The 64,993-nt window shown below is 47.8% G+C and overlaps 4 protein-coding genes and 1 pseudogene across 5 annotated transcripts; 3 read left to right on the top strand and 2 right to left on the bottom strand.

The window, feature by feature from the left end:
• Positions 1–4,695: 4,695 nt before the first annotated feature.
• LOC119250592 (gamma-aminobutyric acid receptor-associated protein-like) lies at positions 4,696–8,623 on the top strand (annotated as a pseudogene).
• Positions 8,624–15,137: 6,514 nt separating this feature from the next.
• On the top strand, positions 15,138–19,208 carry PAX4 (paired box 4). Its single transcript, XM_054691920.1, has 10 exons — positions 15,138–15,150; positions 15,507–15,637; positions 15,871–16,086; positions 16,402–16,477; positions 17,046–17,171; positions 17,374–17,456; positions 17,758–17,827; positions 18,266–18,321; positions 18,591–18,733; positions 19,031–19,208. Exons 1-10 carry the CDS (start codon positions 15,138–15,140, stop codon positions 19,206–19,208), a joined length of 1,092 nt encoding a protein of 363 aa, XP_054547895.1.
• Positions 19,209–22,755: 3,547 nt separating this feature from the next.
• On the bottom strand, positions 22,756–30,834 carry FSCN3 (fascin actin-bundling protein 3). 2 transcript variants are annotated; one of them, XM_037512741.2, is made up of 7 exons: positions 30,520–30,834; positions 29,000–29,696; positions 28,545–28,663; positions 26,460–26,619; positions 25,565–25,735; positions 25,005–25,205; positions 22,756–23,280 (listed from the first exon to the last, which is right to left on the bottom strand). In XM_037512741.2, the coding sequence occupies exons 1-7, from the start codon at positions 30,661–30,663 to the stop codon at positions 23,057–23,059; spliced, it is 1,716 nt and encodes a 571-aa protein (XP_037368638.1). In that variant the 5' UTR covers positions 30,664–30,834; the 3' UTR covers positions 22,756–23,056. The 2 variants fall into 2 exon arrangements, with proteins under 2 accessions (XP_037368638.1, XP_037368646.1); XM_037512749.2 differs by having other exon boundaries at positions 23,241–23,280; positions 25,005–25,210.
• Positions 30,835–31,026: 192 nt separating this feature from the next.
• Positions 31,027–48,372, top strand: GCC1 (GRIP and coiled-coil domain containing 1). Its single transcript, XM_037512728.2, has 3 exons — positions 31,027–31,236; positions 38,438–39,512; positions 40,702–48,372. Exons 2-3 carry the CDS (start codon positions 38,481–38,483, stop codon positions 41,995–41,997), a joined length of 2,328 nt encoding a protein of 775 aa, XP_037368625.1. The 5' UTR covers positions 31,027–31,236; positions 38,438–38,480; the 3' UTR covers positions 41,998–48,372.
• Positions 32,203–35,083, bottom strand: ARF5 (ADP ribosylation factor 5). Its single transcript, XM_037512761.1, has 6 exons — positions 34,927–35,083; positions 34,349–34,429; positions 33,978–34,087; positions 33,428–33,499; positions 32,781–32,906; positions 32,203–32,681 (listed from the first exon to the last, which is right to left on the bottom strand). Exons 1-6 carry the CDS (start codon positions 34,991–34,993, stop codon positions 32,595–32,597), a joined length of 543 nt encoding a protein of 180 aa, XP_037368658.1. The 5' UTR covers positions 34,994–35,083; the 3' UTR covers positions 32,203–32,594.
• Positions 48,373–64,993: the final 16,621 nt, after the last annotated feature.

Here is a 64,993-nt window from a genome sequence, read left to right as displayed (position 1 = left end):
AGCTGCCCGCCGCCTCTGCGACGCCGGTTCGATCCCCGGCTGCTCCCCGGCCACCAGAGGAGGGTCCCACATGGCGCGCAGACCTCTCCTGCCGCCCGCTGCTCCCCTCAGCAGTGTCCTTCGGTCCTTCTGCCTGCTCTGCTCCCCGCTCTGGCTCTGGTGAATTCTCTCACCCTCCCGCGCTTCTGACTATACCCAGTGCATGTATGAACAAAACAAACAAACAAACAAATAAATAAATAAATAAACATGCCTCTATAAAAAAAAATAAATAAAAATAAAAAAAAAAAAAATAAAGAGCAGTGAGTAATAATGGGGAATGTTTTTAACAGAGTTTTTTGCAAGAGATGCAGAAACATGGCTGTTTCTTATTAAAAGTCTACATAAAATCTTTTTTTTTTTTTTAAATGATTTATTTATTTATTTATTTATACAAGCACTGGATACAGTCAGAAGCGCGGGAGGGTGAGAGAATTCACCATGGTCAGAGTGGGGAGCTGAGCAGGCAGACTGATGAAATACACTGCTGAGGGGAGCAACGGGCTCGGCAGGAGAGGTCTGTTGCGCCATATGGGATCCTCACCGGGGGCCAGGGGATCGAACCGGTGCTGCAGAAGCTGTGCAGAAGCTGCTGGCAGCTTTGCAGCCCAGCGCTCAACCACTGCGCCACCAGGGGAGGCCCTACATAAAATCTTAAGGAATCTAAAGGAAAGTCATTTGATGGTAACTCAGGGAAAGATTCTGTGATAAGAAAATCTATCATTAAAAAAAAAGTCTGTTTTAAAAAAGAGGGCCAAAATGCCTAGTTCTTTCCTTCCAGATACTGATAGTCAACCAACACATTTAAGAAAAGGAAAACAAGATCTTTTAAATATTCTAAGTGGGTCAAGTGGAGGGAATAATATTTAGATATTCACTAAAATATGCCACCTTCGGGACAATGGGGAAAGGTACAGAAAGGCCCTAAAATTATATTCCCTATACTTGACATGACCCTGATTCTTCACCAAATCCTCCTGATATCATTATAAATTGATTCAGAGGGTATGGAGAATAATCTGAAATTGCTAGAAGAGCCTTCTAAAATTGCTCAAGATTTTTAAACTGGAAGTTCCACTTTGGGAAATTGTAAAGGAAAAAAATTATCGGGGCCTCCCCAGTGGCACAGCGGGTTAAGCAGAGTACTGTGAAGCTGTCCGCAGCCTCTGCAGCACAGGTTCGATTCCTGGCCGGCCAGGGAGATTCCCACATGGCAAAGCAGACCTCTCTTGTAGCGCTTGCTGCTCCCCTCAGCAGTGCTTTTGGTCTGTCTGCCTGTTCTGCTCCCCACTCTGCCTCTGGTGAATCCTCTCATTCACCCGTGCCTCTGGCCTGTACCCCAGCTAGTGTATGAATAAAAAATAAATCTTTAAAAAAATTATCAGGGCAGGGCAGCATAAGTCCAAAGTTGGTATTACAGCAAAGGGGTTGAAACTAAGGACACAAGGGTGTCATTGTCAGAGTCTGAATTGTTTGTGAAACTTGCAAGTTACTCACCCTCTCTCTTTGAATCTCTGTTTCTCATCTGTAAAATGGGAATAAAAGTAAAGCCTATCTTACTGATTGTTATATTAAATGAGATAATGGATGAAACGACCTACTTGTAGTGCCTGGGATATAGAGAACTCTTAATAAGGTTGGTAATGATCATGATAATCTTGAGAATTTTAAGATACTCAAAGTCCCAAAGGTATAAAAAAAAAAGTTCAGAAAACTTAGGGTATACAAATACATGAAATATTACATAGTTATCAAAAATGACACTATGGTGCAATGTAAAAATCTAGGACACAAAATAGTGTTGCAATTGATGATAAAAATAAAGTACAAAGAAATGTATTCATTAAAAATAAATGAATTTTTTTAAATTAATTAATTTATTTATTTATACAAGCACCAGCTACAGTCAGAAGCGCGGGAGGGTGAGAGAATTCACCAGAGCCAGAGCGGTTAACAGAACAGGCAGACCAACGAAATACACTGCTGAGAGGAGCAGTGGGCAAGACAGGAGAGGTCTGTGCGCCATGCAGGACCCTCGCTGGTGGCCAGGAATCGAACCGGTGCTGCAGAGGCTGTGGGCAGCTTTGCAGCCAAGTGCTCAAACGCTGCGCCACCAGGGGAGGCCAAAAATAAATGAAATTTAAGAGGAACGAACAGAGTATAATCTTCTGTTAGTTTACTGGATATTGTGTGTAAAGTTCATAGTGAATTCTTAATAGTGAATTGTTTTTTTTTTTTAATCACTTTGTTGGTGATTGTTTTCTAAAGATTTTATTTATTTATTTATTTATACAAGCACTGGGTATAGTCAGAAGTGTGGGAGAGTGAGAGAATTCACCAGAGCCAGAGCGGGGAGCAGAACAGGCAGACAGGAAGTACACTGCTGAGGGGAGCAGTGGGCGGCAGGAAAGGTCTGCGAGCCATGTGGGACCCTCTCCCTGCGGCCGGGGATCGAACCGGCTCCGCAGAGGCTGCGGGCAGCTTCACAACCCAGTGCTCAACCACTGCGCCACCGGGGAGGCCCAATAGTGAATTCTTATCCCAATTCATTCTCAGAGTCATGAGATTCATTTTGAATCTTTTAATTATAAAATTTAAGATGTAAAAATCATATAAGATGTAAAAAATAAACAAAAAAGACACACGAAAGTGTCCAAAATAAAAATATACAGTTTAATGATTTATCACAAAGTGAATGCCAATGTAATTAGCATGCAGCTTGTAAAAATGAATGGCCAGTGTCCCTGAAAACTTCCTCCTACTTGGTGCCTGTCTAAGCATATATTTGGAAACACCATAATTCTTCTTGCGTTTTTTTTATTTATAACTGTAATAAATACACAATATGTATTCCTTCATGTGGCTGTTTTTGCTCAATATTACTTTGTATGTGTGCTCAATGTGAGGTTTGTCCTTGTTGTCTCATGGAACTGTTGTCCTTCTTCATTGTAGTATAGTATTCCATCACAATACATATACCACAATAATTTTATCCATTCTACGTCAGTGGAGACTTGACTTGTGGCAGATTGTATTTTGCAAAGGTCATAGAAATATCTGACATACACACGTTCTTTTTACAAAATGACCTTGACTTGTGGCAGATTGTATTTTGCAAAGGTTATAGAAATATCTGACATACACACGTTCTTTTTACAAAATGACCTTGACATTCCTCTCATTAAAAGGTGGATCTATGTCCCCTCCCTTTGAATCTAGGTGGGCCTTTGCATTGTCTCACTCAAAATGACTTTTAAAGTCACTTTATAAGAATGCTACATACTTTACTTTGTTCTTTTGGTATACTTGCACTTGATCCCAACCAGCACGTGGTGAAAAAGTCCCAGCTACAACATGGAGAGGCTGCATTCAGGTGTTTTGGTCAACAGCCCCAGCTGAGTTCCTGGATAGCTGGCTCCTGACCTACCTGTCAGGTCTCCAGATCAGAGTTCCCCTAGGTGGCCAAGAATGAATAGGAGTGTGTCCCATGTGACCATAAGCCAACAGGCCAAAAAAGGTCCAGAAGACTCCTTCCCATTTGAGTGTTTTACTTAGCCTGGTGGTGTTGCATATGACGTCAGGACACTTATGTAATCCACATGCTCATCATATTTGATAGTGGAAAGATTTCATGTTGCCTTCTATTAGTGCTAAAGTAAATGATATAAATAAATTAATAAATGATAATTATAAAACTACATCTCATTCCATCTGCACAATGGGGTAGGCACAGTATTAGATATTTTATTTAAATCATTACATTATCTCATAAAATTGCCATAATAATCCCATGGGGCAGTGTTTCCATTATAAAGGTAATAAAACTGAGGCTCAGAAGGACAGGTTCCAACCCAGGTGTATTTGACTTCCAAATTCAAGCTCTTTGCCTCCTATACAAAGGTTGAGGTCATTGTCAAACGTCTCCTCTATTTAATAAAACTCACTTTATCTGCCTATTTATTCCTTATCTCACAAGACCTCTTGCCCACCCATCCTTTATTTCTCCCATCAAATAATCTTTTTTTTTTTCCCAGTCTTAGAAACAAAATGCTGAGTTGGATGGGCCATTGTTTCAAGTCACTGTGTGCTGTGGCAATTCTCTTGTGTTCCTCCTACAGAAACTGTTATCTAGCACCCTGGGTAATTTATTCCCTTTTATCCAATTTGATTGTATTTTCTCTGCCAAGAAAGTGTCTTGTTCCTACAAAGTAGAGATTAGATGGAGACACCTCCAAGCTTCGCCCTGAGTTAAGACAGAGCAATATTAGACAAAATCTGAGAAGGATTGGAAGTCTGGGGAATGATTTTTAAGGAGGGGTTTGCTTAATAGTGCTTGCTCATCACAGTCCCATGCCTATTTCCAGGATCTTTGTTCCCATTTAGGGTTTTCTTCCTCCCTGATTCTTCATGGTCAAGTAAGGCAGGAAAGCCTTGTTGGCAAGACATGCCCAGTTCTTGGTCCATGGCTTCTTCCTCCACCCCAACTCATGCACCCTGGATAACATAGGGGTACTCATGGTATTTTCAGGAGGCAGCCTGTTAACTCCAGGACTGGGTTCAACAGATGGCCCCAGCACAGCTCCTGAATGTGGTCTCAACATGAACCTGTATTTACAGGGTTTGGAAGAAGCATTTCTGCCTGACTATCCTTAGACAATGGCCCACATCATGAGGCAAGCCTTGGGAGGCCTAGTTAGCCACTGACTGATTGTGTGACCATGGTCTGAGGTTACATCAATGCTCAGAGATTACATCAAGCATAAACCGCTATTTACACTGTGTAGATGCATGTATGGTCAACATGTCCCCTCTTGTTCTGCATAATGATTACCCTTTGTCTCCCCTGGACCCTGTTCCTCCTACTTTTGCCCCATGGTACTTGCTTGTGACTGCTAATAAATAGCAAGAGGGCTGCTCCCCGGGCAGTGGAATCTTGTCTTGCATACCTGCTCTATGACTTGTCTCTGTCAGCGTGTTCCAGGGACACCTGGTACATTCCTGATACAACACCTGATTTTCTCCTTGTTCGGGGACCTAGAATCTCTGGGGAGATACAGGAATGACCTAAAATGAGATCTAAAGCACTGACAAAAATATGAAGACCAGCACAAAATGGCATTGGCCCTACAGCAGGACACACACAGAAGACCTTACAGTGAGAATGAAAGGAGAATGTAGCTTGGAAGGGGCCTGGTTGTCTCCCATTCCTCGATGCTAAGATGACCATAGGAAAGGAACTGATTAAAACAGTGGATTTATTTGGTTATGGGTTGAATTTTCAAATGCTGAACTCTTCACCCCTGCCTGGTGCATCATAATACAGTCAGGGTCACTATGGAGGTAAAGTTAAAATGAGATCATACTGGAGCGGGGTGTCCACTAGCCTTGGACAGCTATGTTAGATAATTAGGTATTTTCACTGCTTTTTAAAATAAATTTCTTGTTTTCTGAAAAATGAAGGGCAATTTCAATCTCAAACCCAGCCTCCTCTAACAGTAGCAATAACACACAAAGGATTTCACCCTATTGGGGTCCAAAGGCTGTTCATTTCAGCCCCAGAGGAAGTCAGTTACATTGCTGTGTGGAGGGCACTAGGGAATATGGGGTTGAAAGGGGACTGTCCCCTAAGAGAAGTCACAGCTGCTGTTTATTTCCCAAGTCTGCATATCCTATGCTCCTCTGACCTCGGGTGACTCCTTTTCCCTACACACTTCTCAGGCTCTTGATGGAGGTGTGGAGATGGGGGAGCTTGGGTCACCTGCCATTGCACTGCCATGCTGTGTCCTTACCAGTTGCAGAGCACTGGGCAGGCTGCAGGGGGAGCCCATGTACAGACCCAGCAGGGCGACTTGATCGGCCCCCTCCCCACACTCTGCTCCCAAATGACTGATCAGGGTGGCTGAAGTCAAGCTTGATAGTGGGCTTTCCCTCCAAACACCACTTGGTTGGAACAATTATTATTATATATTAATTTATAAGAATTTTTTTTAAACAGAGAAAACTCAAAATATCAAGAGAGAGAGAGAAACCGGCATAGCAGGTGAAGAAAGTCAGGAGGGCAGGGAAGGGTCTAAGTGCTGGGAAGTGCAAGGTGACTGGGGAGAGAATCAGAGAATAAGCAGAGGCGTTCCCTACTCCTTAGCTCTTCCAGAAAGAAGAGAAATGCGAAGCAGTCCAGGGAGACCAGTATTGATTTCTGATAGGGGAGACTTGAGAGAGTATAAGTTTGATGTAGAAGCAAGACTTGGTAGGGAGGACCAGTAAAGAGGAATTTAGGGTTCAGAATTAGTGGTGAAGGGGATGCCAGATGGGTTGAGAAACCTGAGAAACCATTCAGTCTTCTTATTGTGTTTAATGGTGCCAAGTGAGAGACAGTAAGGAGACTTTATTTTTGCATAGAACTGGGGTGCAAGCCACAGGTGCAGGGGGTGAGAGAATTCACCAGAGACAGAGTGGGGAGCAGAACAGGCAGACTGACTGACATACACTGCTGAGGGGAGCAGCGGGCTCCCTTCAGGGCCTTGCTAAGCAGTAACAAGTGACCCATGTTGAAGCACTGAGCACTGGGTTCTGCTGCAGACCAGTTTCAGTGATGGCAAAGAGAGAATCAGGGTAGCCCCTCTCACTCTGACTTAGGCTGGGCAGAGCCTCCAGAACCTTCAGAAAGCAGACAGGCAAAGACCTTGGTTCATCCATGATTTCTGTTCTTTATCTTCTTCCCTTTCAAAAATGCAAATGTTTTGGTATATTTCAAAAGCAACCAGAAGATAGCCACCCAACTATTTCCCAGGCAAGAGAACTCTAGGCCAGAGAAGGAATTTCATATACAATTTAATGAGACCAGAGATCAACAGGGTTAGTTGGTGAAGTGGGGAGACCAATGGCAAGAGTGTAGAGTTGGGGCAGCCAGCGTGGAGCTGAAAATCCCGTAGGCTGGAATCTCTGCTCTCTGTCAATTGTATTAACTATTGGTACATAATAGTAGTTATAGTAGTAATGATAACAGCAATAGTAATACAATATTTGTACAGAATGCTCTTAATATTTATTTACTTATATAAGATAACAGTCTTAGGAAGCAGGTGCCATTACTGTTTCATTTTATAGATGAGGAAAACTAAAGTATAGAAAGTTAAAAAGAAATGTAAATCTAGAAAAAGAATGTAAGCATCAAGAGGGTCATGTTATCCCGGTGCCTAGCACATAGTAGCTGCTCAATAATTATATATGTTAAATGAGCAGTTAACTGTCCTGAGATCATATGCATGGTGTGGCAGATCTGGAAGAGGAAGTGAGGTTTCACAATTTTAGAGGTCCTACTGTTAGTAAATTACTGGGTCATATTCTCCTGGATTCAATTCCAGTGGATACGCTCTGTGTGTCTCTCACCCTGAGTTACATCTGCTTGATAAGCCCTGGCCTCCTCTCAAAGCTGGCAATCAGAAAGAACACTTCCTAACTTGTTTCATGAGTCCAACATAACCCTAATACCAAAAGAGATAAAGACATTACAAGAAAGGAACAGTGAAAACCAATGTTTCATGAACAGAGATGAAATAATCCTCAACAAAATTTTGGAAAATTGAATCCAGCAATGTATAAAAAGAATTACATACCATGACCAACTGGGCTTAATTTCAGTATGCAAAGCTGGCTCAACCTTTAAAAATCAATCATTGTAATTCAACACATCAACAGGCAAAAAAAGAAAGTCCCATAAACATACCAATGGATGTAGAAAAAGCATTTAACACAATCCAGTACTCATTCATGATAAAAAGGCTCAGCTAATTGGGAATAAAGTGAACTTCTTCAACTTGCTACAGGACATCTACAAAACCTCCAGCTTAGTTTCACCAAGTGGAACAAATGGGAGATATTAAAGATGGGAAAGATTACGCAGGCATGGGGCAGGGAGGAGGGATATGAGAAATCTCTGTATTTTCTCAATTTTGCTGTGAACCTAAAACTACTCTAAATAAAGACAATGGGCATGGTGATACCTTTTTTCAGATGTAGCATCTAAGATGCAATCCATGAAATAAATAATTGTTAAATTGGACTCCATTGCAATTAAAAACTGTTGCTCTGTGAAAGACATCAACTAGGAGCTAAACTATGGACTAGAAGAAAATCTTTGCAACAGACACATCTGATCAAGTATCCAAACCATACAATGCACTCTTTAAACTCAGCAACAGGTCCTGCCTTCTCCTACCTCCTCCCAATCTCCCCAGCCCACCCAGAAGAGTGGAGCATCTGTTTGAGAAATGCTGCTCTGAGGGAGAGAAAATCCAAAAGAAAGCCTTGGATAGGAGAGTCCCAGTGATAACAGAGAAGGCCCCCACTGCTCAGATGGGAGATCTGGACAAAAAGAAATAGCCGGTGCCTTCTGATCTCACAGTTGGTCCACAGAGCTTCTCCATCTGGAAGAGAACTCATCTCTGAGCTGAGGGTATCTTGTTGGCCTTTGTCAGCAATGTTGTCCCACCACCATGCCATGATGGGTCAGCTATAGCAGGAACGCCATGACAACTTCTTTTGATACATTGTCTACAGTGATGACAATGTCTTGAGTCTGTGAAGTCGCTACCCTGAGATGGAGGGGATCCCTTTCTAAAAAGAGAGGTGGCCACCTTTCTTGGACACATTTCTTTTCCTTCAAGCTCAAACACCACCTCCCTTCTTCAGGACCTGCACTCCTAATATTGGAGGCTAATATTGGAGGCTCTCACACAACCAAGATGTGTTTATGTCCTTCAACAGATGCATGGGTAAACTGTGATGCATCCGTACAATGGAATATTATTCAGTGCTACAAGGAAATATGCTATCAGGACATGAAAAGACATAGAGGACTTTTAAGTGCAAATTAGCATTTGGTTGCATTATATGACATTTTGGAAAAGGCAAAACTGTAGCAATGGAAAAAAATCACTGATTGCCAAAGAGGTTGGGGTGGGGGAAAAAGGAGGGTTGAATAGGTGAAGGGCAGTGAAACCACTCTACATTACATTGTACTTCTGTAGTTCTCAAAACCTGTAGAACCTTAACATAAGCAAGATTTAAAAAAAAAAAAAAAAACCATGCAGGAGATTGGGGGGTTCCAGATGAACTTCAGAGTGTGGCAGATTGTTTAATCTAACTGCATTGCAAATGTAGGAAAACAACCCCACTGAAGGCGTGGGGGGAAGGTGCTGAGCTAAGTTGCTTTGGAAATAAGTAGAGTCTATAAGACTAAAGGTAAGATAAATTGTGCAAAATATTCTACTCATCAGATTAAGTATATCTTAAAAATGGACTATCTGCCTGCCCCCCCCCAGATCCATGCAAATGGTGGGAGAAGGGAAATAGACAAGTTTTGGGGAGCACAGAAGCGGCAGTCCCCAGGGAACAGATTGAACTTCAGGTTACCAGGAGTGTCTGAAAACCCCACCAGGATGCAGCAACTACCCCCACTGGCAGGACCGTGCGCAAGGGACAAAGAAAGCACTTTCCACAGGTGCCCTGCAGAGCCTCACCCCAGGGCCCTGATCCGCAGCGGGCAGTGGTCGGAGATGCCAGTGTGGGCTGCCGGGGCTCTGGGCTGAGCTCCTCCCAGCTCGCTCTTCACAGCCCCCTGGGCTTACTCTCCTGCCTCCGCAGATCTTTGGCTCTAGCCCTTGAACCCCCAGCTCCTTGGGGGATTGTTTGTGGGGGGTGCAGACTCACCATTCCACTGGCAAAGTCTAGTCCATGAGTCAGGATTGAGCTCAGAGTTTAGGAACCCACGGTAAAAAAGAGGGTTTGGGGGCACCTTTTTCTCTGAAGCCATGCTTGGGAGTTTGTGTTATTCAGTCGCTCCCCCTTACCCCCAGTGTTTAGAGGGAGGGAGCCAGGCAGCCAGCTCTCTGGAAGCTGAGCTGGAGAGTGGAGGTTTGCAGGTGTTTGCACCAAGTCTGAACTAACAGAAGAGGGGGGACTGCATCAAGCTTGGGGGTGGGGGAATTGCAGCTCCAGCACCAAGCTTAGGAACATCCAGGGAACTTGAAAATGCCCCAATTTCTGTGGCAAGGAAACTACTGGGGCTTTAAACTAGATGACTCCAACTGCAGAGAGTTTTCTGAGAGGAGGCATGCAGTGCGCCCTGGAGAGCTGGGCTAGTAGGAGAGGGAGGCTCTCTGGAGAGGGGGAGGTGGAAGGATGAATCCCAAAACCTACTAAAGGTGCCCCAGGGAGGAGTGGAAACAGCCTGAAACGGGTGCCACCTCTCCTGGTAAGTGCCCAAGGCCCTGGGAAAGGTGTCAGGCCAAAGCCCAGGTCTCCGTGCAGGCTGCGCCCTGCCTTCTCCAGCTTTACGCACGGACTTGTTTTATCTTCTGACCCCAGGAGCAGGGCAGGGGAGCCCTATCCAGCACTCCTGTAGATAAATCTTTCCCTACAGCCACCAGGCTTCACCTAAAGGGTCCCAGGGGCAGAAGAAGCCAGCGGTCAGGCTTCACACAGCGGATGAAGGAGAAGCAGGAACCGCCATGGCTGGCTCTGGAGAGGGGCGCACAGCCAGGCTGTTGGGTGGCAAGACCTTTGAGTTAATGTGTAATTGTGAGCAGATGGCGGGGGCTGGCAGCAGCCTGGGGCCTGGGCCCAGCTAATGAGGGACAATTAGCCTCAAACCTGGTGGGGGCAGTTGAGAGAGTCAGACAGTTAAGGTGGATATTTGCTCCTCAAACAGTCTGGTGTGTTGGGCAGAGGCTGAGTGGCTGCACCTCTGGGCTAGTTAGGCCCCCCTGCCAGGGCCCTTCCTCTCCTCTCCCTCCCCCATCCCCTCTGGGTAGAAAGCCTGTTTGTTCAGACCCAAGAGTGTGTTATAAAGGCGGGGGGAGAGGGTAGTTTATGGGGGAAATCGCTGCCACCACCATCTGCCAGGGCTTGTCCTTTCTCCCCCTGACACCCCCTATCATCACCCTTGTGCATCTGTCTATGGGAAGAGCCATTTGGGATAAGGAGCCTTGTGCCCTCAGATGTAGGGACAGACCCAGGGGGAAGGAACGGGGCAGAAAAGGGGGACTGAGAGCAGGAGAGCCACATGCCCTCCTTGGGTCTCCTGTCACCCAGTCAGGACAGCGTAGAGACCAGCAGTCCCAGCAGCCCTGGAACTGAGGGGCTGAACAGGCTGAAGGGCCTGTGCTGTCCTGCCCCAGGTGCTGAAGGCTCTTGCTATAGTCGCCTCTCTGCCCTGGGGGCTCTGGGGCAGGCTGAGGACACTGGAGGAGGCTGGCAGAGGAGGGAAATATGTGTGGGAGTGAGGTTGAAAACCCACTTCTGTGATGTACTTGGCCTTGCTTCGACAATGAGTGTTTCCAGCCTTAGGCTAAAGCTGAATATACCACACCCACCCCTTTCCCCCAAACCTAAACATTTACCAAAGCCATTCATTCTTCCCTCTTTGGATCTGGTCTTATTCCCCCAACACTCAGCCTGACTCTGGTGGCAGTTTCACAGAATCAAAGCATGGAGAGTGAGTCTTAAAGGCTTTCCATGTTGACTGCTCACACCCACTCGTGTTCTGGCCAACCAAGACCATGATGGTGACAGAGCATCCGGGTGCTGGGGTTGAGGTTTCACTGCCAGCATCCCATTCCACAAGAACCACCTTGCCAGCTACTGGCTTCCCCCATCCAGCAAGAATCCAGACAACCTATGGAGTCCTTTGTGGGAATAAGAGTGTCATTCATAACTTGGAGTCTGAAAGTACCAAGTCCCTAGTAGAACAGATTCCCGTAACATCTAGAGATGGAAGAATAGAAACCAGGTTGTATACCTCCTCCTCAACACCCCATCGGCAAGCTCACTGCCCTGCGGGCTCACTCCCACCCCCACCACTACCTCCGCTACCTCCACCATTGCTAGCGTTCTGATGACCAGGGTCTGCCAGCCCCCAGGCAAGAACTCATGCTTGTTGTCTCTTCAGTCAAGGAACCAGTTGTTGGAACGGAGAGGACTGGGTGTGGAGAGGGCTGGCACTATGCCGCACACACTCTTCCACAAGCGTCCTCATTCAGTTATAGATCAAGGAGTCAACCTGGCCAGGATTTAGGTATCAGCCAATATGCCCACTTGTCTTCTCTCGTCATTCACAGATGCCCCAGCCGTTGACCCGGGAACCTAGGCACGTGTGTTCTACCTGAGAAGTTGTGTCTGGTGTTCTTTAAATCACCTTTGAGTTTCTGTGCATTCAAAGCCTTTCAGACAGTCTGAGATCCCCCATCTTCTATGTACCCCAGTCCCTCCTGGAGTCCTGGTCCCCCAGTGGATATCCTCAGGGTGCAGGGGGCCTGCATGTCAGGCTCTGTGCCTGCTTCAGCATGGCAGGTGGACACAAGGTGGGCTCTGAGAGCTCCCCACCTTGGGGAAGGAGGGACACACTGAGTCATTGGCTGGGGTTCACCTTGCCTCAGGGCCAGTCAGCCCCATGAACACCTCCCTCCTCCTCTCTCCTCTCCTCATGGCTTGTGACATCACTGGCTGCTCCCAGAGGCTGCCCTCTGCTCTTGAGCACAGGCTTTCTGTAGCTCTGGACCCCCTGGCAGGACTGGAGCAGAAGCAGAGTGGAGGCTGTTCCCAGGACCAGACCACCACCACCCCTGGAGCCGGAAGGGGTCTCAGGAGCCCAGCCCAGGAGGCTGAGACCCTCCCACGGAAGCTCCCACCTCAGTGCCTCCACACAGGTAACTCACTCGCAAGCTCATTGTCTGCTCTGCCTCCTATGCTGTCTCCATGTCTTTGTGCGGCCAAGCCAACTTCTCCCCTGCTGTCTCTGCAGCCCGCATCCTCCAGCCCCTTCCACCCCCTCCTGACTTCTCCCCTCCTGACCACCACGTTCCCTTGAATGGTGGGCTGTGTGGTGGGGCTCTTGGAAATGGGGTTTCTGCTTGTGACTTAGGACAGATGATTTTCGGTTTGGAGATGATTTAAGTTGGGTATTGAAGCCAACCCACCACAGCTCCTCTGGTTCTGGTCCTTTCTGGAGCCGGTGCTGGGAAGGATGCAGAGTGGGCTGACATCCTGACCCCCCACCCGCTGTCCTGGCAGAGCCCCTTACAGTCTTGCTGTGACTTCCTCACCCAGTGCTTGGGTGGCAATTATCCTCAGGCAGGTGTGGGGACAGAAGGAAGAAGCCAGGATTTGGGGGAATTTGGGCTTCTAGTGAAGGACTGGCTACTAAATCTCCTTGGATTTTACTCCCTAGATGACCCCTAATTTGTGGGAACCCCAATCTGTGCCTCAGTTTTCTGTCTGTCCTCCTTACTGACTTTCTAGATATATGAGAGCTTGAAGGGGGAGATGAGTAAAAACCAATTTCATGGGTGCTGGGTCCCTACTTCTGTGAGTCTGTTGTGGTTTCACCTCTGCTAGATTCCTCTCCCTGGCTGCATTGTGATCCCTTGGAGAGTAAGACCTTATTCCTTTTCTTTTTCCTCCTTTCATCCTGAACAATCAGCAGTATGCTCTTGATTAATACTTGACTCAGTAAGCAATGGCCGATTAATTAACTGAGCCAAGATGGCATGGCGGTTCCAGGAAAGGTTTATGCATAAGCTATTCTCTGGGGTCAACTCCAATCTTGTCAGGGTGCTTGGGGCGAAGGGAGGCAGGTTCAACCCCTGTTACTGGCTGATGAAAGCAAGAATGACACGGTGGCCTCAGAGCCCTGCCTTGCTGTTCTGACCCTCTGGTGCTCAGATGTGCTCTTTTTTTTTTTTTTTTTTAATAGAGGCATGTTTATTTATTTTATTTATTTATTTTATTTTATTTATTTTTGTTGTTGTTGTTGTTGTTGTTTATACATGCACTGGGTACAGTCAGAAGCGCGGGAGGGTGAGAGAATTCACCAGAGCCAGAGCGGGGAGCAGAGCAGGCAGAAGGACCGAAGTACACTGCTGAGGGGAGCAGCGGGCGGCAGGAGAGGTCTGCGCGCCATGTGGGACCCTCCTCCGGTGGCTGGGGAGCAGCCGGGGATCGAACCGGCGCCTGGAGCCGCAGAGGCCGCGGGCAGTTTCTTCGCAACCCAGCGCTCAACCGCTGCGCCACCGGGGAGGCCCCTCAGATGTGCTCTTATATGTCACTCAGCTGACTGCTCCCTCCCGCCTCCCACATGCCTGCATTAAGTGAATTAAATGAATGAGTATCTGATCCCAGAGAGTTGGTCTCTGAGTGAAGGTTCAAGAGGGACCTGCAACCCTGCAGAATTAACAGGAATCAACAACCCCAGAGAGTTAGAACGGCTGAAAGAAAGGAGTGTCTTTAGGGAGAAGCTAGGACTTCAGGCTTATTTCCACTTCTGATGGGACCAGAAACTCAAGGCCTGGGGGTATGGCTGAGCCCTGTGTTTCCCCAGAGCAAGTACAAAAAAACAGGAGCAAGACCCTCCCTTACAGTGCTCGAAGGAAGGTCTCTGACTGTGGTTTGCAGGACCTTCCCTCGGAAGCTGCCTGATAGGGAGGACAGAGCCTTAAACTTGGGGGACTCACTATCTCCAGCATTGGTCCAGGGCAATTGGGATCTTTGGTCACCGAATGGACACCCTGACAGGACAGAATATTCTAAGGTTTGGGTTTGGACCTTGTTGAGGTCTGTGTTGTGAGGCAGGAGCCCTGGGCCAAGTGCATCACCTGGGGCTGAAAAGACTTTTCAGGGGTCAGAGTTGCCTTTCATCCATTTGCAAAAGGGAAAGTCTAAGCTTTTGGAAGCTTGGTCTATTTTCCCCTCCATGACATGTTATAATGGCTGTGTGAAAAATGGGAGCCTTCCCCCTCCCAGGCCCTATCATGACATCCCGAAAGGTCCATCCTCAGCCAGCCCTGTGACGACCCAGTTTATGGGTTTGAAGAGAGAGAATTGTGATTTTCTTAGGCAAACTACTCTCAAATTTTAGAAACACGACTGACCCTCTATCATCAAACACCACATCCCAAGACCACTCCAAGCAAGATTCTTCCCCAAACAACCCTCAGTGATTGCAGGCCCAGCCCCAAGACCAGAGAAGGAGTTCCTTCCAGAAAATCTGCTCCTCAGTCTTCCCAGCTCCTGCCCTTCAGTGAGGAGGCTCAGCAGGGAGCATGCAGCAGGAAGGTAGGGTGCCTGAGAGAGGTGGGGGGGTGCTTAAGAAGGTAGAAGATCTGTCTGTTTTGGGGAGACTTGTCCTGTCACCCTCCCTACTCCATCCTACTTCCCTTAGATCACAAAGCTAGTGCATATGGCCACAGAGCAAAGACTCACCCATGAGCCAGCTCCCAAAGAAAGTGGCATGTGTGGGGGACCCTTGGAATAAAAGAGGAGCGGTTTATGGGGAGAAAGTTTCTCTGTGGTGGGAAGCCAGAATGCAGGGGCCTGAGTCACCCTCTCCTAGGTGTGTCCTTCTAGCCAAGGGTGGGCTGGTGGGGGCGGGGCGGGGGGATGGTGTGCAGAGGCTTCCTTCTCTTGCCTAGGGATCAGCAGTGTGAATCAACTGGGAGGGCTCTTTGTGAATGGGCGGCCACTCCCCCTGGACACCCGGCAGCAGATCGTGCAGCTAGCAGTCAGCGGAATGCGACCTTGTGATATCTCACGGAACCTTAAGGTAGCCAGTGAACTGGGGGAGGCAAGAAGCAGGGAGAAGGTGTCTGCTGCACTCTGAGGGCCTTTGGGGGTTGGGATACCTCATAGAAGACCCTCTTGGGAACTGGGCGGGGATCCTTAGGCTCCCAAAGGTGAGGCTCTTGACCCTCTGGCCTTGTCCAATAAGTCTCACGTTGCCTTATCGCCTCTTTCTGTCCATGATGCTTTTCTTGACCCAGTTTCTCACCTACCCAGGTGTCTAATGGTTGTGTGAGCAAGATCCTGGGGCGATACTACCGCACAGGTGTCTTAGAGCCCAAGGGCATTGGGGGAAGCAAGCCACGTCTGGCCACCCCCCCTGTGGTGGCCCGAATCGCCCAGCTGAAGGGTGAGTGCCCAGCCCTCTTTGCCTGGGAGATCCAGCGCCAGCTCTGTGCAGAAGGGCTTTGCACCCAGGACAAGACTCCCAGCGTAAGTGCCTTCCCTCTCTGCACCAGGCTTGGCCAACAGGTTGTCTGGGGAGAGAAAGATCTCTTCTTCCTTGGCAAAGGGGACACCCCAGGGTGGGGATGGCGCTCCTGGGAAACCTTCTAACTCATAAGTTTCCCTTCTGAAAAGTGGCAGTGGTGAGAGAGGTGAGAAGAAAGTATGGGGAGAGAGAGGAGGCTGTCCTTGGGGATCTGTGTGGGTGGGGATGGAAGGGGAGAGGAGATATTGGGGAAACATCTTCAGGAGGCACCCCTCGGTCTGCGCACTAGTTCCTGTTCAACACTCTGACATCCCCAGATCTCTTCCATCAACCGAGTCCTGCGGGCACTGCAGGAGGACCGCCGACTGCCCTGGCCACAGCTCAGGTCTCCAGGTGCGTCTTGGAGCTGCCCCCAGGAAGAATCAGAGCCCACCCCACTCAGTTCACAGTTCTCCAGGCCCTTTCTTGATCTTTCTTGGATCACCCTCACATTAAGACCATAAGGAGGGCCTACCAGGGAATCTTATTCTCTCCTGGCAGAAGAAAATTGAAGCTCAGAGAAGGGAAGTGAATTACCTGAGGTCCCCAGCTGTTCAGCAGGTCCTGGAACAGGTCTCCTAGCTCCCAGGTCTGCAGGATCTGCTGAAGAACAGGCAGGACAAAGACTTCCACACCCTGCCTCTGCTCCATGCGCAGCTTCTCAGTGCATCCATATATGGGATGTTGAGAAACTGGACAAACCCTGCTGCTGTTTCCCCAAAACACTGAGCATGCATGCACTCCACCAAGGCACTGAACTTGCTTCCCACAGAGTACCCAAGTACCTGTGAACGCCCCACCAGGGTGGCTCTGCTCTAATACCCCCAAGGTCCCTTGTACACAGCCCCAGGGACAGGGCTGTTCCTCCTGACCAGAGGGATCACCAGCACGAGCCACCACAAGCCATTATTCCCCTTCACAGTTGTTTTGGCTCCAGCTCCTTGTATTCCCCATGGCGACTCTGCGGTTCCCCGGGGTCCCCACCCAGGGACCAGCCACCGAAATCGGACCATCTTCTCCCCAGATCAAGCTGAGGCTCTGGAGAAAGGTGCCGAGGCTGGGTGGGCAGTGGGTCAGAGGGTCTCAGTGCAGCAATGGAGGCGCAGTCCTGAGGCCCGTGAGCTGAGGCTGAGAGGGGGAGGCTGTGGGTAACCCTGCCTGAAGGGTCGTTTAGGTTATAGCACGTGGGGCACGGAGCCTGAGTGGGGACCGAGGCCTTGTCCTGGCTATGTGAACCTCTATCTCTGCAGAGTTCCAGCGTGGGCAGTACCCTGATTCAGTGACCCGGGGCAAGCTGGCTGCTGCCACCTCTCTGCCCGAGGACACAGTAAGGGTGAGTGTCCCTCTGCATGCGGATGCATGAACCACAGGAGAGGGTCTCTGCTGCCAGGGCGCTGGGTTCATGTCAGGTGGAGAAGGGGGTTAGGTGCGGAAATGGATTTGTTTGGAGCAAAAACGAGAAACACAGCCCTCCGCAGCCCCTGTCTATGGACTCTTCTCTCTTCTCCACCCCAAGCCTTTAGGGCAGGGAGGGATGATGTCAGGACTGAGGGAGGGTCTGTGCTCTGAGTTTAGATTGGGAGCATGTGGTGAGCACAGTGGGGGGCAGCTATGCTGTTTCTGCCCTCCCTCAGGTCTGGTTTTCCAACCGAAGAGCCAAATGGCGCCGACAAGAGAAGCTTAAGTGGGAAATGCAGCTCCCAGGTGATTTCTCTGCAAATCATTCACCTACATACCTACCTACCCTCCCATCCATCCGTCCTTCCGTCCGTCTGTCCATCCATCTGTGCATCCATCCATGCATCCATCCATGCATCCATGCATCCATCCATCCATCCATTCATCCATCCATCCATTCATCCATCCACACACCTCCCATATGCCAGGTTCTATGTTAAGATGCTGCTATTCAGGGCTGGAAAGTCACCCATTTACCAGCCTTTGGATTTAATCTATTTTGTCCAGTGTCCCAAAGCCATGCCTTGGGGAGGGGAGAAGTTTAGGGCTATGTCATCTATCCCTTCCCACTCCTGCAGAAGCTGCCAGAACCTCCCTGCATCTACCCTATACCTCTCACTTGCCACCCCTCTCTCCCAGGCCCTTGCTCCCCTCCCTCCGAGTGAATCCACCCTCACCTTGCAGGTGTTTCCCAGGATCTGAGTGTACAGAGTGCTTCTCCGGGGAACATCTCTGCACAGGTATACAGGAAGAAGGGGAGATTGTCAATGGGAAGACTGACGGGCTCACTGCTTCTCTCACTTCCAGTGGAGACCTGAGCTAAATTCCATGACTCCTCAGGGCATCCCCAGTGCACACTTCCAGAAAGTGGCCTTCGCCTACTCTATGTGAAAGGCGCCTCTGGAGATGTACAGAACACAGCCTGCGTGGTGGGAGCCCTGGGGTCCTGTCCTGCTAAACAGGGAGGCAGCACTGGCAGCTGAGGGCCTCCTCTTGCTTCCTCTAACAGTCCCCTGGCTCAGCGCCCACAGCAGCCCGGCCTGCCTTGGAATCTTTGAGTCCCTGCTGCTATCAGCTGTGCTGGGGGACAGCACCAGACAGATGTCTAAGCGACAGCCCGACCCAAGCCTGTCTCAAGCCCTGCTGGGGTAAGAATCCAGATCAGGAGAGGACCGACTCCTTGACCCACAGGAAAGCATGGCTCTCCATTGGGAGAGGCACCTAGACATAGTTCTCCTTCTTGCATGGCCCACAAAGTTGGGGAGACCAGTATACCCTGAGTCTGTAGTATCATTGACAGCCATGGCAGGAAATGGGAGTGGGTTGGGATTCATGTGTATGTGTTTAGGGTAGAGTGTCGAGGTCTGCCTTTCTCCCCATCAATGACTTTGAGGGGTAGAATGGCAGCAACAGACCCAAGTTCACCCTCTTTTTGTCCCTGCAGGGTGCCTGCCCCCCACAGCTGAGTTCCCTGGATTCTGTCCTTTATCATCCCTGCCCTTCCTTCCACTGCCCCCGCCCCCACCCCCAGTCTTGGCGCCCCTCAGGACTTGTGCCAGTTTGGTTCCCCACTACTGCAAGGCCAGTGATGAGGGGACAAGGTCAGAGTGGGAAGGAAATGGGGTAGGGCGGCTCTAACACGGTCCTGCCCAAGCATCACTACTCCTTCCTCCTGCCCGAGTCTCCTCCTCATCCGTGGGTGCTTCTACCCAGGCCTGGCCCCCCCTCACTGTGCTTCCTGCGAGTCCCGCCAGGAGAGGCTGGAGAAGCAGCGCCCACCGCTTTCACACTGGCCTCGAGGCCACTTGGCAGTAATAAAAACATTTTTAATTATCAGTCCCTGTTGTGCACCACAGTTTTCCATGAGTAGTAATATTCCCACCATACTTTTAATGATGAGAGAGGGTTTGTCTTATCTGCCAATCTATGTATCTGTCATTTATTGAATCTATCTGATCTATGTAATTTTTATTTATCTACCATCTATCTAATGCACCTGTTTATGTAACTATGTACCTAGGCAATGTGTGTAGTATGTAACTACACATGTATTGTATATACACATGTATCAATCTTGGTGTTTGGATGCTCATGCACACACACACACGCACATACACACACACACAGATAATGCATATGGCACATCACCCCTAAGGCCTTCAGCATGCATCTCCAAAAAATAGGGTCTTTTCTTATATAACCACGAAATTTCCACACTAAGACAATAATTTCTAATAATTCCTTAATCTAAAAAAGTAGACAAGGGCCTCAGTTGCACATGTATATTTTGCAGAGCAAGAATGGAAATGGCTTTTCTTCATATTCTGCTTGTCCCTTTGGACATGCTCCTGGGCATGTTTGCTGACTACTTTTTGGCAGTACATCCCACATTTCTCAATTTTTTTCCCCCCGCAGAGAAATCTTCTCAGGCTCCTCCTGGGAAGACTCAGGATGTAGGGAGAGGAATACACAGCAAAGTAGTTGAAGAAGGGGATTTTCAGAATGGAGGTTGGGCTCATTCCTCCAAATTCTTTCCTTTTTGAAGAGCATGAGATGGAATGATGGTGGTGTAAAGTGGGGTGCAGGGGGTAGTGGGGACATTGTTTTTTTACCCCCTTCTCGAACAGAAATGCCTGGACTTGCCACTTCTTTGTCATCCCTGCCCTTCCTTCCAGAGACAGTCTTTTATCTCCAGAGCTGTGCTGTCCAATAAGTAGACACAACTGCATGTGGCTATTTAAATGCAATTTAAATGAAATAAAATGAATAATTCAGCACCTCACTCACACCAGGCACATGGAAAATGCCCAGTAGTCAGTCACATGTGGCAGGCTCTTGTATTGGGCAGTAAAGATTACAGGACATTTCTATCAGCACAGAAAGTTCTACAGGACAGGACAGCCTCAGAATGAAATTCCAACGGGAACAGCATATTCTGTCCCTGCTCTGCCAACTCTACCCTCAACCGTGGACTCTGCTGGACAGACTGTCCAGGAAAGTGGGCGTGGCTTTGTGGGGGTGACAGTCTGCCCACACAGTCTGAGAATAAATAAGCATTGGCTTCAGGGATGAGACGGATGTCAGCAAGGGCAGGAGCTGCCAGCTGAGGCCCACGGCTGAGCACATTTAAGCAGAAGATAGGTGGCCACTTGTGGGGGTTGGGGCAAGAGAGACAGGAGAGGGGGAGAGATGCACGTGTATGGAGTGGTGTATGTAGTTGTGGAATGCTGAGGGACAGACTCTGAGTTAAAATGTCCAAGGGCCCAACACCCTTAAAGAATGAACCCCACAGCACACCTTTGATCAGTTCTTATGTTCCCTGAAATACACCTGGTTTCCAGTATTCTCAAGCTTTACATATTGGATTAAAATTTTTAACACAATTCTTTTACATCTTTTCAGGAGAAACATACAAAACCTAACAAGTAGGACCAAAATAAAAATTTTCTCTTGATACAGTCAAGATCGAAAGGGACTTAAAAGGGCATCATTTTTTTTCACTTGGGACTCAATACTATTTATTTTTAAAGATTTATTTATTTATACATACAAGAACCAGAGTATAGGCCAAAGGTGTTGGGGGTGAGAGGATTCACCAGAGATAGAGTGGGGAGAGCAATCTTGCTATTTTCTGCTTTCAACTTCTCTTGGACTTCAATGGACCTAAAAACTGGGTGCTCATTGTGGTCTGGTGCATTTTTCCCAGAGGAGGGGCCAGCATTTAAGAATATCTTAGGATACAAGTGGATGCTGTTTTAAATAGTATTGAGGGGCCTCCCTGGTGGCACAAAGGTTGTTAAGCACCGCACTATGAAGCAATCCGCAGCCTCTGCAGCACGAGTTCGGACCCCAGCCAGGGAGCAACCACATGGCACAGCAGACCTCTCCTGTCTTGCCCGTTGCTCCCCTCATCAGTGCATTTCAGTCAGTCTGCCTGTTCTGTTCCCCACTCTGTCTCTGGTGAATCCTCTCACCCCCCACCCCCACACCTCTGACCTGTACCCCAGCTCTTGTATGCATAAATTAATAAATCTTTTAAAAAAAATAGTATTGAGTCCAGGCCTCCCTGGTGGCACAAGGGCTAAGGACACAACACTGTCAAGTTATCCCACAGCCACTGCAACATGAGTTCAATCCCCAGTCAGGGAGCTGACCCACCTTTCCTGTCTTGCCCACTGCTCCCCTCAGCCGTGTATTTCAGTAGATCTGCCTGCTCTGCTCCCTACTCTATCTCTGGTGAATCCTCTCACCCCCCATACCTTTGGACTATACCCTGGTTCTTGTATGTATAAATAAATAAATCTTTAAAAATAAATAAATAGTATTGAGTTCCAAGTGAAAAAAATGATGCCCTTTCAACTCCCTTTCAATCCTGACTGTATCAAGGAGAAATTTTTTATTTTGGTCCTACTTGTTAGTGCCTCTGTAACCAGTGGTTGATCCCCTTTTTATTTTATTTTATTTTTTAAAATCTTTTTTTAAAGATTTATTTATGCATACAAGAACTAGGGTTCAGGCCAGAGGTGCAGAGGGTAAGAGGATTCACCAGAGACAGAGTGGAGAACAGAACAGGCACACTGACTGAAGTACACTGCTGAGGGGAGCAGCAGGTGAGTCAGGAGAGGTCTGCTGCACCATGTGGGTTGCTCCCTGGCCGGGGTTTGAACTCGTGCTGCAGTGGCTGTGGATAGCTTCATAGGTTAAGTCTAAACCCCTTGCCCCACCAAGGAGGCCCTGATCCCCTTTTTAAACAGAAGAGGAGCCTTGAGTTCTGTGCCTTGGGCAGGGAAAGGAATTGTAACTAGTATTTAATAACATCACTTTGTTTTCATTGTACTTGTTTTTATGATCACCTTCTATTTATGGCGAGTGATTTTGATCTTCCTTCTTTATGACAGTGATGAAAATATCCCTTTCTAGATAAATGCACTTAAGAGTCTATGTCAATAAAAACATTAATGGGGCAGATGGCAAGTGGACAAAAGCCAAAGCCATGAAGACAGTGTAAGAATGACAGCCACGGAGGAGGCCACATTTGCTGGAGAGAGCAGTGGACATTAGTACTGGAAGACATGAGACCCAGGCATGTGACCTTGGGCAAATCACTTCAGGTCCAGTAAAAGGTGGGCGATGAAGAGGAAAGTACCTGTCAATCCTACTGCCTGGAGACCAGATCGAATGTAATGATACGGTGGGATGTTTGGGCTTTGGGGTGAGGGTGAACAGCTATACAAACAAAGGTGTTAGTTTCATTATCCTGCACCCCAAGGATCAGCCAGCCTTCATTCTTTCTAAAGCAAAAGGACATCTGGTCATTTCTGAATTCGGAACAATTCTGGCTCCTCTTGGGAATATGGGGAGAGTCTAGAGGTTTTGGTGGGGATGGGGAGGAGCAATAGGAGAACCTGTTACCATGTGGTCTCTCTTCATGTGGATAGAACTTAGGGTGGCTGGGCACTTCAGTTGCCACCACATCTAAGCCTCTTTTCTGGACTGAGTCAGATGCACACCAGGGTCTGGGGGTGGCCTTTTGTGCTGTATTGTTGACATTGAAACAGGTGTTTTGCTAAACTGGGTAGGAAAAGTTGTGTAACAGACATTCTGCTCATGGATCTTGACTTTTGAGGTTTCTGTTTTGTTTCCTGTAGTAGTAATCTCTCCTGGAGGATCTGGATTTTGGTAGGTAACATACCACTGACCTGGGGAGGGAAGAAAAAACAGAAACTTTTTGTCAGTCATTTGCTGATCTTTGATTTTTTTTTTTTAAAGATTAATTTATTTATGCATACAAGAACTTGGGTACAGGCCAGAGGTGTGTGTGTGGGGCGGGGGGGGGGGTTGGTGGTGAGAAGATTCACCAGAGACAGAGTGGGGAATAAAACAGGCAGATTCGACTGAAGTACACTGCTGAGGGGAGCAGGGGGCGAATCTGCTGCGCCATGTGGGTCACCTCCCATCAAACTCGTGCTGCAGCGGTTGCGGATAGCTCCATAGGTTGCGTCTTAACACCTTGTGCCACCAGGGAGGCCCTGATCTTTGATTTTTTTTTAGGGGAAAACCAGGTAAGAAGGTAAGATCCTAAAGAAAGAAGAGAATTCAGTGATTTGTCCCATTCTTGATGAGGGAACAAAAGTAGATATATTGGAAATTATAAGAAAAGATGATAAAAATTAATTAAAAAAATTAAATATTAGAGTTCGTAGGGAAGCTGCGTAGACAGGTAAGATTTCCTAAGAATTCAGACTTGATGGGGAAGACTTCTGATAGAATGAGTGTTGGTGCTGGGCTCCCTACTATGCATTTTACAGTCATTATCACATGTAATTATTATTTCATGTAACACAACATGAAAGATAAATGCTATATCCCCATTTCACCCACAAGAAGCACACTTTTGAGCTTCATTTGCCCAAGGCCAAACAATGAATTTAATAAGAATCTAATTAGGACCCAGGACTGAGTCTAGAAATGAGCTCTTCACCATTGCAAGACACTGTCTGCTAGAATGCCAGACCTGAAATAAAAAAAAAAAAAAAGAAAAAGAAATAACAAACCCTTCATGGAATAGATAAGAAAACTGGCCCGTGGGATTTCTTTTATTTTTCCCAGTTTGGCCGCAGAAAAGGGTTTGTGAAGAAAACTGGCAGAAGATGGAAGAAAGGAATAAATACAAATTAACGGGTCTATATTTAATGTGTATTGTCATTTAACCTTCACAAGACCTTCGGAAGTAGATCTTATTCCCAGTATAGGGAGCAGTACAGGTTTTTCGGTCAAAAACAAAATGAAGTAGAAGCAATGGTAGTTAAGGAGCAAGCACTCAGCAGGTATTGTTAAGGAAGTAACCAAGAATTGTTATGGTTTATTTAAAAATGAAAGAGAAGAAAGGGTGATACTGAGGCCACAGGAGGGCAGGGAAGAATCACTGATTCTGAGGGGTAGCTGAGGGCTGATTTTGAGGGGCAGCAGGATGAAATCAACAATCTATCAAGAAGTTGGAGAGAGATGAGGTTAGAGTTCAGGAAAAGGATAAGGGCTGCAGATAAACAACTGGGGCCATCAGCACCCCAAGGATCCAGAGAGGAAGAACAGAGAGTGCATACGGTAGAAAGCACAACCTCAGAGCCACCTGTCTTCCCTAGAAATGGGGTCAAGCTTTATCTTAATGGAGGAAGATACACAAGCACACCCTATCCTGTCCCTTGGAGGTCAGCCTGTGAGCGTGCGGCCATGTGAGCGAATAGTGAGATTTCTCTTCTCTCCAGCAAGTAGAAATTTAGAAACACTAAGAGGAATGGTGCAGACTCCATGTCTGGGCTTGATTAGGTTTTGGTTGAGCTCACAGGCCTCCCAACCACCTCCCTTCTCCTCTCCCCCTCAGGTTCCCGCTCTCCCACTCCAGGCCCTTCCCCACTTTGCTTACCTAAAATTCCCAAATACACTCTTTGGTTATGTCTTGGCTGTCTGCCAACAGGGTACCACTCCGGTCGGATCGCAAGTAGAAGCCGTTGGGAGCGAGCACTGTGAGCAAGTTGCTCCCCTGAAGCTCTATACAAAAGTTGAGGGCAAATTTTCCCCAAGGGCGGAAGGTGCCAAAAGACGTTATTGACCAGAAGGATCCACCCTGTGCTGGGGAGGGAAGAGCTCTGGTTGGTGGGCCATTTGGGAGGGGAGGCCTCTGAGTCGACCGGGGTGTGGGGCGGGTGAGGGTAGAGGGATGATGAGGGATGGGGAGGCAGGTGGGGGTACACATCCCCCTCCTTGACGGGCCTTCCCACCCCATTGGCAGCCTTCTCCACCTCCACGGAAATGCAAGAGGACCAGTGGGGACTCTGCTGATTTCCACTCTGTCAACTCATGCTAAAGTGTGAAAACAAACAGAACCCTGTTTTTCCTACTATGATCAGCAGGCCCTGAGGGGCAGACCCTGACATCTGGGATAGGGCTAGAAGGGGGATCCTGGGGTGAAGAGGAGCTACCCACCCTGGAAGTGGTAGATGCCCTGGCGACAGGGCAGCAGGTGGATGCAGTCGGGGTGATCCATGTTGCACTGCAGGAGGTCGTGTTCTGACGAGGTGCCCACATACCCATAGCGACCTCGCAAGGCAATGAAAGGGCGGTTGGTGAATCGAATCCCAAATTCCTCATTTGGGCCTGGAAGAAATAGGAAGGCGTTATCTAGATAGGCTGCTTTCCCAGATGGGAGCAGGAGTGGGGACACTAATCGCAGAAGGGTGTTGTTGACATGTTAACATCTAATGAACATCTACACCGATCTTATGCGAGGTGCTGCTAGTCATATTTATAAAAAGCTTCTGGTGCAGGGTGGGGCCCAAGAAGTTTTCATATTCTTCCTTCCTTTTTTTTTTTTTTTTAAGATTTATTTATTTTTATACAAGAACTGAGATACAGGCCAGAGGCACCGGGAGGGTGAGAGGATTCACCAGAGACAGAGTGGGGAGCAGAACAGGCAGACAGACCAAAAGCACTGCTGAGGGGAGCAGTGGGCGAGACAGGAGATGTCTGCCTTGCCATGTGGGAATCTCCCTGGCTGGCCAGGAATCGAACCGACACTGCAGAGGCTGTGGACAGCTTCACAGCGCTGCGCTCAACCTGCTGCACCACCAGGAAGGCCCTCTTCCTTCCTTTGATATGTGTAAATCTAGTCCTTGTGATAACCCTGTGAGGCAGGCCGATTGGCTAGCCCCTTCATTTTCACATATACTAAAACTAGGACTTGAAGAGGGAGCTTGCCTGAGTGATGACAAAAATTCAGTGGCTCAGCAAGCATATGGCCCTCAACTCCAGTGTTCTTGCTGTCATATCTCAGCTCCCTTTCAAAGGATCCCTGACTTGGAAAGGGGGCTGCTCTGCCTACCTGGAATGCTGGCATTGGCCATCAGCAGACCACCAGCTACGATACTCAGGAAACGGCCGTTGGGGGACTGCAGGATGAGCTTGCCACAATTCCAGTGAATGCGGAAGAAGGTGTCAGACTCCATTGGGTGACCATCTGCCATCACAGTCCTGTGGTGCCTCTGGAGAGAATATTCGGAAGAGGGACAGGAGCAATAATCTCAGACTTCTTCCCATTATTATTTTTTTTTAAAGATTTACTTATTTATTTATACAAGCACTGGGTACAGTCAGAAGTGCGGGAGGGTGAGAGAATTCACCAGAGCCAGAGCGGGGAGCAGAGCAGGCAGAAGGACCGAAGTACACTGCTAAGGGGAGCAGCGGGCGGCAGGAGAGGCCTACGTGCCATGCGGGACCCTTCTCTGGTGACTGGGGAGCAGCCAGGGATCGAATCGGCACCACAGAGGCTATGGGCAGCTTCGCAACCCAGCACTTAACCACTGTGCCACCAGGGAGGCCCCTCTTCCCATCATTTTTATTCCTAGACTCTCCACACTTCCCACCCCCCAGCATTTTCTTTTATTCTTCCAAGCATGCTTTATGTATCCTTTTTTGAAAGATCTGTGGTCTAGCTCTGCCACTAGCCCAGTCCATGCTATGCCCAGAGCCTAGTGTTAAAAAGGGACCTGGTATCCATAGGGAGAGAAATGAGCCTTGGTCCTGACTCCCAACCAAATCATTTCAAAAATGGATCACAAACATAAAAGTGAAAGCAAACCTATAAAACATTTAGAAGAAAATACAGGAGAATCATTTCAAAAATGGATCACAGACATAAAAATGAAAGCAAAGCTATAAAGCATTTAGAAGAAAACACAGGAGAAATTCACTGCAACTTTGGGGTAGACAATGATTTCTTGAGACCTAAACACACTAACCATTTGTAAAGTGGACAAATGGATCTCACCAAAATTTAAAACTTGTTACTCATTGGACTATTGGTCCAATGAAAAGACAAACTACCCATTGGGAGAAAATGTATTATGAATATATGTATGAATATAATACCTACATTTGGCAAAGGGCTGAACTTTAGAACAAATAAAGAACTCTTACAATGCAATTATATTGTCAAAAGATTAAAACATACACCTCAAAGAAAAAATATAAATCATCAATAAAGACATGCAAAGATGTTTGACATTTTTGATTATAGGGGAAATGCAAATGAAAGCCACAATAAGATACCACTACACACCCACGAAAGTGGCTAAAATGAAAAAAAAACAACCCAAATGTTGGAACAGTTGGTAAGGATGTGGAACAATTATAACACTGATAATATTACTGTCATACATAATGTGTCAGAGTAGTCCTAAATGATTACAATTTACCATGTTAAAAAGGTACTGTCACTTTAGAAATGTTTAAACAATGTTTGACATATTTTTATGAAGTGAAACACATTTCTCATATGATCCATACGATCCAGTAATTCCACTTCTAGGTATTTACCCAAATAAACGAAAAGACAGGCCTGTAAAAATAGTTGTACATGAACACAGTATGAATATTATGGAACACTACTCAGCAATAAAAAGGAATGAACCTCTGATAAGACCTGCAATAATGCGAGTACATTTCAAAACTGTTATGCCAAATGAAAGTATAAATATCACACATATTGGATGAGTCCATTTATATGAAATTCTAGAGTGGGCAGATCTAATCTATAGCGACAGAAGATAGATGGGTGGTAGTGTGTGGGGGTGTGGAGAACTGACTGCAAAGGGGCAAGAGGGAAGTTCTGTAGTGATGGAAATATCCCCAGACTTGTGATACAGTTGCAATATGGTTGCATGTTTGTTAATTCTCAATACATTATACACTTAATTTGGATACATTTTATTGCCTATAAATTGTGCCTCCATAAAGTTGATTTGAAAATAAAAGAGACCCTATTGGATGAAAATGGGCGCATTTGATGAAAATGAATGTTGATTGACAAAGGCCTCCATAGCTGGCTTCAGCACCTGCTCATCTGCCTTGAAGGAGGCCCGAGTGGGTCTCAAGGGATTAGCTCCTGGATTAGCTCAGAAGGTCTCACCTGGGCTAGGTAGCAGCCATTTGCTGAACGAAGCTGCAAGGTGGGGCTCTCACTGTCACATTCAAACTGGAACATGGACATTGGGGTTAAGTGCTCAGAGGCAGCATATACCTCAACACCTGCAGAGAAAGTGCTTGTCAGAAGAAGGCTGAGTCTGGCCTCATCCTCTGTCTCAGTCCCTCCACCACCCTTTCTGGCTGGGGTTCCCTCAGCTTTCCCTCCTCAGCCTTCAGCCCCTTCTACCGAACCATAGTAGCCTGGAAAAGGCCTGGCCATTTTCCTCCAAAGCCCATGTCCCTGCTTTCCACCCTTCTCCATGGCACAGGAGAGCCTCTTGAGACTCCAGGATCTTCCCTATCAGCAGGTTCAAAGATCCTCACTGATCCCAAACCCATTTTCCCATTTCAGCAGTCAGCAATCCCTCCCTCCACAGGGGTGTTGGCACCAGCACTTGCCATAAATGACAGAGATGAACTTGCGAGTCTTTGACCTGAGGCTGACCCAGGTAGGACAGTGTCTGAGGATGAACCACTCCTCGCCCCTTCGGGGATTGGAGCCCATGCCCAGGAGCACACGTGCCCCCTGGGGATACAGCATTCCTCCCTCTCCATCACTCAGTGCCACGAGCCCTCCAGGCCGCACTTGCATGTGAAAAGCTGTCTGTGCCGAGGGCTGTGAGACCAGCCGGTCTACGTGAGACACAAAGTAGTGTGTTGAGGTCTCCAGGTGGTAGCATCCATCTTGGAAATGCAACAGGAAGCCACATTCCTCCAGGTAGGGAATAGGCGCGTCCACCCAGACGCGGCCCACTGTGGGGTCAGCCCGCACATAGCAGTGGGTGCAGGGGCTGTAGAGGATCACGTGGACATGCAGGGCTGGTCGGGGTGTCCACAAGTGGTAAGCCGAGAGGACACGAGAGTTGCAGAACACGTCCTCGCCATCAGACTCCAGATAACGACCACTGATGATGCACTGTAGGGTCCACTTGCCATTGCGATGGAATCGGAGCAGAAAGCACCCATGGTGGCTGGCCTTTGGCCGACCGTAGCAGAGAGAGCCATCTCCCTCACACAGAAGGTAGAGACCCTGCAAGCTCCTGAGTCGTACTATGGCCTGTGTCTCGTGCTCATTGCTCACCAGGACCTCCCATGTCTAGAGGCGTAGGAGGGAGAAGTGGGACATTAGTCCAGCCTAGTTTGACACTGAGTTCACCCAACACCTTCTTGGAGACCAACCACCTTCCTCTCCACAGTGGCCTCCTTGTTTCAGCTCTCCCATGCTCCCAATAGTAAAGATTTCAGGGTTCCTCTGCCACAGGAAGTATAGGGTTTCTCAAGTTCCTAAGAGAAGCTCTAGATGCCCACCTCCTCCAGCTAACAGAAGGCAAACCTCTCTTCCTTGACCTTTTCCTTCAACACCTAATTTTTGAAGACATGATTTGGCAGAAGTAAGACATGAGGTCTTACTTTCCTCCTCATTATAGCTCCTGGAGAGCACACTCACTCAACATGGCCATCCCCAAAGGTCACCTTCCCAACAAGGCAGACCTGGGCTCCAGCAGTGAGGGTGGGAGCCCAGAAAGTGGAGATGCTATTGTCTGGTTAGCTGTTACAAGTGAGAAGTCCTACTCTGCCTCCCTCTGTAGTACCATCTTAGGTGTTGGGATGTGGGTAAGAAGCAGCCTGAGAAAGACAAGGCAGCAAGATCAGGGCTGAGGAGTTACCTTATGGAATAGGTTGAGAGATGGGGAGATAGAGCCATGGAGACCTGTGCACAAAAACCTGGGGTAGAAGGGTCTTGACCTGGCAATGACTGAGGCTAGGAAAACCATTAGTTTGGGAATGCACATCTGTGTGACTCCCCCAGCCCCATACACATACACACACACACACACACACACACACACACACACACACACACGTGCACACAGGAGAACCTGCCACTGGGAAACTGGTTCCAGTATAGGTCAGCTTACCTGTCTCCGGCCCAAACCCTTTGCAGTAGCAGTGACTGTACCCTTATATGTATCAAAAGTTAGGTAATTTCCTGCCCAGCTAATGAGTCCAACCCTTAGGTCCTCAGCCTTGGGTTGTCTTTGCGTCCACTCCACCTCATCCATGGGACCGGCACCACAGGTGATGACTCCCTCCGGCCCAGCCTTCCCCCCAGTGGTGAGGTCTCACAGGCCATAGGGCCTGAATAAAGGCCCAAAGTGCCCACTGGAAGACGTTCCCAGAGGGAACTTCCCAGGCAGACTGGCCCAGGCTCAGTGCCTCTGTGACCCGGGCGCATTGTGACTGTGAGGGCTGTGGCTTATCCCACCAGCAGGGAAAGGGCACTGGCCCGGCAAGGCAAGATTAATCCATGACCCAGAGCAAATGGGTCCAGGGCCTCTGGCATTGACTTCCCCAGGCCACTCCAGGCACAGAGGAAGGCTGAGCTAAGACTGGGAACCAGAACTTCAGCTGGGATTCAGGCAAGCCCCTCCTTTTCCTGTTTCTCATTTTAACAATTTAGAAACCAACCTCTTTCCTCCCTAGGAAGTGGGTTAGACCTGGCCACCTTGCAGCTCAAGCGTTTCTGGAACCCAAGATATCCAAGGAAAATATGTTAATGCTTACAGCCCTTGGGAGGATGAGATCAAAATGTCTCAGAAGATGCTTTTCAGGGAGAGTGAGGAAGCCCTGGACAGGTAATGACAACGGGCAAGGGTCGAATTACTCACATTCATGAGAAAGGAGCACAGCCTAGGTGGGGAGAACACGGGCCCCAGATCCTCATCCCCAGTGGCACTGCTGCTGGGCGGTCGGCCAGCCCCATGTCTAAGGATCCCAGATGGCCCCCATCCACCCTCAGGGCCTCTGTGGCCAATAGCTTCTGGGACTCGTATCCTACAAATTTTATTGATAAAACCAGCTTCAAAACTGGAGAAACTAACAAACTGAAAGAAAAAGGGAGAAAGACAAAAGCATGGCAGTGATACTAGGTGGGTTTTGTTAAGCTTTGCTGGGATCCACAGGGAAACGTGCAGTGAAGCCCGCTTGGAGAACACACCCACAGCCCTGGCTCCCTCTGCGTCTTGCCTACTCCCCACAGGTGTGTCTTCTCAGGTAGAGTGGCACACAGTGAGGAGCCGTAATCCCCAAGGTGCTACCGATGGTTTATAATATGAGCCTAATAGATGACTGGCGCCGAATCACCGGGGTAATTTAAAGATGAATATTCTCAGGCTTCAGACTAGAATCACATTTTCCAAGTTGTCTCAGCGCCCCTCGTTTTAAACAAGTATTCCCTCCCCTTCAAATTTTAATGTGCACAGTAATCAAGAACTGCTGAGAACCACGGCTCTAAAAAGCTAGGAGATGGACAAGAAACGGGAGTCATGTGGTTTACAGAACCATGGAGAGAGATCCTGTAACATTCAGGAATGTTCCCTTGGAATGGAGACTGAACGGGATTTCCTCCACTGGAACTTGATGCTGGTACTTCTAGCATTAAGAATAAGGAGAGAAAAGCTGAGCTAGGCGAAGGCAGCAATGTGTATGCTTGCTGGGGGAGAAGAGGCCTTAGCTGCTTTGAGCACCTCCATATTGTCTCTTGGCACCCAATACCCCAGCAACGCCACCCCTCCCGCTTCTAAGCTACAGACAACACCATGTACAAACCACAGCAAATTTATTACTCAATATCCAGTGCCACATCATAGCACCACCCGGAGCCCCCACTTTCCTCCCCACCTGGCCCCAAGGGTACACGCGAAATGGAAAAAACAAAAAGTAAACCCAGATCCCTGCTCCTTCTCTGGAAGAAGGGGCCTTGGCCCTGGAGCCCCTTCCACACGTCCCAGAAGGCGGGAGAGCAGACCCCTCCGTGCCTAGAGAGCGAGGCTTGAGGCTCCAACAACAGAACATGCAGGTAGGAGCAGGAGCAGAGGCCCGTGTGTGGGGAGAGGTGTGAGAGGGAGGGGCACTGCCTGAGGAGTCCGGGAGTCTGGTCCTCCCTGGGATGCACGCGGGAGCTTCCGGGCAGCAGGGGCCGGCCCCTGGTTGGTTAGCGCTTCGACAGCTCGTGGGACAGCCAGTCCAACCCATCGTACAGGCCTGTGCCTTGGGTAGCACAGGTGGCCTGGACGTACCACTGTGGGGAGAAGGAAAGAGGTCAGTAGCAGGGAAGAAAGTGGGGGCTCTTACTTCCTGCCCCAGCCTATGGCTCTCTTGGGAGAGGAAGGACTCGCACCGTGCGGCTGCGTAAGTGCTGCAGCCCCAGCTTGTCCGTCAGCTCGCTCACAGGCATGGCGTTGGGCATGTCCTGCTTGTTGGCAAACACCAGCAGCACCGCATCCCGCAGCTCGTCCTCCTGCAGCTGAAAGAGGTGAAGGGAGTAGAATCTGTGGTCCCAGGGGTTCCCTAGGCTTCCCCCTCCTTGCTGGGTATGGGGAGCCCCCTTTTCTACCTTTGAGTTTACTTGTGGAAAAAATATATTAGTGTGTAGTCTACTGCTAAACACAAGACACAGAGTCATAAATAAGCTTGAGACCATCTAGGCCTTATGTCCAGAAAGGGTGAGATTCAAATTTGAGTATGTAGTCAAATGACAAAGGTGCTAAAGAAATACCAAGAATGTAAGACGATATCTGCACCACATATCATTTCCCTTCTCCCCACCCATTTCTAGACTCAAATGTAGAGGCGGAATAACTCAAGGAAAAAGTCAATTTATACTATTTAACTTGATCCAAATTCAAAATGGGATGAGATACAACTGTATCTGTGTCCACAAAGAGAAACACATTTCTCTGCCTTCAAAATCTGTGGACCATTCCCCACCAGCACAGAGGTCTCTCCCAAACCAAGGGCTCAGTTCCCAGGGCTCTGGGTGCTCACCATCTTCTGGAGTTCATCAGCAGATTCCTGGACCCGCTCCCGGTCATTACTGTCCACCACAAAGATGAGGCCCTGAGAGGTAGAGGAGAAGGGAGGGCGGACAATCACTCTTGCTTCGGACATACCCTGTCTGCCTCTCTTTTCTTCTTCCACGCTTTCATTGTGTCTAAACCCTTGTCCTCTAGCAAACTTCCACTAAGGCTCTGTGATGTCCTGGGCAGAAACTGGAGACACTCTGCAAGGGAGTACAGCCCCTGTCCTCAGGCAAGCAGACTCCTTAAAAGACAGGCAACAAAACAGGAAAGACAAGTGATGGGAGCTAACCAGGCTGTGAGGAGCCAGGGCTTTGCTTTTAAAGTCTAAGGTGGCTAAGCCTCAGATGACCAAGGTCAACCTGAAGAGCAAAGCTACTCTATAAAAGGGTAGGGAGTAGAAGGGGGTATTTTTTTCCTGGTCTTGGAACCCAAGCAAGCCTAACATCTCTTCCTAATCCTCCGCATCCCTAAAGCCACCTCTCCTGGGTGTGGGGAGCCCCCCATCTCCTCTCTACCTGAGTGTTCTGGAAGTAGTGCCGCCACAGCGGGCGAATCTTGTCCTGGCCTCCCACGTCCCAGACTGTGAAACAGATGTTCTTGTATTCCACTGTTTCCACGTTGAAGCCTGCAAATAATTGGAAAAAATAGGAGGAAAAAGTCCTGAAAGGAAGGAAGTCACTGAAACTCCTGGGCCTCCTTAGGGACCCACACCGGGAAGGCCAGTGTCCAGGCCCTTGGACAGCACAGCTCGGGGCCGGCCGCGCGGGGATCCAGTGAGCCGCTTCTCAAGTGGCTGGATCTGGTGTCGGGTCGGCGCCCGCTCCCGGCAGAACCCGGTGCCGACGCCCAGGCCCGCCGGCGCCTCCCGGGCTCGTCCCGCACTCACCTATGGTGGGGATGGTGGTGACGATCTCCCCTAACTTCAATTTGTACAGGATCGTGGTCTTGCCGGCCGCGTCCAAGCCGACTGCAACGGAGAGGGGTCAGGGCTGCGGGCGGGCGCGCGGGAGCCCCCTAGAGCCCAGCGCGGGGGACAGGCCCGGGCGCCGCCGCGATGCGGGCGCAGCGCCCGGCGCCTCCAGGTGCGCGCGGGGCTCCACCTCCGGGCCTCGAGGGCGGTGCGGCCGGGGAGCCGGCTGCCCCCCGCGGGCGAGGCCGTGGAGGCCCGGGGCGAGGGGCCGCGAGGGCCGCGCGCCCTAAAAAGTCGCCTCCAAGGGCGGAATCCTCCCTCTCCCCCGCCGGGCTGCACCCCGCCCAGGCCCGCAGCCCCGGCTCTCGGGCCCGGGGGCGGCTCTGCAGCCCGGGCCGCCCCGAGCCGCGGCCGCGGGGCGAGACGGGGTGCGGCGGGGTGAGGCGGGGATGGGGGGCGCGGGGACCGGCGCCGGCCGCGGGGCGCGGGGGCGGGGGGCTGCGGGGGGCTGCGGGGGCCGGCGCCCCGTCCCGGCCGCGCCCGATCTGCCTCACCCATGAGGATCCGCATCTGCTTCTTGCCGAAGATCCGCGAGAAGAGCGCGGACACCGTGAGGCCCATGGCGGGGCCCGGGGGCGGGGGCGCGGGCGCGGGCGCAGGGTGCGGGCAGGAACCGACCGGCCGCGGGGGGATGGGGCGCAGCAGCGGGAGGAGGAGGGGGAGGCGCTGTCGCCGCCGCCTCCGCGCGTCCGGGCCCGCCCTACGTCACCGCGGCCCCGCCCCGGCCCCGCCCCGGCCGGCCCCGCCCCCGGCCGGCCCCGCCCCCGGCCCCGCCCCCCGGCTCCGGCTTCTGGGGAAACTCAAGTCCAGCGAGCGTCCCAGGCGGGCTGGTGGGGCCCGCGCCCGCTTGCAAAGGGGGAAAGGATCTGGTCTCCGGGTTTTTAGTGTTTCTGCCCGATGTTTGGCTGTTGAGCCGGCAGCCCGCGCGGGGTTGAGGAAAGCGTTCAATGCTCCACAATGGCTTCCTGCACCCCCTTCTTCAGAGGTTGCGTTCTTTGGTTTGTTGCGTCCAGCTCACTCTGGGCTCCGGTTTAAGGTTTCGTAACTAGCAGTGTCGACTGTGTGCACGACGCCCCGGGGGGAGGGGATGCTCTGTGCAAGTGTCTTAGATCTTCCTTTTGCACTCTCAACTCCCAGCAAGGGACTTTGCTCCTATTAGGTGTTTCAGTGACCTAGTATCTCAAGAGAATGCAAGAGGTGGGAGAAGCCCAAGTGCTAGCTGGCCTTCGAGGTTCCTTAAAAAGCTGCTTCAGGGCCTCCCCGGTGGCGCAGCGGTTGAGCGCTGGGTTGCGAAGCTGCCCGCGGCCTCTGCGGTGCCGGTTCGATCCCCGGCTGCTCCCCGGCCACCGGAGGAGGGTCCCACATGGCGCGCAGACCTCTCCTGCCACCCGCTGCTCCCCTCAGCAGTGTACTTCGGTCCTTCTGCCTGCTCTGCTCCCCGCTCTGGCTCTGGTGAATTCTCTCACCCTCCCGTGCTTCTGACTGTACCCAGTGCATGTATAAACAAAAAACAAACAAATAAATAATAAATAAATAAAAACATGCCTCTATAAAAAAAAAAAAAAGTTAAAAAAAAAAAAAAGCTGCTTCATAGGCCCCCCTCCCCAATCAAAAGATGACCATCTCTGGCCTTCGTGGTCAGACACCCTACTCCTGCAGACTGGAGAACTCCTTCTTCTCTTCAATGGCCCTGGAAGCGATGCCTTTCAGTTGACCCAAGCAGACTTTCTGAAGCTCCTTTCTCACTTTGCCACAGATCTGGAAACTTGGATTATTAACACACAGCTACGGAGGATTTTGTGAGACATTTGCTGCCCAAGACCCAAGTAATCTGAGGGGTTATAGTAAAATAGAAATTTAAATTTCGTCTATGGTAGAGACAGGGTCCATTATGTTTAGCAAATGCTTGCTGGGATAAAGTGGATTGACTGGTTTACTCAGTGGAGCAAGGGCTGGTGTTCTGCCTATTAAGGATTCTTAGTGGGAATTCAGTTGCTTATGGACTGGACATGGTGAGGTTAGCTGGGAATCATCCATTCATTGTTTCATTCAATGGATATTTACTGAGTACCCACTATGTGCCTTTGTTCCGAGTATCAGTTCTTTTTTCTTTTTTGAAGGTTTGCCTTCAATAATCCTCACAACTTGTCATTTTGTCATTTGTAAAAGATGATTCATATCTGCCCTCACTATCACTTGAAGTTATAGCGAAGATTGAGAAGATAATATATCTGACCTGCAAAATTCTATAAAGACTTGGGGCACCAGGCATGACTGAGTGCATGGCATTCCTTTACTCTCCAGTCATAAACTCACATTCCTCAGAATTCTATTACTAGGCTGAAAAGTAGACTTAAATGTGTATAATAACACAAGCAGTGGTCACCAAGTCAGATCAGGTCTTTAGCTCTGTCCATCCCTGTTGCCACTGCCCTATTTCACTACCTCTTCTTCCCATGATTAACAACCTCCTGTGTCTACTGACCCTAGGGATCTTCTGACCCTTTCATGAAAATGTTAATGGTACCGCTTTTGAGATTAAAATCCTTAGTGTCATATCAGATAAAATCTAAATGCCTTGATTTGGGTCTTCACTTACTGTGACACTCTCATCTGTTACCACCTCCTTCATATAGATTAAGCTACTACCTTGAGATGATTCTTAATGTTTCCTGGGTGAGTCAGGCTCTCTTAAGACCCCAGGAGTCCTTTTATCTTTCCGCCTAGAATGCATGTTTCCTTTATTTCTAGTTAGATAGGCAATCACTACTCAATCCTGCAAATTCCAGTGTATTTTTCCTGAGAGCCTTTTCTGCCTTCACTAAACAAGCCTCCCTCCTCTTAACTTCCACATCACTTTGGGTGTACTCAAGACATACTGGCATGCTAGTACGACGTGTGTTTGTATGTCTGGTTCCTCACGAGAAGTGAGCTCCTTGAGGGCAGGACCTTCTCTTTACCGTCCCTGGAACAGTACTTGGTATGTTCAAAGTAGGACTGACCTGGACAGGATTTCTAATTAATCTCTCCATGCCTTGTCTTCCATACCTGTGAAAAATTGTGCTAATAATACCCACCAAACAGAATTACTGTAAAGTCTAAAGAGCACAACGCCTGAGAAGCTCCTGGAATGTGGCTGGCACTTGCAACGGAGAGCTTGAATACAAAGCGCCCTCTCTATGAATTTAATCGATTCAGCAGAGCTCAGAATGAGTGCTAATTATTTTACTATATGTCTACTAGGTTCCCAACACTGTCCTAGGAAGTGTTGCAGTTTTTTCGTGGGCTAAATGGGACTCTTAATGGTTGCTCTGTAGGGACAAAAGGACTGAGCAGTCAAAGGCGTCGCTCACGGGGTGTTTGGTGAGGACTCAGGACACGTCATCGCTCGCTGACCGTAGGTCGAAGGAGAGCTCAGGCGCCCTCACCCAAACCTTAGCCCCGTGTCCTTGACTTTGCTTGCTCGACTCTTCCAAAGAGGCGTCGGCTGGAAGCCATGCTGGGCGCGGATCCCCGCACCCGGCAACCCTGGAGCTGAAGGGGCTCCGCCCCCCCCCACCCCCGGCCCACGGTGGGGGGGGGCAGGGGGCGGACCCTTGGCGCGGTGTGACGTCACTTCCAGCGGACCCGGAAGCGTCGTTGCTGGTTGGCTGCTGTAGTTAGGAAGTCGTAATGGACCTGAGCTTACATTAAACCCTTGGCGGACCGTGGGCCCAGGAGCCGGGCCGGGCCTGCTGTGGCCTGGGTGAGCACGGACAGCAGAGCGCCTTCTGGGCTAGTACCTGCGAGCCCCCGGCAGTGCATTCCCCCGGGGCCGGGTCGCCCCGCCTTCAGTACAGGACCCCGCCTCCTCCTGTCGGGGCCTGGGACCTTGGGGGTGCTTCTGCCCGGCTCCCCGGGCGCCGCGCATCCGGCCTCCGCCAGCTGCCAAGCGCTGGTGTGCGGTAAGCCAGCTCTCTCCCCTTGGTTTACAGACCCCGCCAGCGTCTTTTCCACCCTCTTCAGGGCTTCCCGAACGCTGACGTGGAGCACCCGGTTCTGAATCCCTATGGAGAAGTTTGGGATGAGTTTCGGAGGCGGCCCGAGCAAGAAGGACCTGCTGGAGACTATAGAGACTCAGAAGAAACAGCTCCTCCAGTACCAGGCACGTCTCAAGGATGTGGTCCGTGCCTATAAAAGCCTGTTGAAAGAGAAAGAGGCTCTCGAGGCCAGCATCAAGGTGCTGTCAGTATCCCACGAGGCGGATTTGGGCCTTGCAGGTGTCCAGCCTCCAGGCCTCTCCTTTCCTGACTCCGTGGACGACCGGTGCTCCACTCATAGCGAGGATAGCACCGGGACCGCCACCAGCTTGGATACTGCGGCCAGTCTCACCAGCACCAAGGGTGAGTTTGGGTTAGAAGATGACAGACTGGCCCGTGGACCACCACCTCCAAAGTCTGAAGAGGCCAGCGGGTCGGAGAGTGGCGTTAGCAGTAGCAGTGGGGATGGGCTACCTGGGGGTGGGGAGGTAGATAAACGACTTCACCAGCTGAAGACTCAGTTGGCTACTTTGACCAGCTCTTTGGCTACAGTCACCCAGGAGAAGTCTCGCATGGAGGCTTCTTACCTGGCTGACAAGAAGAAGATGAAACAGGACTTAGAGGATGCTAGTAAAAAGGCAGAGGAGGAGAGGAGCCGTCTGGAGGGAGAATTGAAGGGACTGCAGGAGCAGATAGCAGAAACCAAAGCCCGTCTTATCACACAACAGCATGATCGGGCCCAAGAGCAGAGTGACCATGCCTTGATGCTGCGTGAGCTCCAGAAACTGCTGCAGGAGGAAAGGACCCAGCGTCAGGACTTGGAGCTTCGGTTAGAAGAGACCCGAGAGACCCTGGCAGGGCGGACATTTGCAGCCGATCAGATGGAAGGGTTTGAACTGCAGACCAAGCAGCTGACTCGAGAGGTGGAGGAGCTGAAAGGTGAGCTACAAGCTCTTCGAGATGAGAAGAATCGGCCAGACCCCCGACTGCAGGAGCTTCAGGAGGAGGCCGCCTGCCTTAAGAGCCATTTCCAGGCTCAGTTGCAGCAGGAAATGAGGAAGGTAATTGTCTTCATCTCCTTCAGACATCAGCATTTAGCCTGAAGTGGGAAATATATTAGGGTTTTTTCTCCTTTGGTAGCTAGAGCTAAGTGACTGTACTGTCATTTTTGATATGGTTCAAAAAGTTCCACTCATGAGTCCTGGGAAATCCTGTTTTGTGCAGTGTTGACAGGATCCACAGAGTGTGTTTCCAACAGGATGTGGATTTTCAGGGTGTAGGCTAGGTGGCTGCCAGGTAACTCTGGCTTCTGGGTGTTGGGATCTGACCTGTTGTGCTTTTGAGAGCAATGTAGTGGCAGCTGTGCAGTGAGTTTGTACGTGTATTTTTTTTTTTCCCCAGGTAGTATATATTCTTTTAGGTATATGTCTATATATAGGTAGATATGTATGCCTATAGGCAGGGTGGCTGAAGGAGCCAAAGGTTATTTTCTCACAAGAAATGTCTCTTCTGGGGGTCTCCCTGATGGTGCAAGGGGTTAAGACGCAACCTATGAAGCTGTTGGCAGCCATGCAGCACAATTTTGATCCCCGGCCAGATAGGGAGCTGCCCACATGGCGCAGCAGACCTCTCCTGACTCGCCCGCTGCTCCCCTCAGCAGTGTATTTCAGTCACTCTGCCTATTCTGTTCCCCACTCTGTCTCTGGTGAATCCTCTTACCCCCCACACCTCTGGCCTGTATCCCAGCTCCTGTATGCATAAATAAATAAATCTTAAAAAAAAAAAAAAAAAAAGAAATGTCTCTTCTAATTGCTTTCAGTCAAAGGTATGCTATTTTACAGTGTCTCCTTTGAGTGTGGCAAGAGACTCAAGTCAGTTTTGAATTTCCAGGAATGTTAGAAGAGGTAAAGAATGTAGTATGATTTCCTAATAGGATTTGGGGAAGCACATGATAAAAAAGGTAACACTCTTGATACGTGAGCTCAGTGTATGGTAGGAGAAAGTGGAAAAAGTAAAGCACGAATAGCAGAACCACAAAGTTGCTTGATATTACTTGGTATAATATGTGTCCTGGAGCAGAACCTTAGCAGGCTACAGGAACTTTTAGTTTGCTCCTGAATCAACAGAAAAATCCCCAGTGTCCATTCTTGCTAGGCTAACCCAAACCTATAAACATCTCATTCTTTTACTTTCTCAAAGTTTGCTTTAGGGCTCTGTGACTTCTCTGGATGTATTTCCCTTATTTTACAGACAGCCCTTGCCGAGGATCAACTGCGCCAGCAATCTCAGGTGGAAGAGCAGAGGGTGGCGGCCCTGGAGAATCAAATATCTGAAGTGTCAGAACTGCTGGGCACCTATGAGAAAGCCAAGCAGAAGGACCAACTGACCATCCAGAAGCTGAAGGAACGCATTCTGCAGCTGGACCTGGAGAACAAGACACTGGCTCTTGCAGCCTCAAGCCGGTCTCCGCTAGACAGCCACGGGGAGGAGTCCAATCTAGACATCAATGTTCTAAAGGATAAGATGGAGAAGCTGAAGAGGCTGTTGCAGGTTGCAGCCAGGAAAAGCCAGGTGACCCTGGATGTGGAGAAGCTCTGCGACCTGGAGAATGTGCCCAGCTCAGAGGCTGCTGATGGCGAGAAGGCTACTGCGCTCTACTACCAACAGGAGCTGAAACAGCTGAAGGAGGAGTTTGAGAGGTACAAGACAAGGGCCCAGGTTGTCCTTAAGAACAAGAACACCAAAGATAGCAATCTGGCCAAGGAGCTGGAGGACACGCAGGAACAGCTCGCAGAGCTGAAGGAGAAGTACATCTCCCTGCGGCTGTCCTGCGAGGAGCTGGAGCGGCAGCACCAGCAGGAGACCGAAGACTGGAAGCAGGAGCTGGCCCGGCTGCAGCAGCTCCACCGGCAGGAGCTGGAGAGGAACCAGCTGGACTTCAGGGACCGCACGCTGAAGCTGGAGGAGGAGCTGCACAAGCAGAGGGACCGGGCACTGGCTGTGCTGGCTGAGAAGGACTTGGAGCTGGAGCAGCTGCGTTCTGTGGCCTTGTCATCCGTGTTGCCAGGCCGCAGGAGCCCTGTGGGTGGCAGCGGTCCTGGGGACCCGACTGACATATCTTCCCCAGATAGCCTGACCCAAGCTCTGCAGCTTGCTGCGGCCAATGAGCCCACTTTCTTCCTCTACGCAGAGCAGTTGGCCCGCAAGGAGGTGGAGATCACATCGCTGAGGAAGCAGAAGCACAGGCTGGAGGTTGAGGTGCATCAGTTGCAGGATCGGCTGCTGGAGCAGGGTGAGCAGCATCGAGAAGAGGTTGGGGCCCTGCAGAGCCACATTGAAAAGAACATCAGGGACCAGAACAGGGAGGGGGCCAACCTGGAGTACCTCAAAAACATCATCTATCGCTTCCTGACCTTGCCTGACACCCTGGGCCGCCAGCAGACGCTCACTGCCATCCTGACTATCTTGCACTTCAGTCCAGAGGAGAAACAAATAATAATGCGGCTCCCAGCCAGTGGTGGCTGGTGGCCTTCTGGCAAGAGATGATGCCATTTTCACTAACTGTTGAAATTTCTGTGCCTCTTATGTGGGAAGGGACAGACTCTGGTTTCTGCTGCCTCTTCTCTTACTCTAGCGTTTATTTCTTCACTGTGGTGAACTGGGAGGCATCTTCAGTGTGGGATGGGATTTTCTGCCAAATGCCATTAATGCCACTTTATTCTTGGGCCCTAGAGATACTTGAACTGTTGGGACAGTATCTTCTGGTGTTTGTGAGTGAGGGGCCTTGGAAGAAAGGTTATGTGAGGTTATTGGGAGAATGTGAGAATCTTTTAAAATTAGGTTTTTTGTTTTAATGCTATGCTCCTGGTGCAAAGCTAGGAGTAAATGTGACTCCCAGGGGAGTTCAGTTACTTTGTCCACACGTGCACGGACTGGCTGTTGATTCTGTTGCATCACAGCCCAAGTCTGGTCCACTGCTGCCCCAATTCTCTGGGGAACCAGGAAGTGTGAATTAGTGACAGGATTGTTTGCTAGTCAAAAGGGCCAAAGAATAATGAGTTGATCCTGGAACCGGGAATGTGTGTCTGGTGAGGTCCTGGGGGTGACTTACCAGTCACACAAAATACACCGCTTATAGCCTGGCAAGGACCCCATGTGCCAGCTTGATCTTAGGGGTTTCCTGAGTGACCTGCTTTAGGCCTAGATTATAGTAGACCCCTTACACTTAACCCTGCCTTAAACTGCCTGCCTAAAGTTGGCCTGAGAGCGTGAGTAAATAACGGTTTGCGCTCCCTCAGTGTTGAACTACCATTAAGAAAATGCTAGCTCCACATGGGGGGTGCGGGGGTGGGGGGTGTCCAGTCAGGAAGCTGTGATCCTGCCTGGAGATGAGGTATTGACGCAGAGATTTGCCCCCATTGTTTCTGCCTTTGTAGGCACAAGGAAGAGGAGGGAGATTTATTGCAGAGGATTTCAGAAGATTGCCATGACCCTCCCGGGAAAGTGGTGCAAGTTCAGCCGAGGCTGGGCTGCACTTCTTTCAGCCCCATGGCATTTTGGCTAAATCTCCATGTTCCTGCAGCCAGTGTTCATGGTTACTCTCACTGGGGTATTTTGCCTGTTCCCTTAGGGAGGTCATTCCTTTAGGGAGTTTCAGGCCACCGTCCTCTTCTCCCCACCACATTGTTCCTCCTTCCTGGGAGTTTCTTATATTTGGTCTTACATAAGTGGATTCATTTTGCACTTAGGACAAGGAGGCTTCTTATCCAGCCAGTCTGGAAAGGAAGGGCCAGAAAAATCAGGTGGAATCCATCAGTCCCCCTTTTCTTTCATTTTTCCTGCTTTTAGGGATCTTTGGGCCAAAAAGATCAATGCTTTGCCACTCACTGGACTAACATTTTTTGTTATTTTATCATAGAGATCTGTTTTGTGAGGGCTTAGGGTACAGAAGACTTTGATTAAATGTTCTGATTGGGATACTGGGTGACTTGGACTATCTTAAAGCAGGGAGCAGACTTCTGGAACAGAAGTGAAGTATTCAAATGATAACAACATAAACCATGGAATCATTAAACTTGACCAGCTTTGCCTGTCTGCTTCTGCAATGGTGTGTACGTATCTGGACAAACAGCGAGGGAAGGTAAACAGTGAACTTACAGGGTGGGAGTACTAATTTATTCTGCTAGTGCAGGAACCAATTCCAGGGAAGAATACCACAGTGCTTTCACCCTTAATTATAGCACGCATTTCTTCCTCTGGAATTGTGTGTATGTGTGTATAGGCAGCTACACCAGAAAACACTTTCTCATGGGTTTAGTGGACAGCTTGAGACTTCCGTAATTGCTGTCTTAAGCTCTCGAAGTAATCTGTGTATGAATGCTTTAATTTTTTTTTAAGATTTTTCTTTTTTTAAGATTTATTTATTTATACAAGCACTGGGTACAGTCAGAAGCACGGGAGGATTCACCAGAGCCAGAGCGGGAAACAGAACAGCAGATGGAAGAAATACACTGCTGAGGGGAGCAGCGGGTGAGATAGGAGAGGTCTGCACACCATGTGGGACCCTTGCCGGCAGCCGGGAATCGAACCGGCCCTGCAGAGGCTGTGGCTAGCTTCGCAGCCCAGTGCTCAACCGCTGCACCACCAGGGGAGGCCCTGAGTGCTTTATTATGTGTAAAATCAGGATTGATGGTATCCTGGAAAAATAACATCAGACTAAACTAAATAATAATAATAATATATAATAAGTAACGCTTTTTAAATTTCCCTACCTTGATTTCCTTTACCATCAGGTATATGATTGCTGTTATTTTTAGGTGGTTTAGGAAAGAATTGAAAGATCTTTAGTCATACCTGCTTTCCCAGGACTAATCATTCCTGTGTTTTTGACTTTTAAGAAGATACCAGGTAGGGAAAGAAGCAGTTTCTCAGTAATTTTACTATCTGAACACAAGGCTACGGCTGCTGCGAAGTGACACTAAAAGACTTGGTCCTTCCTAACCTTAAGGACACATTGAGCCTCAAACCAGACATCAATGCAGACATGCAGACCTTCGAAGTTTCCCATCTCTTGTCCCCCTAAATGAGTTTTCTAGTTATTTGACTGGTAAGTCTACTCTGGGAAAGAAAATGGAAAGAGAAAGAAGCAATCAGAAAATAAATTTTCCTTAGGCCCTGGCTCTAGAATACCAGACAGAGCACATGGTATGTTGATAAGGTAATGACACCAGATCTTGTTTTACTATACAAGTTATAGGAGGATTGCTGTGATGAAGAGATGGAGGGAGAAAATGGGAGGAAGATAAGTTGACATCTGTGAGGGCTTCTGCCTTCCCTTCCCCACTCCTGTTGGGGAACAAACATGCCCACATATCGTGCTCTAGGTGTAGTTAAATCCTGATCTGTCATCCAGAACTTGAAGGTACTCGGCCTTGTGAAGATGCTACGACAGCGTTTGTTTTGACAACTCCTGCTGAGCATTCCAGTACCATCTTCAGCCACTGATGCTCATTAGATCAGTTACTCCTCACAGGCTTATCCCCCTTTTTATCGATGAAGCTGAGATGTTGCATCTACCCAAGATCACATAGCTAATAGATGTCTGAATTGGATCTGAATAGCCCCCAAGCTCCCTTAATTTAGGTGTGCTCCTGTCTTCTCAGCATCTAGGAGGATCAGGGCCTGTCTCCACAGATGATTTCTAGACATGGAGTGATTGATTTTTAGGCTGAACTGGGCTGCTTTTAAATGGAAAATCTTTTACCGTTTGCAACCAAGCAGAGTTCTTACACTATTGCATTGAACAGGCAACATTGGTTCTTCCTAAGAGGTGTGAAGCTGCTCTGTCCCCCAGGATCTAGATCACTGCTAAATTTACAATGTGGATCTTTCTAACAAAATGCAAGGAAGGCTGAGACTCAGCAATTGCTATAGTGTATTCTGACTGTAACCTCTAAAACTTGGAAAGAGCTTTGGTGAACTGGAATACAGTAATCCCCCTATCCATGGTTTCAGTTACCTGCTGGCATCTACAGTCTAAAAATACTATGTGCAGTAGGATATTTAGAGACCACATTCATGTAACTATTATAGTGTACTTGTTCTCTTATTAGTTGTTGTTAATCTGCTGTGCCTGATTTGTAAGCTAAACTATCACTGTTACATGTGTGTAGGAGAAAACCTGGTATCTGTAGCATTCATTGCAGGCTTCAGTGCTGTCTGGTTTCAGGCATCCTATGGGGGTCTTGGACTGTCTCCCCTGTGGATACGGGGTAGGGGGCAATTACTGTAGAAGTCCAATGAATGTGTCACTTTACTCCGTCTTCAACCCCCTTTCTGCCATCCCCTCCAGTGTCCTCTTCTACCACCATCAAACAGCCTGGTTACCTCAGGTTGGGGTTTTTGGAGCAAAGAACTGAAATCCCAATCCAATGTCCCACCCATTGTGACCTTGATAAGTTACTTAATGTCTCTAAACTTAAAATTTTCTCCTAATGGGGGGTACTAATAAGTATTGAAGGGTATAACCTCAGATTAAAGAAAAATGAGGTACCCGAACAACCAGCACAGTACCTAAAACAAAGTAGGTGCTAAACCGCATTGAGAGTCAGTGTGTTTCTTAACCACAAATGTTTCTATAAACAAAAGGAAAACTAACAACTGTCTTTTAGCAAGTTCCTGCTAATGAAGCTGACTACTGGCATCTTGCCTACATTATTTTACTTATTTCCCACACAGTCTCACAATCTCACGAGGCCTATATCTATTTTGCAGATGAAGACATGGAGGCTTGACTGCATGAAGTGAGTTGTGCAAGGTCCAGACCCAGTAGTGGCAGCACCAGGATTTGAACAGGTTTAAGTGAACCAAGTGGCCCAGATTCTCTACTGCCTGTGCTGCCTTCTGGCAGAGGAGAATGTGCCACCGGCTGAGAAGCTGAAGGGCTGTGTTACTGGTATGGCCTGGGGAAGAAGGGCCCTTTGTCCAGACAGTCCTCTCTTCAGCTTTAACTGACAGCATTTTCATTTCTCAGAAAACGTTTCTCTGAGCTCACACTCTATGTCACAAGTCAGTTTTATGTGACTTTGAGTAGTGACAGCCTTGGGACCCAGATCTGGGTAACTTAAATGTCAGGGGTTGTGACAAACCCACAGTGCACAGAGCCCAGCAAAGTTAAAGCCAATGAGCCTCACAAGTAGGGAAACCCTGGCTCTTGACATTAGCAGAGAGATCATCTCTGGTTCAGTGCAAATTCGTCCACCCCCATGGTCACTGCCAGTGGATCATACATTTTCTTTTATGTCTGAGAGAATGAATCTGAAGGTTGATACTAGTATATGGGATTTGAGTTTGGTTTGTTTTAATGTGGATTACACAAAAGTTTTATTAACTGAGGCTGTGTTGTCCACAGTCAAAATATTTTGGGGGTTAGTATTTAGAGAGGTCCACTGTCATTCCCTTAGTTTAACAGCTATTAGGCCTTTGAAAATGAGGCCTTGGTCTGGGCGAGGTGGTGTCGTGCATCATCCACTGGGATGTCTGCCCTTGGTCAGGACTGAAGGAGTCAGAAGGCTACTCTTTTTTTTTTTTAAGGATTTATTTATTGGGGCCTCCCCGGTGGCACAGCGGTTGAGCGCTGGGTTGTGAAGCTGCCAGCAGCCTCTGCAGTGCAAGTTCAATCCCCGGCTACTCCCCGGCCACTGGAGGGGGGTTCCACATGGTGCGCAGACCTCTCCTGCCGCCTGCTGCTCCCCTCAGCAGTGTACTTCATCAGTCTGCCTATTCTGCTCTCTGCTCTGGCTCTGGTGAATTCTCTCACCCTCCCGTGCTTCTGACTGTACCCAGTGCTTGTATAAACAAACAAACAAACAAATAAATAAATAAATCTTTTAAAAAAGGATTTATTATTTATGCATACAAGAACTGGGGTACAGGCCAGAGGTGCAGGGGAGGAGGGTGAGGATTCACCAGAGAAAGGGTGGAGAGCAGAACAGGCAGATTGACTGAAATACACTGCTGAGCGGAGCCGCGGGTGAGACAGGGAAAGTCTGCTGCGCCATGTGGTTCAGCTCCCTGGCCAGGGATTGAACTCATGCTGCAGTGGCAGTGGATAGCTTCGCAGAGCTGAGACTTAATTCCTTGTGCCACTAGGGAGGCCCTGAAGGCTGCTCTTATTTGTGTGGATTTTGAGAGCCTATATAACTGGTGAGTTTAAATTTTCTAAAACTAGTCTTCTGCACACTGTTCTCTCTACCTTCAAAGTCCCTCCCTGCATCCATCCTACCCCCCTGCAATAAAGATCTATTCTTGCAGACTCAGTAGAAAAAAAAAGACACTTCCTCCATGCTGATTTTTCTGCTACCCAACGATGCTCAGGTACTTCCTTCTCTGAGGTTCTTCAGCACTTTGCTCACATGACCTTGGATACAATGGTTTATGCTTTCAGTTTAAATTTTCTTCAGTTTCTTGGACCACTCTACAAAGCCTTCAAAGTCATGCCTTACACCCTATTCATCTTTGTGCTCTTGGGACTTTCCCTAACCTGGCGCATACCAAGTGCTCAATAAATAAGAGACTGAAAATACCAAACTTGCACCTGCAGACTGAGAGATTGAACTTTCGCTAGTACTCCTTCTCCCACCATGCTGCTTCCCCGCTAGTTTCTTCATTAGCCACTTTAGTGACCATGCTTTGCTTCTATTGGTCTCTAGAAATAGGACCACAGTTGACTTCAGGCAAAAATCAATCCCTTTTGCTCTTAGAGAGTTGGAAAACTACTCCTTGTACATCAGGGAGTCCCTTCTGAGTCATGAGGATGACTACTGGGAAAAGAATACAGATGTGGCAGGTGCTCTGAGGCTTGGGTGCAAAGCCAAACTTTGGGCTTCAGGTGGTATTTTTTTTTTAAATATTTATTTACTTATTTATATAAGCACTGGGTTTAGTCAGAAGTGCGGGAGGGTGAGAGAATTCACCAGAGCCAGAGTGGGGAGCAGAACAGGCAGACTGACAAAACACACTGCTAAGGGGAGCAGTGGGCACAGCAGGAGAGGTCTACGTGCCCTTTGGGACCCTCGCTGGCAGCCGGGGATCAAACCGGCACTGCAGAGGCTGAGGGCAGCTTCACAGCCCAGCGCTCAACCGCTGCGCCACCAGGGGAGGCCCCAGGTGTTATTCTTGATGAGGACCCTGGCTTCTGTCAGGATGTCCCTCAGTGTGTCCCTGTGTCTATGGGGCCCCTGTAGTCAAGGGGGGAGGGATGTAGAACAGGCATGTCTTATTTTATCTCTCCAGGGAATTAGGGATCTTCTTTCTTCCTACATGTCCTTTTACGGTTGTGGCAAAGTTCTTGGCACATGAAACTTTGTCGTCTCTCTGCTGCCTAAGTTTCATCATAATCAGAAAAAGATGATTGTTTTCACTGAATTTACACTTGGTCCAGACCAGCACCCGGATTTTGGAGAGGGACTCACCAAGATACACTTGCCTGGAATGAGGTTAAGAGTCAAAAGTGGCACTATTTTTTTCTTTAAAATCTTACTAGGGAGGGCCTCCCCTGGTGGCGCAGCAGTTGAGCACTGGGCTACAAGGCTGCCCGCAGCCTTTGCAGCGCAGGTTCGTTCCCCCAGCCACCAGCGAGTGTCCCACCAAAAAAAAAAAAAAAAAAAAAAAAACTACTAGGGAGTGTTCCAGGAGCCCCTTCAGCACCTTGGTCAGTACCTGTGCATGACAGGGTGGTCAGAGTCAGTGAGTACATGGATATGGAAGGAAACAGCATTTTTGAGCCATGCTTTGCAGACACCTGGGCCAGAATCACTTACATCAGCAGTCCCTGGTCAGTCCACCATCAGAATGACTCAGACCATATCTAGATGCTGTACACACCCCAAAAGTGACTCTTGTGATCTTTCTCAAGTTGCTGTGACTGACTTGGCCAACAGTTCCTGATACAGAATCAGAGCCTGATAACCAACCACAGGGCTCCACTGACCTGGTCTGAGGGACACTGCTCCTGCACCCTCTCTTTCCTCTCCCTTTCTGCCCTGTTGCTTCTCCAATAAAAGTGATAATTCCTGCCCCAGAGTTGCTTACAGCCTGTTGGAGTTTACCCAACATATTCATCCAAACTGTGATACCAGAAGGACTCTGTACACTGAGAGTAAAATGGACAAAGATCATGGGGGCAGAAAGTGCAGGGAGTGATCCAGGGTGATGATGGAAAACTTTAGAATATGAAACTCAGTGTGTCTCTAAATCTAAGGGGCCTTGAGTGAGATGACCTAGATCAGATGACTTCAGAAGTACATCCCACACAGAAGAAAGGCATGGACTGAAAGGTTGGACTGTACAAGTCCACTAGGTTTGGTATTGAGGGAGGGTAACACTTATGGAGTCACATGATGTTAGATATGAAAGGGATATATTAGCGCTTGTATGATCAGCTCCTTAATAGAAAAGGGAACCAGAGCCCACACAGAACAAACCACAATTTGTGGTTTATGAGCAAAGTAGAAGCTCTTGTCCAGAGTAATGAGTAGTGGCTGGATGACAGGCAAAGGGGGGCATCAGACGGTTGGTGGATTTGTGCGCCATGGGTGTTTGGGAGCAGAACAGCAACAGGCACAGAGTTGGGGGGCCAGTGAGAATAGCAGACAGCAGCTGCATTGATGTGTGCGTCTTCTCTTTCCTCTCCTGTGGCCACTCCTGGGTCTCTTAGATAACAAGAAGGGAAAAAGGAGAGACCTAGCAGGATGGTGATACTGATTTGTCCAACTAAGGATAACTTACCCAAAAGTACTCACCCATGTGGGCTGATGTTTCTAGATCTAAAGTTCACCCATCTGTAGGTGAAGCCTGAACATTTAGGTTATATTGCTATCTATTCATCAATTCATCAAACATGGTGAACTAGTACTCTATTTCAGGCACTCTGTCGAGCACTAGAAACACACCCTATCGATGTTTGGCAACAATCTAGGTCAAAGATTAATGATTATAATTTAATGGCAAGTGCTATAGTGGAGGACGTCAAGGGAGGGACAGGACATTTGAACTCAGTCTGTAAGGAATCAGGAAAGCAAAGGGAAGGTGACACTTGTATTTGCGAGACTGGCACCAACTAGTATTCATCACATGGGTGGGCAGCAGTGGTGGGAATGGGTATGGAGCATGTAGCTTAAAGTGGACCAGCTTATTCAATATTTGTTAGAAATCCCTTTTTGGGGTCTCCCTGGTGGCTCAAGGGTTAAGCACCACCAGGGGGCAACCCACCTGGCACAGCAGACCTCTCCTGTCTCACCCCGCTGGTCCCCTCAGCAGTGTATTTCAGTAGATCCACCTGCTTTGCTCTCCACTCTGTCTCTGGTGAATGCTCTCACCCCCCACACCTCTGACCTGTACCCCAGTTCTTGTATGCATAAATAAATAAATCTTAAAAAAAGAAATACCTTTTTGACTCAGCCTTCCTGAACTGCAGAGGCGAGGAAGCTGAAAACAATGTGATTTCCGTTTGCAACTAGGATTCAGAGGTATTTGAGGCTCCATCAGAGATTGGAATTAGGAAATGAGCTTGGGGTAGAGGTTGCATGGAAGGCTGCTTTCTGGAGTGGCTCTAAGAGCGATGCATGGCTCTGGAAACAGCAGGTACTGAAGCTTTCTGTGCCCCAGATCCTGGCGAAGGGGGTGTGACTCCCAGGCTCCAAGCTGTGTAGCTGGGAGGGGATGTTATCCATCTCAGTGAAAAATGATGTTCCCCTCTCCACCCACTTGCACAGGATCCTGACTAGGTTCACATGTTATATTTAATTATCGTCTTTTTAAAATCTTTCATCTGAAACAGTTCATCACCTTTTCATTGTCTTTAATGACACTGACACTTTTTAAGAATACAGCCCCTCTTTTAATAGATGTTTCCTCCTTTTGAGTTTGTCTGATGTTTCTTCATGATTGAGTTCAGCTTATGTATTCCTGTCAGAATATTATATATGTGATGCCATCTTCCTAGGATTTTACACCCAGAGAAAAATTCTATCGACTGCCTCCACTGGTGATATTAATTTTGATACTTGAACAAGGTGTCTGATTTCTTCACTGTATGATTAATGTTTTCTGCCTTGCTATTAATAAGTAATCTATGGGGCGACACTTTATGACTATATCCTGCTCATCAAATGTCCTCAGCAAAATTTCCTTTCTACATTAGCATCAACTGATGATAATCCAAATTTAACTACTTTCCTATGGTGGTATTCTCTAGGCAAGAACCCTGCCTCCATCACTTATTTAGTGATTTACTTATTACCAGTAGGGACTGATGGGTTCCTATTTTTCAATAGTTTATAATTCACTATTTTATTTAATTTGTTCAAATTTCCCCCAGATTTGGTAAGAGTCCCTTCACATTCCTGTGTTCTGTGACATGCCCCCTTCATTTTTTGGAACACTTTCCCACCTTCTGGCTTATCTTATAGCTCCTGTGTCCCAGTCCTGGGGTCGACTATTTCTCTGGGAATCCTGGGGTTCTTTTAGTGGAGCCTGGCATTGAAATCAGAATCGGAGAGCTATGTGAGCTCTTTGCTATTAGGGTATCTTTGCTCCTAGGTCCTTACAGCAGACAATCTTGGGAAATAGGTACTTAGAGTGTATCCACATACACATCCATGCAACTGTAAAGTCACATCCACACCCACACTTTAAGATCAAGCGTTCACTTGAATATCTCCAATTCCAATCCACTTCCACAGTTTCCCCTCCATCCTTCATTCTGTATATTTCCTATCTTCAACTCTAGGCTAGAACCCTTTAGTGTTTCATTAATATTGCACATTTCATTAACAATGAAAAAGTGGACAGCATGAAAAGAGCACATAGAGACTGGCGAGAAACAATCTGAGGAGGAGAGGAGAGAGCCAGCAAAGGAGGGCTCAAGTCAGAGGGGAAGGGAGTTTCACCAGGGAAAGAGGTCTCAGCCCCTTCAAGCCTTAAACTCCTTTTTTTTTTTTCTCTATGTAACTTAACAAAGGGTTATTTTGACCCTCTCTTCCAATAGCTGCCCACAGACATGCTTCTCTTTATGCTGCATAATTGGGACATTGTGCATTATAATTTCATGTTCTGCCTTTTGCTTGTGATGACCTTGTAGCATGAGTTGTTCTTGGTCCCATCCCTCCATTCCTCTCTCTTTTAATGGCTCTACTGCTAAAAGAGAGAAGACCTCTTTTCTTCTGCCTTCTATGGCTTCCTTAGCCACTCCTTTGCACCTTCGTCAGCTCCTATCCCCACCACTCTCCAGAAGCAACTATGACTGCCCTTACAGTGTCTGCTAAACTAACAGCTATGGAGTTGCCAATAACCCATAACAACAGCAATTTCATATGGTTTCAATCTCATATGTGCCATGTACTGTATTTACATGTATTAGTTCACTTAATCATCAAAACAACCTTAAGAGGTATCATTATCATCATTATAGCAGAAGAAACTGAGGCAACGAAAGGCAAATAGGGCCTCCCCCGTGGCGCAGTGGTTGAGTGTTGGGCTGCGAAGCTGCCCGCAGCCTCTGCAGTGCCAGTTCCATCCCCGGCCACCGGCGAGGGTCCCACATGGCGCGCAGACCTCTCCTGCCGCCCGCTGCTCCCCTCAGCAGTGTACTTCGTCAGTCTGCCTGTTCTGCTCCCTGCTCTGGCTGTGGTGAATTCTCTCACCCTCCCGAGTTTCTGACTGTACCCAGTGCTTGTATAAATAAATTAAAAAATTAAAAAAAAATTTTAAAAAAAGAAAGGTTAAATAACTTGCTCACGATCACATAGCTAGCAAGTGGGAAGTGCAGGACTTGGAAGTCTGGTTTCAGAACCAGCTTCATTTATTTTATATCAACTTGTATTGCTTTGCTGTTCATTTTCAAAAATATATAATTTTCTTCACACCTCAACATATGCACATGCTTCACTTGCCCTCATCACAGCTCCCAGCCAACACACCATCCCTCGCCCCTTCTCTCCTATCTCTCCTCCCAGCCACCCCTCCCCTCTGGTAACCGCCATGTTTCTCACAGAGTTTAAGATTTGTGTTTGCCATTTGTTTTCTTTGGTTATTTATAGCCCAGAAATGAGGGAAGCCATCTAGTAATTTTCTTTCACTATCTGACATACTCACTTTAGCATAATCACTTCAAGATCAGCCACATCATCCCAAGAGATATTATTTCATCTTTCTTAAATAGTTGAGTAGTATTCCACTGAGTAGCTTCACAATTTCTTTGTTCAGGCATCTGTTGATTGTTCTTTAGGTTGAGTCCATGTCTCGGATATTGTGAACAATGGTGCTGTGAACATAGGGCTGCGTAAATCTTCTGTATTAGTGTTTTAATATTCTTTGGATAAATGATAGAAGTGGTATTGCTAGATCATATGAAATTTCCACTTTTAGTTTTTAAAGGAATCTCTACACCTTTTTCCATAAAGGTTGTACCAATTGACATTCCTACCACCAGTGTATGAGGTTTTCTTTTTCTTTTTTTTATTTGAAATACATTTTATTTTATTTTATTTTTTAAATTTATTTTTACATCATTTTTACACCTCTCCTGACTCACCCACTGCTCCCCTCAGCAGTGTATTTCAGTGGATCTGCCTGTTCTGCTCCCCACTTTGTCTCTGGTGAATCCTCTCACCCCCTGCACCTCTGGCCTGTGCCCACCAGAGAGAAATCCACATGGCGCAGCAGACCTCTTCGGCCTCACCCACTGCTCCCCTCAGCAGTGTATTTCAGTCAATCTGCCTGTTCTGTTCCCTGCTCTGTCTCTGGTGGATCCTCCCACCCCCGCACCTCTGGCTTACACCCCAGTTCTTGTATGTATAAATAAATAAATCTTTAAAAAAAAAAAGTTCTTAGAAAAGTGTAAAGTCTATGTCTATGCTAGATGACATATGTCTATGCTAGATGACATAATTCAATGATAATTAACCCACCTACCTCCCACCCTGCCTTCCCCATCCCACTGTCTTCCTAAGTAGATTCATCCTTTCAAAAGGATGAAGTGGCAAAAAATTATTATTAGAATATGTAATAGTTTTTTCTATTGCTCTCATAACAAATTACCACAAACCGGGTAACTTTAAAACAACACAAATTTATTACCTTGCAGTTCTGGAGACCAGAAATCTGAAGTTGCATTGAGTTAAAATCAAGGAGTCCACAGGGCTGTGTTCCAGCCCAGGGGCTAGAGGGCAGCATCTGTTTCCTTACTTTTTCCAGTTTCTAGAGGGTTCCTCACTCCTTTTCTCAGGGTCCTCTCTTCCTCTTCAAAGCTGGAGGTGTTATCTCTCTCTGTCTTCCTTCTGTAGTCACTTTTTCCTGTAACTCTATTTTGCCTCTCTCTTCTGCCCTTAAGAACCCTTGTAAATCCCTTAGACCCACCCAGGTAATCCAAGATAATCTCCTTATTTAAGGTAGGTGACTGGCTATTTTAATTCCCCTTTGCCACATAACCTAGTAGATTCTGGAGGTTAGGACATATTGTATGTGATTTTATTCTGCCAGCCACAGTGTTGGTAAATATTCTATCTGGAAAGAACTTTGGCAAAAGCCAAAATGGAAAATCAAAATTATTCCTAACTTCTTTGTAATAAAGTTACTATTGGATCATTCCTGGCAATATTCTTTTTCATGGGAGACCAGCAACACCTAGTGTCTCTCCAAATAAACTTCAGAAAACATAAAGTGTAGTATAATTAAAAAGGTAGCTGGTGCAGCTCAGTGACTGATAGTGGAAAAAGGAAACTCACTATTCATCAAGGGGGAAAGCTGATGATTCTCTCTTCTGTAGCTTCTTCAGACTTAATGTAAACATCCCATTCGTGCATACATTCAGAAGTATTTAAATTAATTCTGTTTTGGACATCACAACATACTGAACTCTGTGATAGATGCAGAAAGATAGATGCAGGAGCCTCATTTTCATATTGCTTCTAGTTTTATTGGACAGAGGAAACACATCCTGGCAATGAAAACATATGCACACACTTACAAAACAGCTAAGACTTAGGGCCTCCCCAGTGGCACAGCGGTTGAGCGCTGGGCTGCGAAGCTGCCTGCAGCCTCTGCAGCGCCAATTCGATCCCAGGCCACCAGTGAGGGTCCCACACGGCGCGACAGACCTCTCCTGCAACGCCCGCTGTTCCCCCAGCAGTATTTCGTCAAGTCTGCCTGTTCTGTTCCCCACTCTGGCTCTGGTGAATTCTCTCACCCTCCCGCACTTCTGACTGTACTCAGTGCTTGTATAAATAAATAAATAAATCTTTAAAAAAAAAACAACAGCCAAGACTTAATGGCCAAGTGTACCAGTTATAATTAGACTTAATTTTACATATATCAACACCAAAAGAACACTAACTTAAACAGCAGAGAAATTGATTTCTGCTCTTGTGAAAGGATTCATGCAGCCACAGTTTGGCTATTCCTCAAAAAGTTAAATAGGCTATTAAGTTCCTGCCCCTTTTACTCCCTATCCTACCCGCTCCCTCTGGGACCCTCAATTCTGCAGTCATGTGCCTGGGTTTTGTTCTGCTTGGGTTTTGTTTGGGTCTGTTCCTCTCTTTCTTTATACTCCACGTATGAATGAACTCATCTGTTTTTTGTCTCCCTTTGCCTTATTTTGCTGAGCATAATCCTCTAGAGTTGCCGTAGAACCCAGTAATTCTGCTCCTTGGTATATCTCCAAGAGAACTGAAAACATCCTTCCATCCAAAACGTGTACGCTAATGTTCATAATAGCATGATTCATAATAACCACAAAGTGGAAATGACCCACTGCCCACTAACTGACAGATAGATGAACAAAATGTGGTCTGTCCAGCAATAGAGTATCATCTGTATAATGAATGTCATCCAGCCATAAAAAAGAATGCAGCACTGCTACATGCCACCACATGGAGGAAGCTGGAAAACAGGCTGAGTGAAAGAAGCCACACACAAAAGACCACATGTTGTATGAGTCTGTTTACAAGAAATGTTCAGAGAAGGAAATCCAGAGAGATGGAAAACAGGTTAGTAATTGCCAGAGCCTGAGGTCTGGGGACGGAAGAGTGGAGAGTGATTCCTAAAGACTACAGAGTTTTGGGCCTCCCCTGGTGGCGCAGGCGGTTGAGCGCTGCACTGTGAAGCTGTCCACAGCCTCTGCAGTGCTGGTTGGATCCTGGCCGGCTGGCAAGAATCCCACTTGGCAAAGCAGACCTCTTCTGTCTCGCCTGCTGCTCCCCTCAGCAGTGTATTTTGTCAATCTGCCTGTTCTGTTCCCAGCTCTGTCTCTGGTGAATCCTCTCACCCTTCTGTGCATCTGACCTGTACCCCAGTTCTTGTGTGAATGAATAAATAAATCTTAAAAAAATTAATAAAATTAAAAAAAAAAAGACTGGGGAGACTTAAAAGATTTTGCTAAAAAAAAATTATTCTAAACTTAAAACTTTGTTAAATTCCCCCCAAAATGCAAGGTTCCTACCCCCATCAATCACTCATCTCTGAGGTGGCAGGATCATTTTAAAAGAGTGTCACCTGGTCGGCCCTTTGAAGGGTAGTTATCAGATGGCACCGGGCATCACCAGTGCAGCCTGAAAACCTCCACACAGCTGTGCCTGTGGGTGGGAAGATGAGAGCACTGAAGCACAGCGTCCGTTCTGGCCGGAGGGTGAGTGGAACCTTCAGGGACATTGAGTGACAGCAAGAGTCTGGTCAGACTGGGTTACCCCTGGGCCATGTCCAAAGGGCTGTAAGGAAAGGATCAACCCAGGAAGGGAGTTGAGGTAAGTTTTGTAACCAGGGCAGAGCCGAAGGTCAGGGGCTGAAAGCGTAGCAGCCTTTGTACCAAATGAGTTAGGTCTGAGAAGGAGCAAGGGCTGTGGGTGTCAGGTGGGTCTATCCAGAGTGGACTCAGGGTCCCTGATTCCCAGAACCCCTAATCATGTGCACAAAAAGTGGGCACATGGCTCATGGCGGATTGTCACAGGTAGACCGCCTGCCTAGACAAGATGCCTCTGGAACTACCACCACCCCGCCAGGTACCACTGTCGAGCACTGAGAGGAATTGCAGAGGTGGTAGGAGAGGAGAGAAATGACTAGGAAGTCCATTCTACAAGCTGTGACAACTTCTCCTAGGGAGGTGCTCACATATATAGTGTGATGGAATGACTAGCATTCCCCCCAAATTCATGTCTAGCAAGAACAGAATGTGACCTTACTTGGAAAGAGTCTTCGCAGATGGTATTAGTTAAGATGAAGTCACACTAGATTCCTGTGGGCCCCAGGCCAAGGACTATTGTCCTTCTCAGAGGAGGAGACACACAGACACAGACAGGGAAGAAGGTCATGTGAAGTTTGAGGCATGGAGAGTGGAGTGATTCAGCTACAAGGCCAGGAACCCCAGGGGCTGCTGAAAGAGGTAACAAGAATTCCGCCCTGGGGCTTTCAGGGAGCTGCCAACCCCTTGATTTTGGACTTGCAGCCTCCAGAAGTGTGAGAGAATTAAGCCCTATTGTTTTAAGCCGCCCTGTTGGTGGTGTTTTGCAATGGCAGTTCTAGGGACCTAACACATTTGGTGAGGATGATGCCAGAGGTTTGTGCTATTCCCAGCCGCACGTGTGCCTTGGAAGGTCTGGGGCTGTAGGGATTCCTGGTTTCTGCAAGACCTGAGGCCTGGAGATGGAACCTTAGTTCTTGAACCCTGATATCATCCAAAAATTAATTAGTAATTAGTATAGTTAATTACTATTTATATTGACCCCTCAGCCCTCTCCGCCCGCACCTTCTACTTCCCACAGGGAAGACTCCCCCAGATGGGATTTCTCTGTGAAATCCTTGTCCTTCCATCTGAAGGAACCAACAGATTCTTCCTCCAAAGCTTACCCCTTGGTTCCATGGGATACACCCACTTTTCCCTCTTGGGATGATCTTTCCTGTGCCTCCAAACAAAAGTGTGTTTTGGAGGTCCCTGATCTGCTTGATTATTGTGTCCTCTGACACTGAACCACCCCCCTTCCTGAAACTTCTCTCCTAGGGAGCAATACTGTTTTCTTCTCCCTCCTGTGACTTCCTCTCTGTGGGTCTGCTAATCCTAAGCAGCCTGTTCAGCCACCATTTTTATTTCCTACAGTTCTGCATTCCTATACAAGTTCAGAATTACCTGGTCAATCAATAATAGGAGCCCAACCTACAAGGGGCCTTTCAAATCAATCAAAAGCAGAAAGCTTGATCACCCTGGAAAGGTATGCAAAATGAGGTATGACCTGGAACACCTGGAGGACAGTTGACTGATGTATAACAAGGGACCCCAGAAGCTGATCAGTGGAATACCTTGTTGATAAGATTGAAACCATGACTAGGGGTCTAGGGTTTGATTTCAATCACAATAGTGAGTCATCAAGCAGATGAGAAGTGCCTGGGGGGCAGACTCATGACCCCTGAAACTATAGATGACAGCACATTTTCTAGTTTCACCCCTCCCTTTTCTCTTTGTCCTCTTTCCCCACCCAACTGATGCTGTATGATTATTCTAAGAATAAAAAGGATGCATCCTGCATTGTGTAGTCTGCTCCACAACTCCTCTTTCTTTATGTGTGCTGTTGCTGACCCAACACCTCTCTTCTTACCTCTGTGAATTAATTGTCTCTTCTTTCTCTACCCATTAGAAAATATTGCTTATCACTTGGGTTCTGTATTTCATCTTCTCTTAACACTATCTTGGGTAACCATCTATTACCTTATTTCAATTTCCACCCATCACTTGACTCCCAAATCTATAATCTAGATGCAAGCTTCTCCTTGGACTCCAATTTCCTATGGCCAACCCAGGGACTTAACAGACCTGGCCCTCAAGATCTGGTGTGTTCTAAGCCCTGTGTTGATTTATCTCTTTCCTCAGCTGGAATCCCAGACCCCCCATTCTTTCAAAAGGAAGAATTCATGCAGAGTTTTAGTTAAGAATTAAATGATAGCTAGTGAGAAGACTGGGAAGAAGTAAACACACACATACCCATATAGAATATGGTTAGTGGCAGTGTAGGAATGACCAATTAATAGACTATCAAAGCTTGTTTATACTGACTTTTAGTGTAAAACAGGGAGTTTTAGGACACAAAACATACATTTAAGGAAATTGTAGGAAAAGCTCTAATGCATTTAATAGCTCCTTCCTGTTCCCTTAATCTTTCCCATGTCTAGTTCTCAGCCCCTGGAGGGGCCACTCTTCTGGATCACCTTGTTTTGCCCTCAGACCAGGCTGAACGCTTTGAAATCTTCTAAGTGGATGGAAAAGAAGGCTTTTATCTGCATCCTTGATCCTGAAGCTATTAGGTTCTGTTCTTCCTCTGTGATCACACTCTCCCCACCGTTGGTATGCATCAGTGAATTGGTGAGCCTAGAACCTTCTATCTGACCCACTGTCCTGAGTCTGTGCCTGGAAGCGGTTGCACTTCCATTGCTACCCCCTTGTTGCTCATATTAACTGCCTTGGGTCAGAGTCCAGGCCAGCGAACACCTCCATGATATCATAAGATCAAAAGTCTGCAAAGGTCCAAGGGCAACTTTTTTTAACTTAAAATCTTATGGATCCAGAAGTGAGCTGGGAATTGAGAGATAGGATAAGAACCCACATAATAAGATTTATTTCCAAGGATGGTATAAAATTACTTCATTCCAGCATTTCATTGCTTATGTTAGAATCCTGACATTGGAAGTTTAAAAATACACTGATGAAGATGCTTGGATGGATAGTACTGGCTATTTCCCTTGGCATATTAATGCACAGTTTGTTTTTGAATCATCCAATAATGATTAGAAGTATGCCCCAAAGCAGCTCTGGGCTCAGCTCTGGCACTTGTGTCTTAATTATGTGGGTTTTGACTCATCATTATTTAGTTACCCATTTTTCCTTAACAGAGTGCTTAAGTTATTTTATGTAATTAGAAGGAGGAAGCTCACAAAAGTCATCACATTACAGAAGAGCAATGACAGAGAAGACCATTAGCTTTATCTGACTGTACAAATCCCTGCAGTAATTAGGGACTTACGTAAACAGCACAGCTTAAATTATTTAGTTGACAATCTCCCATAACAACGCCAGCAGTGTGGTGCACTTTATTTTTCATAAAAGCAAAAGTGATTAGTTTGCTGTATAACCTAATCATCAGGAAAATGTAATTCCCCTAACAACATTTGTTATTACTGCTTGGTATAAGGGTAGATTAAAACGGAATTTTGACACATCAAATTGTACTGCAGCATGAAAGCCAAAATAAGTGTTTCTTGCACTAGAGAGCCCACACCCTGGGAAGTCTCCCCCCAGGCAAGCAGTGTGGGATGGAGTTTGGCAGAAGCTAATTTCCAGCAAATTCTTATTTTTTCACTATATGGATGGATTTTAGGAATAAATGTTGTAGAAGCTAGTTCTTTGGGGAAAGGAGTGGTTGTAGAAGGATAATTGAATTTTACATGAGAGATTTGAGGGGGGAGGTTAAAGTTCCATTTGGCAAATCATTCAACTGAAACATTTATCGGGCTCCTTGGATGGAATGAGGAGGTGGGCTGGGTTCCGGATGCAGCCAAGTGAGATGCTGCTTCTGACCTCAAGGAGCTCCTTCCTAACCCTGGACCATTTGCCCTGAGGTTTCCAGTTCTCCCGGAACTTGGTCATCTGCTGGAAGTTAGGTGTGGTCATGACCCTTTGTTCTGTCTTATAGGAACTCTTGTGTGATTCCTCACTTCCCTATTCCCTTCCCAACTAGTGACCAGTGAGTGAGTTTTCTTTGTAACTGCATCAATTCTAGCCAATCCTGCCTATTACACCAGGTAAGTTAGATTTTTCCCACCACACCCTGTGATGGATAGTCGGAGATGGCACATCCAAAGGCATGCTGGTTGGCATGTTATATGCCTTAGGGGAAGGGTATTTTTCTTCCTCTTTCTCCATGTTAAAAGGGAGTTTGATCCCTGGCTGGGGAGCTAACCCACATGGCCCAGCAGACTTCTCCTGCCTCCCCGCTGGCCCCCTCAGCAGTGTATTTCAGTGGACCTGCCTGTTCTGCTCCCCACTCTCTGTGGTAAATCCTCTCACCCCCCACATGTCTGGCCTACACCCCAGCTCTTGTATGCATAAATAAATCTTTCTTATTTTGCTTGGAATATTCTTCTTCTTTTTTTTTTTTTTAAAGATCTATTTATTTATGCATACAAGAGCTGGGATATAGGCCAGAGATGTAGGGGGTAAGAGGATTCACCAGAGACAGAGTGGGGAACAGAACCGGCAGATTGAAATACTCTGCTGAGGGGAGCAGCAGGCGAGACAGGAGAGGTCTGTTGCACCATGTGGGTTTCTCTCTGGCTGGCCAGGGATCGAACTTGTGCTGCAGAGGCTGTGGATTGCTTTATAGTGCAGTGCCTAATCCCTTGTGCCACCACGGAGGCCCCGTTTGGAATATTCTCGACGCATCATCAAACATGGATTTACCATATTACCATCCAAGGAAGTAATTGCATTTTCATTTAGGGCTCCAGTGAGACCTACACAAAAAGTCACAGGAAACATTCCCATTCAAATTAGTTAACAGTCTAACTAAAAAGAAATTTATGTGGATGTGTTTTCTCTCCACGACATAGTTTCACGATGAATCAATGACATGGCTGTCTCTTTTCCTTTGCAGAATTTCAGAAAGTTTATAAGGTCTCAAAAAAAGAAAAAAACCAAAAAGCCCACAATCTTTTTTTTTTCTTTTCTTTTTACTGTGCTGCTGTAGCTAACAGCCAGTTCAGTCGGGGAAAGACAGTAAATCATTCCTTAGGAGGCTTTTGGGGGAAAGTCAGTGTTTCCTCCTCTGAAAACAATTGATTCCATATCCCCTTTCCTATGTGTTCACCTTTTACGTCTCCCCCTGTCTTCCTGACTTGGGATGGGGAGCAGGGCACAATTCTAATTTGCAGAGTTACCCATCCACATTCGTTTACTCTGGATAATTCTCAGGATGGCGAATTGGGGCTGGTGAGCACCTATGAGCAATTGGATTAACTTAGCAGCCTGTGCCCTGCCAGCTCGGTGACCATGTGACCCCGAAGTTCATTCAGAGCTGCCGTTTTATGCCTGGGGTCCTTCCTAAACATTATATGTGATGTGATTACAGCGGCAAGATGCGCTTTTGTTTCCAGGGTGGGTCTGGGCAACCGGAGACAGCCCAGGACTTTGAGTTCATCCCTCCAGGGGCTAAAGCTTGAACTGAAACCCGGGCTGCAGGCGTGCCTGGTTCTCTCCAGCAAAGGACTTTGCTATTTGCTGCAGCTGCCTGTGTTTTCAGCGCCCTCCTGGCCCCGCTCCGTTGCCGGAAGAGGCAACTGCACCTCTTGCTGCTCGAGTCCGCAGCCCTACCTTTGTGCAGCCTTCCCTGTTGAGTAAAATGTTCTCAGCGCACAAAAGCAGCGGCTGAAGGGGACCGCTCCCGGCGCTCAGGGCGGGCGCGGGCCGGCTGCAGCGCGGCTGCACCCACCGGCGGAATCGGTCTCTGCTCACCCAGCCTAGGAAACCCATGGAGCGTCCCTAGGAAACCCAAACTCCAGCTTGGCTCTTCCCAGCTTTCTCCCCCACCTGCAGACCCCCAGGTGAGATGAAAACAAACCAATAAACCTTGCAACCCACAGACAGCCCAGGTCAGCCTGCCTGTAGAAGGTGGGCTCGCAAACTCGCTTGGATTTCGCAGTTCCGCCAGAATTTTAGCCTGTTTTGTTTTGTGAAAAGAAATGCTGCCACCACCGTCTTCCTTTGCTTTTCAGCAATTAGTTTTCTCGTGGTAACTGAAAACATTTCCTCCGGGGACGGGGTGAGAAAAGTGGGATCTAAATGTTTGCAAGTGCAAAGTCCTTTGGCTTAATCCAGTGTTTGAGACTTCAGAAATGCCCGCTGCTAACCAGGTTACCCACGCCAGGCTTGGAAGCCCGTTCAAAGAATGGTGGCGGAAAGCCAGGAGCGCAAAGGGGATGCGGCAATTTGGGGGGGGGGGTCTGTTTCAGCATTTATATTTAAATATATTTCCCTCTAAGAATTTTTAATTGGAGATCTTGCCTGGAGGTGCTCAAATAAATCAGAGAAGGAGCCAAACCTAGTTATTTCGCTTCATAACCAAGGTTTATTTCAGGGCTTTCTTTTCCCCTGCAGTTCTTGCCCCTAAGCGATCTGTAAAGCGAACCCACTCTGATACAGTTTGAAAAGTGCATTTTGTACTTGGCTCTTTCTTTGATCGAATTAATCTGGGCTTTTTTGTAGTTCTAAATGAGGCCTATGGGCTGACAATGTAGCTGTTTAAAGGGGATTTTAGGGGATAATAGCCAATGCAAATAGTGCCATGAGAATGGCAACTTGCTTTTGCACTTTCAATCACATAATAACAGCAAAGAAAGCTTTTAAAATGAATTGAAATTTTGTGGCATGCCATCTGGGATTATTTGGGGGAAACAGTTCTGAATACTGCAGTTGGGCAAAAGAATGGTGATTTGGTCTGCTCTTAAGCTGACATGTTTCAGATGGCGACCTTATGCTAACGGGTGCAAAGTTGGCTAGCATTTTTTTTTTTTAATTTTATTATTTTCTTTCTCTGGGATTATCTACAAAAATTCTCTTTGATTGCTGGTATTTGGGTCTGAAAAACTTTTCTATTGTTGAAGAATTCAATTCAACCCCTTGCAGCTGCTGATCCCCTCATTGTTCCACTCCTTATGTGTACGCGGCTCAGATGAATGTAGCCAAGCCTTTTAGTGCCTTAATAGGTGTCTACATAAAGGTCATTTATTCTGCAGTACTTGTTTTAACAAAAGTTTATACACAAACAACAACCACAGCTAAAACATTCACATTAATCAATTTCTTCCTGATGCAGAATGCAAAAACTGCCTCGAACCATGGCCTGTGGCATGAAAAATGTTTTCTGTGTATGATGTTGTAAAGCAGAAAGTAATTTAAGCCATTTCATCACGGGCAAAGCATAATTGTTTCAATGTAGTTTCTTACTGACATGTACATTCTGGTGCTTGTGTGTCTGTGTCGCTCTGGGCAGGTTATGTAGAGGGCAGAGAGGCGCTTTGGATGGAATGAGTTGAGGTTTTGGCTGGTCCCTTGGTTTACCCTGCTTTCAGAGCTCAGTGAACTTCAGTGATGGTCTCTGCAAGAAAGGATGCATAGGCGATACCAGAATCTGGGCAGAATTTCCTAAGGGGCATACTCAGACTTTAGAATTTGCAAAAAATCAATGACTTCCTCACAGATCTAAGTTCTCTTGCGCTATGGAAGAAAAGGCCACAGTCACTCCTTTTAGAATTAAGTAAACAACGAAAATAATAGCCATCCATTGTAAACGCTGGTGAGGATGCCAATAGTATAACTAAATGCCAGATGGAGGGAGAGACCAACAAGGGTTTCTAAGGGATCTTGATGCTGTTCTTTGGTGCTCTGAGGGGCTTGCCCAGCACAGTGGACGTCATGTGGGAATCACAAAATTCTGGCCACTTGGGGGAGGAA

Source organism: Talpa occidentalis, unplaced genomic scaffold (genome assembly GCF_014898055.3).
Source record: "Talpa occidentalis isolate TD23 unplaced genomic scaffold, MPIMG_talOcc4v2.1, whole genome shotgun sequence".
NCBI classification, from domain to species: domain Eukaryota; kingdom Metazoa; phylum Chordata; class Mammalia; order Eulipotyphla; family Talpidae; genus Talpa; species Talpa occidentalis.
The sequence above is the reverse complement of the archived record's forward strand: the minus strand, read 5'-3'. Positions and strand labels throughout refer to the sequence as shown.

Coding starts and splice junctions, on each gene's coding strand:
- GCC1 (XM_037512728.2), top strand. CDS start 38,481: ATGGAGAAGTTTGGGATGAGTTTCGGAGGCGGCCCGAGCAAGAAGGAC. Junction 39,513..40,701: donor TGCAGCAGGAAATGAGGAAG/GTAATTGTCTTC, acceptor CTTATTTTACAG/ACAGCCCTTGCCGAGGATCA.
- FSCN3 (XM_037512741.2), bottom strand. CDS start 30,663: ATGGATGAGGTGGAGTGGACGCAAAGACAACCCAAGGCTGAGGACCTA. Junction 29,697..30,519: donor AGGGTTTGGGCCGGAGACAG/GTAAGCTGACCT, acceptor CTACGCCTCTAG/ACATGGGAGGTCCTGGTGAG. Junction 23,281..25,004: donor AGTGTATTTGGGAATTTTAG/GTAAGCAAAGTG, acceptor TTCCCTCCCCAG/GTCAGTGGTATGTTACCTAC.
- PAX4 (XM_054691920.1), top strand. Junction 15,638..15,870: donor ATATCTCACGGAACCTTAAG/GTAGCCAGTGAA, acceptor TCACCTACCCAG/GTGTCTAATGGTTGTGTGAG. Junction 18,734..19,030: donor CTCAAGCCCTGCTGGGGTAA/GAATCCAGATCA, acceptor CCTGCAGGGTGC/CTGCCCCCCACAGCTGAGTT.
- ARF5 (XM_037512761.1), bottom strand. CDS start 34,993: ATGGGCCTCACGGTGTCCGCGCTCTTCTCGCGGATCTTCGGCAAGAAG. Junction 33,500..33,977: donor ACTACTTCCAGAACACTCAG/GTAGAGAGGAGA, acceptor TCTACCTCTCAG/GGCCTCATCTTTGTGGTGGA. Junction 32,682..32,780: donor AGCACTTACGCAGCCGCACG/GTGCGAGTCCTT, acceptor TTCTCCCCACAG/TGGTACGTCCAGGCCACCTG.